The sequence below is a fragment of the Rhinolophus ferrumequinum genome, chromosome 15 (assembly GCF_004115265.2).
Source record: "Rhinolophus ferrumequinum isolate MPI-CBG mRhiFer1 chromosome 15, mRhiFer1_v1.p, whole genome shotgun sequence".
NCBI classification, from domain to species: domain Eukaryota; kingdom Metazoa; phylum Chordata; class Mammalia; order Chiroptera; family Rhinolophidae; genus Rhinolophus; species Rhinolophus ferrumequinum.
Genome location: NC_046298.1, coordinates 26,236,257 through 26,308,345, shown reverse-complemented (window position 1 = coordinate 26,308,345; position 72,089 = coordinate 26,236,257). Strand labels below are relative to the sequence as shown.

The window sequence follows — 72,089 nt, the reverse complement described above, 5'->3', positions numbered from 1 at the left end:
ATAATGATCCCCGAAGAGGGCCACATCCTAATCCTTGGAACTTACGAATACGTGACCTTAATTAGCAAGAGGGGGTTCAGGTTGCCGATGGAAGTGAGGTTGCTAACCAGCGGCCCGTAACATAGGGTGTTTATCTTGGATTATCTAGGTGGGCCCAGTGTAATCACAAGGGATCTTAAAATTGGAAGAGAGAGACAGAAAAGGGGTCAGTGTCAAAGTTATACTGTATGAAAAAGACTGACACATTGTTGCAGGCTTTAAAGATGGAAGGCAGCACAAGTCGAGAAACACAGGCAGCCTCAAGAAGCCAGGACAATCAAGAAAACAGATTCTCCCCTGGAGCCAGCAGAAGGGGGAGCAGCCCTGCCTTCACCTTGACTTTAAGACCCATGTTGGACTTCCAACCTCCACACTGTCAGAGAGTAAATTCGTGCAATTTTAAATCACTAAGTTCATGTTAATTCACTCTAGTGCGTTAGGAAACTATACTGTCTAAGGAAAAGATACTGTCTAAGCCTCGATTTCACCGTCTTTAAAATGGGGCAATAACAGCACATACCTTACAGTATTACAGCAAAGCATAAGTGAAGTAGTACATGGAAAGTTTATGGAAGAGAGCCTGGTTAGCGTAGTAGGTTATAGTGCTTATTGGATGTGCAAAAATATTCATTGAATGAATGAATGGATGAATGAACAGTGTTTGAGGCAAAAAGCAAGAAAAGGGGTCTAGAGATGTTCAATGAAGAATCAAAATATTTTCCAATTTAAGGTTGAGTGCATAAACAATTAGTTCCTTGCCATTTGCCATTCTCTTCAGTAGCTGAAAGAATATAGTAGCCAGGCCCTGCCTTGATTTCACCCCTGAATTTCCTTGTTGACCTGTGTCTGGCGTGTTTAACCATCAGTCTCTGTGCTACCATGCTGATTCTCTCCAGAAACTGATGGAGACAAACCCCTTTGAATATCTATGCCAAGAAAGAAATAAAATAATACAAAAATAAGTAAATAAATAAATAAAATAACAATAATAAGCAGTAATTAAATAATAGCACTTCAAGAGCAGTGGATGTTCATAACATTTTAGCAAAACAATGGAAAAGCTGGCCTTCATATCATTGGCCAAAAAGGCATTTGCTTTCATATCCTTCAGTTTTGCCTGTGGGAAACAATCCACCCTGAAGGAACCTTGTCTCCATCAAGATTTTTTCCCCTTTCTTTTTTTTCTTTTCTGCAGTTCCCCTGTCCCAGGCCATCAGACATCTAACCTATAACAGAACAGCCTGCTCTGTCTTCCCTCCCCAGCATTTTCTAAATATTCACATTCTTCAGATGCCAGCTCCTTCCTTATTTTCTCAATTCTGTATTTGTTTATCCTCAAAAGCTCTTTTGTAGCTGCCCACTCGGCTCTGGGAAAATGTGGAGGCCAGCCCTCTTCCGTAGGGCGGGCTAGGGTCCACCAAGAGCTCCATTTTCCATTCTCTACTTCTGGGGCACTTTCCTGACGACAGAACCAACTGGGAGGTCCCCGTGGACCAGGCAGCTGTCCCAGCCTTTCAAACTCAAAACTGTCCTCTGAGGATCTGGGTCTGGTGGGCACCGGCTCCCTGTAACCCCAGGGGGATTTGTAAACCCATGGCTCCTTGTTTTGTAAGTAAGAGCTCCCCATTTCAGTCTGAGCCCTCTCAGAAAGACCTCCGAGCCCAGAGTATTTAAAAACCAGGTATCATTTTATGGCCAGGGTGCCCTCACTGTGAACTACGCCCATGAAGGTGGCAGCCCTCATCTATAGATTACAAGATGACAAGAAAGCCAACCACCCTCCCTGCAGCCCTGCCTTGGCCAGTGCACAGTGCTGGGAAGCCCTGTGGAAGGCAAGCTGGGGGAGAGTTGGAAGGTGGCCAGCTGTGGACCCCGTGCGCCTGCTAAGACCAGCTCCAGAAGAGGGTGAGGGGGAAATGGCATTTCTTTGGTCCATAAGATGCAGCAATTTTCCTTCTCTCCAGCATGACCTACAGCTGGACTTAAGGTCCTAGAGTTGGATTCTAGAATCATTTCTTCTTTGGGAAGGAATCAGTCATTTTCTTCCTTCACATTCTAACATTTCCCCCACGGCCTTTAGCAAAAGCTCAAACTCCTCTGCAGAGCCCCCAGAATCCCATTTCTACCTGCTTCTCTGCTCCACCCACCTCCTTACACACGATTGCCTTTCAGTTATCCCAAGATCTTAGCAATCCCTCTAAGCTCTTCACGCCTTCCAGACTTCAGTGCCTTTGTTAAAATCGTTTTCTCTGCCCTCAAGACTATTTTCCCTTCCCCACCTGGGTAATTCTTAATCACCCTTCAAACCTCAACAGAGCTGTCACTTCTTCAGGTCCATTAGAGGTCTATCCTTACTGATTGCTAGGTAGGGCACAGAAGGTCCTGGCAGTTGCATATGTTAACTGTCCCCAGCATTTTACATATGCTAACGCATTTACTCTTCACCACCACCCCATGAAGTAAGTAATATACCCATAGTACAGATTGGGAAACTGAGTCCAAAGACATTAGGTAACTTGCCCAAAGCTGCAAAACTGGCAAGAAGCAGAGCCGGGATTTGACCCTTAGCAGTCCAATCTGGTGTTCAGACTGTGGGCTGTCCTTGGCGCCCGAATGGGATTCCATTCCCATCCCGATTCTCACCAACTATGTGACCTTGGACAGGTTACCTAACCTTCTCTGAACCTCAGTTGCCTCATCTGAAAAATGGGGTTACAAAGAGAACCTACATTCAGAGGTCAGAGTGGTCCTGACAGCTAAAAATATAATGTGTCCCAAACACCAACGTGGAGGAAGCGCTCAGTTAAAACCTGGCATTGTAGTGGCATTCTTGCGACTAATAATTGTGTGCCTGCCCTTACAGCCCGAATGTCACTAACCATGGCCTGAGTCCCCACATCAGGCAGGAACCATGTTGTTTTAGCCTCTCAGGCCTAATACAGAGCTCACCAAATAGTAGGAATTTAGTAACTGAGGAATAAATGACTGCATCTAGTCTGCCATACTTAGCACATCAGGCACTTCTTGAGTATTCGATTAATATATTATTATTGTTGTTGTTATTATTATTATTATTATTATTATTATTATTATTTACTTGGCTAGTTTAACATAGGTACATCTCCAACAGGGGAAGTTACGCTTTTGCCGTATTTAACGGATAGTCACAGTCTCCTCATTGATTCAGAAGAAATACTGCAAAGTCTTCGGCCATAGCAATCAAAGAGTAATAGCAGGACTCTTAATTGTATCATGCAATTACTGAGATTCCATTTTTCATTCTTCAAAACAGCAGTGGGGATGGGGGAAAAGTCAGATGGGGGAAAAGCCAAAACAGTCCAATGATTTACCCTGCGATTGGAATCACTAACCACAGGGCGAGGGTCACCATTAGGGCAAGTTACATATCAATTTGGGGTCATTAGTCTCTGCCCTTCCTAGTTCTGGGAGAGCAAACTGGCCCTGGGCCAGCCCATGTGAGGGAGAAGCTGGCAACATGGACTCTAACCGTGAAAAACAAGACGCGAGGAGGTTTTATGCTCCGAGAGCTTAAAGGTCAAACGGCGCTGTGGTTACAATGTCCGGACGCCTTCCAGATATGCTGTCTGCAGGGATGAGCGAAGTCCAGCTCGCGGGAAGGAACCGGGAGGCCGTGTGCTGCAGTAACCGCAGGCACCTCGGGTGCTCGTCCTGGGTTTCCAGGAGGGCTCTGGAAAAGGGCAAAGCACCACGTGGAACTAAGGAGGAAATTGTCATCCCCCTTACAAATTATAATGGTTACTCTTCCTGGAACACTTACCAGGCACCAGAGACTGTGCTGGGTGAGTTCATATGTGACATCATTTAACCCTCACAAACGCTTCGGGGGTGGATGTGGGGGTGGTTATTGCCACAATTATACAAATAATGAAGCTGGAAAGTTGGAGGTTGCACAGCTGAGCATCTAGTCAGTGGCAGGGAAGGGATTTCCAACCTGATGTGGCAGGCCTCCAAACTCAGCCAGCCATAGATGTGGGCAGTTGCTTGCACCAGACCCATCCTCGCCGTTTCTTTGCTCAGGAGACTGTTTTCATCCAGATCAGCAAGGTGCCCACCACCTTAGAAATGCTTGCTCTCCCAGAAATACTTGCGGGTGGGTGACTAGGGGACACAACTGTCAGTGAGGTGTAAGGGCAAGCCGACTGGGAGAGGAGGTACCCTTTTAGGCACACATTCCCCTACCTGGTCAAAGGAGGGGACAGACTCGTCTATTCCTTCTCCTCCTGCCTCAAGTGGGTTCTTAAGATGGGAAGGGCAGAGGCTTTACTAACATTTTCTTTTCTTCCCAGTTTTACTGAGGTACAATTGACAGATAAAAATTGTATATGTTTAAGGTGTACAAGGCGGGCATTTCATGCACATATACATTGTGAAATGATTGCCACAGCCAAGCTAATTACCACATCCATCACCTCACACCGTTACCTGTGTGTGTGTGTGTGTGTGTGTGTGTTAAGAACACTAAAGATCTACTCTTAGCAATTTCAAGTATACAATACAGTATTATTAATTATAGTCACCCTTCTGTGTATTAGATTCTCAGAACTTATTTATCTTATAACTGAAAATTTGTATGATGGATGAATGGGAAAATTACACACACACACACACACACACACACACACACGCAGGAATATTATACAGCCAGAAAAAGAAGGAAATCCTGCCATTTGTGACAACATGGATGAACCTGGAGGACATTATGCTAAGTGAAGTAAGCCAGACACAGAAAAACAAATACTGTATGATCTCCCTTGTATGTGGAATCTGAAATAAAAAACAAAGGCAGAAGCTTTCTTATGCTCATGAGGGAAAGACAGCATCGCGGAGCTGCAGAACCCGGCTCATTGAGGAGACAACGCCTGCAGCCAGCCTCCCTAGGACTTCTCATTAGTAACAACAAAACCAGCAGAAGCAGAACAAACAGCCATTCGCTTCAGTAGTCAGGGCTCCCACATCTTACAGCTGGTGCACGATGTGCCTGAGAAGTGCCCCTGTTGCCTTCGGGGAAGAGATAAGATATAAGATAAATGTAAAAGGGAAGAAGGTATAAAATCCAAACAACAACTAGACCTTGGCCTTGGTAACAAACAAACTCTTCAAGACTTGTGCCTCCCAATTATTCTCCCTTGAGCTGGGGAACTGGTTCTGCTCGGAGTGGCCGCCTTAGCTGCTAGGAGGGTTTTAGCAGTCTGCTCGGCCCCTCTAATTGCACTTGTCATGTACTGATTGGCATTGAATAAGCAGTAACCGGGCACGCATACCTGAAACAATAAATCGACCTCATCCCCACTTCAAAGATGAAGAAACTCAGATCAAGATGTTAACAGCAGCCATAATTAAGGGCCACACACGCCTACTCGGAGTGAATGCCACAATTAGAACCCAGAGCTGCCCAAGCTAGAATCTGGTTACGGGCCAGAAGGCTTGTAATTAGCCAACCCCATTCCTCTGAGTCCCTCACTGGTTTGAATAACTAACACAGGTGCATCTGTTTCAACAGGAGCCAAGTCTTGTGTATCTAGATATACCTTGCAAGGCCCCAGCAAGCTTTTCTGCCAGGTGTGAGTTCTTGAGGTTGGCAAACTCTGCAAAGTGTGTGTGTGTGTGTGGGGGGGGGGGGGGGGGGTTGGCCTTGCCATCAAATGCCTGACTTTGGCAGGCGAGAGTTAGATTCAGGAGTGGTTTGGCTTTCAGAGTGTTCCCAAGGCCTGTGCCAAGGGTTTGGGGACCAGTGGGCCACATTTAGAACCCCGGCATTCTCCGCTGGGACTTGATGTCTCTCTGGGGAACAGCCAGGTCGGTGGTTGTGAAACCGTGGGCCTCAGAACAGCAGCAGCAGCATCACAGAACGTGCTAGAACATGAAATTGTCGATCCTCACCCCAGATCCATCGAATCAGGAGCTTTCTGGGTGGGGCCCAGAAATCTGCATTTTCATAAGCCCCCCCCCCCAGGGGATTCTGATAGACATTAAAGTTGGGGAAGCACTGCCCTAGGCCTAAGATTGGCGCCCTCTTCATAGCACAAAGCAGGAGAGTGGTGAGGGGGCCTCGCGGACCTGCCATTCTGGAACAAAGGCTTCCTTCTGTGGTCCCCATTCCATCTCTCACCGTCTCACAGAACTGCTCAAGCTTGGGGACCTTCCTGTACAGAACAGCTTTCTCATCTGCCTGTTCCAAATCTTCCCATCTTTGTCTCACTGCGAACTCTGCAGAGCGTGTCCTTCCTCTTCCAGGGAGTCCTCCCAGACTGCTTTCTCTGTACCACCCGCTCAAAAGATGCTGTGAGCTCTTATTGAAATCTCTTGTTATATGTCCATGTTTTTCTACACTATGCTATCCTTAAGGGCAGGCCCCAGATGTTAGCACATAATGGCTGGCACACAGTATATCTCCCACGATATTCCCCTAACAAGAATTTAGTAAAAATTTTTTTGCATTAATTTGAAGAACTTTTCCAAAGTCACATTTTATTTTTACCCTTTATTTTTACCCCTCCTTATAGTTATATATAAAGGGGGGATTTGCATTTTTCTTTTTTTTCTCCTAATTTAAAAAGCCCATTTAATATAAGCGTCTCTTTCCTTAAAAATTGGTCCCCTTTGCCATGTGAGAAGGTCAATGATTAATAACTGGCTTTGCTGGACTTTTAGACAATGGTGTTGTCTCATCATTATTTTCCCCCAGATCAGCATCTATTTACCGGGAGGATAGTCTGTACTAAGAGAGATATGCTGGAGAAAATATAAAAAATAAATTTCAAAAGTTGGTTCAGCTCTTCTGATGTTCATAATTTGAGCTGGGACACAGCCTACAAATAACTGAAAACAGTAGTGGCAGGTGGAGGTGGTTTGTCAGTTTGCTCCAGAGGCGGCTTCCCTGGGTCAGATCCCAAGTCCTAGAGGAGCCAGGGAAGGGCAGGGATGTTTGCAGTGAGATGTCTGGGAGGCTGGATGGAGAGAGGTGGTCTTGAGGGCAGGAAAAAGAATGGCCCCGTGGGGTGGGCTCTTAGAAACTATCGTTTCCTTTATTGACTATCATCTCTGGGACAACGTCAACATGAGCCCTTACAGCTTGGTTAGGGAAACAAGTAATTTAAACCCACAAGCCTTATATAGTGATACAATTTACTATATGACAAAGACAAATACGAAGGGCTTGGTGACACTGAATCCAGCCAGGGCAGTCCGGGCAATGCTTCCTGGAGGAAGTGCCTTCTAAGGAAAGACCTAAAAGCTGAGTAAGAGTTCTTCAGGGAAAGAAGGGAATATAAAGGGACATGGAATAAAGTCCCATGAGAAGAGCAGATGCAAGACTCTGAGACAACGAAAGAAGTTTCTTACATCTAGGACTTAGTTTGTGAGCTGCAAAGCGGCAAGAGTCTGAAGAAGTGATTCTTAAATTTCAACATGTATCAGTATCCTCTGGAGGGTGAGTTAAAACTCAGACTACTGGGCCCAACCCCAGGGTTTTTGATTCAGTGGATCTGGGGTGGGACCTGAGAAGCTGCATTTCTAACAAGTTCCCAGGTGCTGCTAAAACTGCTGGTCTGAGAAGCATACTTTGAGAACTACTCTTCTGAGGCAAGGGCGAGTTTGCTAACTCATACGGGGCTCACGTAATATTTAACACAAACCTGAGCACTGTGAAGTGCGTCTACTATCATTTCAATTTTACAGAGAAGAAAGAGAGAATCCATGAGGCTGAACCATTTACCCCAGATCCCAAAGGCAGCAGATGTCGAAGCTGGTTATTACCTATGTTCTTGGAACTGGGCCATGTCACTTTCCCACCACCTCTGTTTCACAGGCCAGCCACAAGCGAGGGAAGGGTGGAGCAGCCATATAGGAAGACAGGAGGCTGTCTGGCTGCTATTTACTAAGTGACATTTGGGAGGGACTTGAGGGGGCGATGCAGAGAGGGCAAGGCAGTGAGCTGTAGCTCCCCATCCCTTCCCCAAGCCCTTTCCCCAGAACAGGGCTGAAGTGTGGGTAGAATTTTCTCATCACCAGACAAATAAATGGATCCTACAGTCTGTGCACACCATTTCAGATGCAGAAGACTTCTAAGACGAAATGACGAAAGGGCCAATAACGGCGTAAAATCTGATCATTAGCTACTTAATCTCTAGTATCGCTTTCGCGCGCGCACACACACACAACTTGGAGTTTCTCGAAGGAAAAAGAAAGTCGCCACTTTGTTATATGCACTTACTCATTGTGCATTTACACACCCACCGAGTGCAAGGTTCAATGTGTATACCCGATGACCATTCATTTCTAGATGCCACATGAAAATAAGATTCAACAGGTATGAGTTTGTGTGTCTAGAAAGTGCTGTGGTCTTCGCTGATTTTATAGTAAGAGCTACACACATGTAGAAATATATCTGAGGGTTAATAGGAAGTACTTAGATAAGTTATTTAATACTCACCAGCATCCCACAAGGGAGGTGCTACATTATCTCCTATGTGTTGTGAGGGTTAGACCAGATCACATATGAGAAGCAGGGTACCCGACACATAATATACCTTCAATAAATAATAGTGACAATTTGATTACTTGTAGGCATTCTAACTCCCATTTAGCTCCCTACCGCCTAGTGGCTACATCGATTTGAGCAGTCTGCTTTGTTTCTCTAAGCGCCAGGCTCCTCATCTGTAAAACTAGAAGGATGGAAGGATAGATAGACTAGTTCAGAGGTTTCAAAACATTTCTGATCTTGGCTGAGGAGTCTTGAATTCAAACAAGATTCCATGTGGGAATGGATGAAAGTGGAGATTTTTGGGCTGTTGTTGCATGAACTCTCAGACTTTCTGTAAAGTCTCCTACGGTTTTTTATGTAAAGTCTCTGTTTCTGTCTGTCTCAGAACTTGAGCTTCCTCTCCTGAAAAATGGGACTATTCATAGAACTGAGCTCCTGGGGTTGTGGCAGTGAAGAAATGAAGCAGTGTATGTAAAATGTTTAGTTCATACCAAGTACACATGTCTGCCTTGATTTTATCCTGCCTCCCATCCAGTCACTCCTGTTTGGGGATACCTAACTCTCACCCACTGCTGGGGCCTCAGCCTCTCCTCCTAGGGAACGAGTCCTTGGAGCGGACTCAGAACCACTGGGGAGATGCTCTCTAATTCCCCCACCTGCCTGGATTGGTGCAAGGGTCAGGATTGATTACTGGGCCCCTAGCAGACAGACGAAGAGCACGTGCTCAGCAGCACTTGGACCTCTTGTCAGCATGTTAGGCTCAGCGAAGGCTATAGATCAATGGGCTTTTCAGTATGCCCAGTACCTTCCCACCGAGATCGCTTCCACTTTTGTGAGTCTTAGTCATAGCGAGATGGGGGCGCTTCAGGGGAGTGGGCCGGGGCGGAGGAGGCAGAAGCTCTTAGGGTTCTGGTACAAGCATTTTTAGAACCTGGGGTCTTTTCCCTGCCCCAGGAGCTCAATTTATTGAGCTGAGTCAAATTACTGTACATCCTAAGAGAGGCCTTGTTGCCATTGATCAGCCCTGCAACTCTCCTCCGCATTGCGTCATCACGTCAAGAAAGAGCGTGTTCTCAGATACACGTGTGATCTGGGGATGACCCCTGGGCTACATCCTACCCACTTGGAGAGCGAGGCATCCTGGGAGATTGGCAATCGATGGGCAGGAGACACACCTGAGCACCAAGGGTGGTTCCTACCCGGGCCGCTCTCAGTGCACGCCTGGCTAAGTGAGCCAGACTCTAGCGTCTGTCGGCCAGAGGAAGATTCTCAGTATTGGGCGCAAGAAAGGAGGACAAAGCAGAGCTTGGGCATGCTGTTTTAATTTTTAAAATGAGAATATGAACTTCTCGGCACCAGTTTGGATTTTGTCGTCATTGTGTAGGCTTTGGCCATTGTGTGATGTATGTGGAACACTGCTACTTAATGGCGTTTAATGGTGGGTGTGTGGTGGTGGTGGTGGTGGTGGTGGTGGTGGTGGTGTGTGTGTGTATGTATATGTCCAAGTTAGCTGAGGATTTCTTTGAAAAAAAGACTACGTCTTATCACTTTTAAAATCACGAATCCCAAGAATGGGGCCTTGTTTATGTTAAAAGTTCAGCAAATGTTTCCTAAAATTGGGCTGGCCCTTTAAATTATTTTTTATTATTAGAAAAAAAATGCAAACTAATTGCAAATGTTTTAGCATCCAGAGAAATATAAAATAAAAAGTTACCTGTTACCGCTTTCTCAATGCCCAAATCTTCCTTAGAGAAAATCTCTGTTGGAAATCCCTTTAGTGTATATCTATCCGTATATGTTCCGTATATAAACAGACTTACAGAAGCTTATTCAATGGCTCATTATGCATTTTTTAAAATAGAGGGAATCGTATTACATATAAAATTTCTCAATTTGTTTTATTCACTTAACAATACTTGAGCTGAAGCTGGATGGAATTCCTGTCAGAGTACAAATAGAGAAAAAGTCATTATGAGCTTTCAGTGAAATTGAAAACTGGGGGGGGGGGGATGGTCAGTGTTGGTGCTGTGACGAGAAAGCAGGAAATCAAAATCCAAACGGCAAAGCAAAACAGAGAGAAGACCGGCCAAAGAAGAGGCAATACCAGGTCTGAGTAGGGTGAGCACAAGATGAAGAATCTGTGGTCAACTATGAGACCAGTAGGTGGAGGTTGACAGAAAAAAAAAAAAAGCAATACTAGTGTGGCAGCTATTCTCCGAAGGTGCCCCCAGTGAACCGCACCTCCCGTCTCTCACACGCCTGTGTGGTACCTTCCACACTGAATCTGGGCTCACCCACACTCATGCAGTGGAAGTACTGCAGCGTTGATTCCAGGCTCAGCCTTTAAGGAGTCAGGCAGCTTCTGCTTCTTCCTTCTTGAAATGTTCGCTCTTGGGAGCCCTGAGCCACCATGTAAGAAGTCCAGCAACTCAGCTGGAGAGGCCACTTGGAGAGACTGCATGGGAAGGAATAGCCCCAAGACAGCACGGAAAAGGAGACAGCCATCTCAGGTCCCCGCCTTCAGATGAGTCCAGCCCCATCTACCATTTAACTGCTTCAGAGACCCTCAGGGAGACCAGCCTAAGGACCACCCAACGGAACCCACCAGTCAACCCCCAAAATGACAAATCATAAAGTGCTCTTCATTGAAGGCACTGCATTTTAGGGTAGTTTGTTACACAGCAATAGAGAATTAAGCACACAGGTAATGGCTTGTGTTTGTGTTCATTCCAAATCTGGACACATTCTTGGAAGAAAGACACTTGAGAGGGAAGGCCACTCTATTCCAAGGCTCCTGCTCATTTCATCTCCTGGTTCTTGAAACCCCTCACCTCCATGATTAACATCTTATGATTTTAACTTAATTTGGTTTTGGAATTCCTTTGAGAGAGCAGGAATATCCTGGCCAGCATCCATTCTCACGAGGACCAGGTCTTCTTAAATGGAGGTGTATTCTATGAAGAGGCAAGTGAGCAGACCTCAATCCAAGGAAGTTCATATATCAAAAAGTGAAAAAGAAACAAGAAGAGAAGTATACAGACAATCTAGAATGTCTCTGTATATTCTGAAGAATAAAATAACTTGCGAGCAGATTGTTTGTTTAGCTCCCTAGGACATTGGTTGACATAAGTCGTTAATTTATGGGATGGGTTATATGTGTATTCTTTATTAATTGACAATTTCTTTTACGAAGAAACGTAAGGACCAGGAAAAATTGTCATTATCAGAGAGTCATGGGTTTTCTTTTGAGAAGCCCATGTGTTTAACGAGGATGGCGTTTTGCATCCTGCCGCATTCCAGAGGTATTTAGAAACTTTATGGGGCTTGAAATGGAGCCACCTCTGGCATGAAACCTGGGAACACCTCTCACCATTTGAGGACAGGATGTACAGAATGCCAACCGAAACTACCCAGAGCACGTAATTACCAGTTGAAATTATCAATTACCAACTGGAATAGGTCCAGGCCCCAGGCTCAACTCTTGTGACAAACATCAAGGACTATTTAAAGACCACACATGGTTTGACATCTTTGCTTCGGCCTCTTCACCATCTGGAACCCCAGAGCAGAGAGTATATTAAATAGATTGAATAGTCTTCCCCAATGGCTGATGTCAAGTTCTTACCCATAAAAGAGAAGCCTGAGAATCAGGCTCATGAACCGCATTTGATCCCGCGGACCACCTGGTCTTGGGTTCAAGCAATGAGCTTTGAAGAGCAGAGTCTCTCAAGCCCTAATGCAGTCTCTTATATCCACTCTGGTCTGGGAACCCATCATATCAAGCCAGCCTGGTGCCTGGGATTATCTAAAAATTGTCTACGTGGACAGAGATGTAGGGATGCAAAAGGATGCATGGAACAACTCGAGAGATGTAAAGTGTAAACATGAACTCTGCGTGAGTATAACTCACACGTGTGGCTGTTGTGTGACTGTGCATTGTTATCTGATCAGGAACACCCATGAGTTGGGGGTTGATTTGTGAGTTCATGTATTGGCTATACACATGTGGTTTTGAATTGTTTGTTTTTTTGAGTTTCATTTATTTATTTAACAAATAGCTATTGCCAGACAGACATACAACACAGAGCAAAAATAAACAAGACTCAGTCCTCTTGAAGCTTATGGTCAAGTGATACCATGTTTCCCCGAAAATAAGACCTAGCTGGACCATCAGCTCTAATGCATCTTTTCGAACAAACATTAGTATAAGACATATTATATTACATAAGACTGGGTCTATTATATTATACCTGGTCTAATATAATATAATATAATATAAGCCGGACTTGGTCTTATATTATATTATATTATATTATATTATATTATATAAGACTGGGTCTTATATTAATTTTTGCTCCAAAAGACGCATTAGAGCTGATGGTCCGGCTAGGTCTTATTTTCGGGGAAACACAGGAGGTGAGAGAAGGAATCAGGCAATTCTGATTCAGTATGATGAAAGCATAAGGAAATTAGTTGCCAGAGAGTTTACTAGTGTGAGTGTCTCTGTCCGAGAGCGCGTAAGAATGTATAACGATGCATGATGGTGCGTTTTGAAAAACTAACAGAAGTTTGCCAAGTGGCTGAGGAACATTCTGGCCGTTGGAACCCTTGATGGAGTTAAGGCCATCAGTGGACCCTCAGAGATGTGCACGGGTGGTGGGAGGTGGAGGCTCGCGCAAAACCCTGAAGCACAGAATTTCTGGCCATGGTAACTCCACCCCCACCAGTCTCCACAACTAAATCAGCATGGACTGTGGATTTCGCGTCTGGAACAGAGAAAATGGCATGTTTGCTACTGGGGGTAGAATTGTGCTTTGTAAAGACATCGAGGGTTGTGTGTGAGCGAGTTTCCATGTCTAGTTCTCAAATGAATTTTTGGGTCTCCAGGTAGTTCTAAATCCTCTGAAAAACTTGACGATCCTGAGGTTTTCCACGGGCCTTCCTTGGCAGGTCAATGTGCGTCATTCTTGTTTGAGTTAAATAGATCACGTGTGAAAAGAAGAAAAGAGAAAACAAGGGAAGAGAAACTCACACTTACTTCGTGTCACCCCCTCTCAGGCACTAAACTCAGCAACTTCACACGTGTGTCTCTTTCCAACCTCCTGGAAACCTTCCTGGGGAGCTGTCAGGTTGCCTACATAGAGTGGGAGAAACTAAGGCTGAGACGAATACCTCATGCTTGGTGCGTTTCTATTTCAGCTTCCTTTTTCTCCTCATCGTAGTCTTAGGTCCTCATCCCCTGGATTTCTGGTCAGAATCTCTAAAGTTCAGAGCGTTTCTCCACTGGAGCTCCTCAGCTGAACCACAGAACACAGAAAATGGTTTGAGTGACTAGTGTTCCAACTCTTCCGAAGGTGGTGCATGACCAGAACCGTTCTAGATGCAAGAACTCCATTCAATAGCTAGAGCTGTTCTAGGTGCAGACAAGATAAGTCCATTCATCATATGCAATGGATGGATGGCTTAAAGCATATTCTCCTGCAGGACCCCAACTCTTCCAGAAGCTTCTAGAGTGAAGTTCCTGAAGCACTGCTTGATACAAGGCCTTCTCCTTCTGAAAAGTTTTCTGTGGCTAACCACTGACTAACCATGGCTATTTTCTTGTCATTCTTTGGGTCTCCTCTTAATGCCGTCTTTCCAGAGATCCCTTCCTAAAGTAGATGTCCCTGTTTTCATCAGTCTCCTAGTTATTGCAGCCTAGTTATTTCCTTCCCAGTGATTATTACAAACTTCATTTAAAGTGTTTAATTGTTCACTTGTTTGTTATCTGTCTCCTCTCATTGGTGGGTGAACTCTATGAGGGCCAGGGTTAACCTTTCGTGTTCAGTCCTTGATCACCAGCATTTAAATCATGGTGCATTCTCAGCAAACATTGGTGGGATTAATAGTCAATGAATACTAGGCTCTATCATGTCCTTGTAAGAATCTTCAATATACAAAGTTAATTTATAAAACACAGACACACACACACACACATATACAGACACACGCACACTCACACTCCCAGAAACATCTATTTCTTGATTTTCCCCTCTTTTGGATCAACATCATGAACTTAGCACACCCAGAAACTGCTCTCCCCAAAAAACAAGATCATAAATATTCAACCCAATTTATCTCTGCCTGGTAGAATCATGTTAGCCTAAAGGCCGGCCCCCACACTGTCTTGCGGGAAGAGCAACTATCTCCCGGATGAATGGCAGGAAGCCCATGGCTGGGGGGCGGAAAGGGATGGAGAAGGAGGGGGCGGAAAAGGAAGCGGTTCCCAGTTCATGGCACTGAAAGAATGAGGGGTGCATCTCCCAGATATCGATAACATCTGCTGGGCTAATAAAATTGACAGAGTTTGTCACAGTCAATCTGTGGCTCCAGCAGGAGGAGCGAATCAGAGCATTTGGGTACAGCATGCACAAGCAGTTTTGGAGGGAACGGGCTGCTGGGACAGAGTGGCTTTCCAAGGCAGCCCAGCCTGCCCAGACACGCCTCCCCACACCACGTTCAGGCTCGCACGTGGAGCAGCCCACTTGTGATGAAATTGGGCCTGGCAGCGCCCTGAGGAATGAGAGAGCTGCTCCATGGGTCTATTGTCCTGTGGTGATTTAATCTCGTTTTTATTTGTCAGATTGTGGTAGTGTTCTGATTTCATTCCATACTAAAATGAATATTACTGCATCCACTTGTGGGCACGTAAAATTTTAGGATGCCTGTGGGATGTATATGTTTATTCACACTTATATCTGCATATTGCTTCTCCTAATAGATCCATCGTAACATCGTCACAATAGCTCAAGTTTTTAAAAGCCGTGGCTGACTCTGTCTGGGACTCAGTTTCTCGTTTGTTAAAGAGGGTTCTTTATGTACAAAGTGGTCATGGGTAGGGTTGCCAGATTTAGCAAAACTGCAGGACACCAACTAAATAGACGTATATCTCAAATCCTGCTTGGGACATACTGATGCTAAACAATTGTTCATGTTGTATCTGATGTTAGAATTTAACGGGGGCATGCTGTAGTTTATCTAGCAAAACTATTTAAGGGTATATTAATTTCTTAAGTCTGCCGTAACAAATTACCACAAACTGGGTGGCTTCAAACGGTAGAAATTTCTTCTCTTACAGTTCCGGAGGCTAGAATCTGAAACCAAGGTGTGGGCAGGTCCCTGCGCCCGCTGAGTCTCTAAGTAGCATCCTTCCTGTCTCTCCCTAAATTCCGGTGGTGGCCAGCAGTCCGTGGCGTATAGATGCCTCACTTCGATCTCTGCCTCTCCTCTGTGGTCACAGGGCTTTCTCCCTGTGTGTCTCTCTCTTCCATCTTCTTATAAAGACACCAGTCCTATTGGATGAAGGGCACACCCCTACTCCAGTACGACTTCACCTTAAATGATCACATCTGCAATTATCCTGTTACATTTTTTTTGTTGTGGTGGTAAAATATACATAATATAAAATTTACCATTTCAACCATTTTGAAATGTACAGTTCAGTCGCGGTAAGCATGTTCACATTGTGCCACCCTCATTACCACCCATCTCTAAAACATTGTCATCACGCCAAATGAAAACTCTGTGTCCATTAAAAAATACATCGCCCTGCCTCCCACCCCCCAGGCCCTGGTGACCTCTATTCTACATTCTGTCTCCATGAATTTGCCTATTCTAGGTACCTCACATAAGTGAGATCGTACAGTATTTGTCCTGTTGTGTCTGGCTTATTTCACTTAGTATAATGTTTTTGAGATTCATCCATGTTGTATTTAGCATGTACTGGAATTGCATTCCTTTTTATGGCTGGTCAGTGTTCTGTTACATGTACATACCACATTTGAGTTACCTGCTCGGCTGCCAATGGACATTTGGGTTGGAGGAGGCTTTTAAAGATGCCAGGCACTTGGATATGTTCATAAACTGAGGGCAGGAGGCCACAGACAGGGTGGTAGTGGAGCAAATGCATGAATGAAGCCAGGCCTTGAGGAGGGTAGGGGAAGGATGGCATCAACTGCTTTGCTTTAAAATAGTCTTTTTTTCATTTTTCAGTGACAGTTGACATACAATATCATATTAGTTTCAGGTGTACAACAGAGTGGTTAGACATTTATATGACTTATGAAGAGATGACCCTGGTAAGTCTAGTACCCACCTGACACCATACTCGTACAGTTATTACAATATTATTGACTGTATTCCTTGTGCTACACCCTACATCCCCATGACTACTTTGTAACTACCAATTTGTACTTCTTAGTCCCTTCCCCTTTCACACCCATCCCCTAACTCCCCTCCCACGTGGCAAACATCAAAATGTTCTCTGTATCTATGAGTCTGTTTCTGTTCTATTTGTTCATTTATCTTTTCTTTAGATTCCACATATAAGTGAAATCATATGACATTTGTCTTTCTCTGACTTACTACCCTCAGCACAATACCCTCTAGGTCCCTCTAAGTTGTTGCAGATGGCAAGGTTTCATTCTTTTTCATGGCTGAGTAATATTCCATCGTATATACGTACCACCTCCTTTTTATCCATTCATCCATTGATGGATACCTAAGTTGCCTCCATAGCTTGGCTATTGTAAATAATACTTCAATGAATATATGGATGCACGTGTCCCTTAGAAGTAGTGTTTTGGGTTTCTTTGGATAAATACCCAAAAGTGGGATTACTGGGTCCTTCTTTGTCTCTATAAAGCCTTTGTTTTAAAGTCTATTTTTTTCTGGTATAAGTATTGCTACCCCAGGTTTTGTTTTTTGTTTGTTTGTTTGTTTCCATTTTCATGAAATATCTGTTTCCATCCCTTTACTTTCAGCCTGTGTGTGTCTTTCCATCTGAAGTGAGTCTCTTCTAGGCAGCATATGTAAGGGTTTTGTTTTCTTATCCATTGAGACTTCTTGTATCTTTTAATTGGAGCATTTAATCTATTTATATTAAGAGTAATTATTGATAGATATGTAGTTATTGTCATTTTATTATTCATATTTTTGGACTCCTTCTCCTTCTTCCCCTTTCTCCTTGCTCTTCCCCTTCTCCTTCTTCTTCTAGAAGTCCCTTTAACATTTCTTTTAATACTGATTTTGTGGTGATGAACTCCTTTAGTTTTTTCTTATCTGGGAAGCTCTTTATCTCTCCTTCTATTTTCAATGGTAGCTTTGCTGGGTAGAGTAATTTTCATCGTAGATCTTTGTTTTTCATCATTTTGAATATTTTGTGCCAATCACTTCTGGCCTACAAAGTTTCTGTTGAGAAATCAGCTGACGGTCTTATGGAAGCTCCCTTGTAGGTAACTAACTGCTTTTCTCTTGCTTTTAAGAGTCCCTCTTTATCTCTAACCTTTGCCATTTTAATTATGATGTGTCTTGGTGTGGGCCTGTTTGGGTTTATCTTGTTTGAGACTCCCTGTGCTTGCTGGGTTTATATGTCTATTTCCTTCACCAGGTTAGGGAAGCTGACCACCATTATTTCTTCAACTAAGTTTTCAATTCCTTGCTCTCTCTCTTCTCCTTCTAAGAACCCTGTAATGTGAATATTGATACACTTCATGTTGTCCCAGAAGTGCCTTAAGCTATCCTCATTCCTTTGGTATTTATTTTTTTTTCTTTTTGCTGTTCTGCTTGGGTGTTTTCTACTAACTTATCTTCCAAATCGCTGATTTGATGATCCTCTGCTTCATCTAATCTGCTGTTGATTCCCTCTAATGTATTCTTTATTTTAGTTATTGTATTCTTCATTTCTGACTGGTTCTTTTATGTTTTCTATCTCACTTTTGTTTCCTATCTATTTCTTGAAGTCCTCTCTGAGATCACTGAGCATCCTTATAACCAGTGTCTTGAACTCTGCATCGGGTAGATTGCTTGTCTCCATTTTGTTTAGTTATTTTTCTAGAGCTTTGTTCTCTTCTTTCATTTGGGACATGTTTCTTTGTTTCCCCATCTTGGTTGCCTCCCTGTGTTTGTTTCTATGTATTGGGTAGAGCTGCTACATCTCCCAATCTTAGTAAAGTGACCTCAGATAGTAGGTGTCCTGTGGTACCCAGTGGAGCAATCTCCCTGGTCACCAGAGCTGGTGCTCCAGGTGTGTCTCTTATGTGGGTTGTATTTGCGATCCTATTGTAGTTGAGCCTTAGTTGCTGTTTGCATGTCAGTGGGAGGAACTGACCTTCAGGCTGATTGGTCATGATGACTGGCCATGACTACAGTGGGGGGGCTGTTGTCCAGGGGCTGAGCTTATGAAGCAGTTACGGAGCAGGATCCACTTTAGCAGGACTCTGGTGCCTGCCCAGTCTGTCCTTTGGGTGTGTTGTCTGTGGAGGTGGCCTGATGGTGTTCCAGTGGCACTCTCTGATGCAGGTCAATGGATGTACCAGCCCCGGGGCCTCCTGGGAGGGACTCTGCTACATGCCAAGTTCAGCCTCTACCTATGCCCTTCACAAGGCCACCAGGCATGAGCCAAAAAGTGATCCTCAGATTTCTTCCACATTTGTTGGGCTTGGAGGTACCTGGGGGAGGCTAAGCTGTGAACTCAGGCTAAGTGCAACTAGTGCCAGGCTTAGGGCTGCTCAGCAAGAGGTACAGGGCAGGCTGAGGCCAGATGCTACTTGTGTGGGGTTTGTGAATCTTTGAGAGATCTTAGGAAATTCTGCAGCACGAGCCAAGATAAACTGTATGGAAAAAGCCACTGGAAGCTGCTTGGGTGGGTCTGCAAGTTGGGTGGGGCAGGGTTTCAGGGCATCCCAGGGCGGGGTTAACAGTGTTAGCTAGGTTGATGGAGAGTCAGATATAGTGCCTGCCTAAGTCTGCACACTGGGAAGGGGAAGGGCTCAATAAAAGAATAATGGCTTCTGCCACCACTTCTGTCTGAGATAAAGCTGCCCTTCCAGCCCTTGCCCTGCAGCCAGACAATTCAGTTCCTCTTTGTATGTCCCTGGTGTCTTTCAAGCTGCTGCCCCAGCACTGGAGTTCAGAGCAAGTGAGTCCATCAGCAAGTAAACTTGTGCATACAATAATCCTATTTTCAAATAAGGCCACACTGAGATACTGTGTCTTTTGGGGGTATATAATATATCCCATGACATAGGTTTATCTTATTTAACTATAATTTTTGAATATTATAAAATATTCACGATGAAGAACCCTCTTTAATATATGAGAAACTGAGTCCTCGACAGAGTAAATAACCTGCCCACGGTTGCACAGCCACAAGAGAGGTCTTTCTGAGACCTGAACCCAGGCAGCCCAGTCAAAGAGCCTGTGCTGGTAAACCCTACTCAGTGGAGCCCCTAGACATGTGAAAAGTATCCAACTTGAGGAATGAGACCTCAGAAACTCAGGGCTGTGGTCTCTTCTTAGAACACACTCCTTATGACATCAGTCTCTAACCCTCTTTGGCTCAGGGTCCTGATGGCTAAAATGAAAAGATTTGCCTAGAGATGTGGTAGCCAGCACGGGAGTCACAGCCATGTGTGACAATTGAGCACTTGAAATGTGGCTAATTGGAATGGAGATTCCTTAAGTTAAAACACACACTGGATTGTAAATACTAAGCGCAAAAGAAAGAAGGTAAAATAATAATTCTTTAATATTGATTAAATGTTGAAATGATAATAATTTAGATATATTGTGTTAAATAAACTATATTGTTAAAATTAATTACACGGATTTCTTTTTACATTTTTTTCTTTCATACTATTTAAAATTTTTTAATTAGTTTCAAGTGTACTAAACAATGCAATAGTTAGACATTTACAACCCTCACAAAGTGGTCACCTCCTCCCCCAATCTACTACCCTTGTGACATCGTATATAACTTTTACGATGTCATTGACTCTATTCCCTATGCTGTACTCCATATCCTATGACTATAAATACACACACACACACACACACACACACACACATCCATCCATATATAATTATAGTTGACAGACAATATTATTCAGCTTCAGCTTCAGGTGTACAGTGTAGTGGTCAGGCATCTACACCATCCATGAAGTTGTCTCCCTAAGAAGACAAGTGCCCGTCTGATACCCTACAAAATCTTTACAACATTATTGATTATATTCCCTAAACTGTCTTTTGTCTATTTAATTTTTTTATGTCATTATTTTTATTAATGTTTTTCCTTCACATCTTTTAAATATTTCAAACACGGCTTACACCAGCTTAGATCATTCAGTAATAGGCTTTTGTTTATTTCTTTTTAAATTGTTTGTCTTTTAGCTATGGAACCCTTCATTCAAGCACAACATTGGATATATTCAAAAATTAGTTTTATTTATTTAATCATTCGTCTATTCAACAAATGTTCACTGAGCACATTCTGGGCAGCACACACTGCTCTGGAAACTGAGGATTAAATAGTCTGGTTAAAGACACGTTATTTTATATATATTGTTGACTCATTAGCATTGAACTAGTGGTCAACAGCCCTAGAACTTATGCCTGAACAAAGCTTATCTAACATACCCATTTTCTCTAAAAGGCTCATCATAGTCTTCTTGCGCTTAGGAACATAAAACAGACTCCAGCCTCTGTCTGGGGGCCAATTTAAACAACAAAATTGCCAACAAAAAGGACAAAAAATGTAAAAAAACACTACATAGACTGTGCAAAGGACATTGTTTACAGTATGAGAACTGAAATAAGAAGACAGAGTGTTGGTCAACTTCAGCTGGGACCGTGTCTCTGAGACAACTCAATTTTTCTGCTCTGTGCTTATCCACGAATGACCACGAAAGGAGAGCAAATATTGATTTTGGAGTTACAAATAAATTTTAGCAAATAGGCAAATTTACACATACGGAACCTGTGAATAATGAGGGCCAACTGTATGTCTTTGGGGAAATCACTACATATATCCTTGGGATAAACAGGAAATGAAGTCTAAGATTTGCATTCTTTGAGAAGGCTGGACAGGAAGCTACTTGATAGCCATTCGACCAGAAAAAAGTAAAGAAGGTCTGGTCTGGTCTAGTCTGGTCTGGTCTGGCCTAAGGCATTTTATCTAGAAAAGTAGATGTTAGAGGGAAGATTCCGCCATGACTAACTTCAAAAGCTTTATTATCAGCTCCTTTTAGCACAATCTGATCTGGATGTCAATCCTAGGAGTGCCACTTATTTGAGCAGCCCTGAGTCAATTCCTCACTACTCTGAGCCTTGTGGTTTTCATCTGTAAATGGGTTCATCTTAGAACTTACCTCCAAGGGTCGTTGTGAGATATTATTGAGTAAATGTAGATAAAGCATGTGTCAGGGACCCTGGCTGGGGCCCTTGTCCGATTCAATAATCCATGTCAAGGGAAGGGAAACCCTTCAAGGACTTCCTTGAGAGTGGTTAGGAGTGCAGTTCTCCTGAAGGCTGGATGTATGCCAATTACGAAAGTGCCCACATTTTACCATTCAAAATAGCCAAGGGGATCTATAATTATAATTTTTCTTTAAAAATTCATGGGGCTTTGACAACCTGAGAAAGGACAAGAATACACAGTTATCGTATACGGATCAAAAGGTACCAAAAGGTCTCCATTCTGAATCAGTCAATCTCATTATCTGTTGGCTTCAGCATAAACTTGGAAGTCTTAGGTTTTATCTCAGATCACCAGATGCTCTTTGTCCTTTGCAATGCGTTATCTAAAAATCAACTGAAAACCAGTAGTATTGTGCTTCAGTGGAAAGATCATTGGGTTTTGAGTTGTACTGACCTAAATTTAATTTCCTAGTTCTTGGTCTTACTCTGTGTGGCTTTTAGGCCAATTACATGATTCCTCTGAAACTCAGTTTTCCCATCTGGAAAATGGGCATGATAGTGCATAACTTGTATTTTTACTGTAGATGTGTATCAAGTTGTTTTTAAAGGGCTCAGTCTGGTGACTACCAGGTACTAAGTATCCATAGGTACTATATAGCCATAGCTATTGTTAGAGTGTCTGTGTGCATGGTTTGTGCATTATTAAAAGTCACTCTTCCTTTGATTCTTATAAATACCCCTGTAGCTTAACTGTGTATCGTTTCACATTTCCATTTTGCTTCCTCTTTTTCGATCTTTCCCTCCTCACAGAAAATGGGACTAATTGTATCACAGGACAGAATCTTTACTTGGAATCTGATCCGGCAGCAAGAAGCAAAATATATTGGTGTGTAAGAAAAGGCATTGCATTGACTTCCACTTCCTTGAAATCTATTTCAAAAATCCTGAGGGAAGGGAGACTCTAATAGAATGACGGTGGAGGGATGACATGGAACTGTTATAAAATGATGACTATTCCAGGGCCAAACTGCAATTTAATAAAAAGGAAAATATATTCCTACCCACTTTCCTTTCAAAACCAGGGAAGCTTTTCATTATAATTATTACAAGATCTGCATCCCAAATACTTATAACTTAATGTTGTATTTCAAACATTTTATTGAAAGATAGTTTTTTTCTTAAAGAGAGAGGGATCATCTTTTGTTAGTTCATAATTTAACAGTTCCAAATTTGAGTTAGATCATTTAGTATGTTTTTAAAATAATATATTTATATTTGTGTATATCTACATATGTGTATATGAACATATATGTATTTGTGCACGTATACACTTCTGCCCAGACAGGGAAGTAAACAAATTACCCTTGATGCCGGGGCTACTTGATAGTAAAGTGGTTGTTTTATTATTTATGTGTGTAGTTTTCTTTTTCTTAAATAAAGTGGGAGAATTGTATCAATGTCCATTTCCTGGTTGTGACATTATACTAGATATTATACTAGATATTATACTAGATATTATGATATTATACTAGAGCTATGCAAATTGTTATGATGGGAAGTGGGTGAAACATACATGGGATAGATGGTTTGATGGGTGAAGACCCCAGTCTTTCCACTCCTCACCAAGTACCGGAGGGAATCCTGTCTGGCTGCCCAGCTTCTCCTTCCTTCTGACTGCTAAGGCAAGTTCTCTCTCTGCCTGCTGGGCTCTGGCCAGTGGTGAGGCTCTGGGGGGAAGGGGCCTGGAGAGGTCCCCAGAGGGAGAAAAGAGGGGGCTGTTTTGCTGCCAGTTACAGCAGCCTCGGTGCAGGGCTTATTCTAGGGGGGCTGTATGAAGGGGGAAAATTGGGGATTTTTCAAAAGCAGAAGTGAGTAAAAGAAAGGAAGAAGAGAAAGAGAAGGGAAAAAGAGTTTTGCAAGTTTAGAAAGCAAAGGGTCCAGAATGGTAGTGGATCGAGGGGTACAAGGAATGAAGAGAAAGGCCATTGTAAGAGGGGTTGCTTATGAGTTGGGCTCTTCTTGGTCTTCGGAAGACAAAAGAAAAGATCCCAATTTCTTTCATTTTAGTTATTTTTGACTCCTGGCCTGGGCTCCTATGAAATGAGATTTCCTGCAACACTGCCACGTGGTGTGTGTGTGTGTGTGTGTGTGTGTGTGTGTGTGTGTGTGTGAATCCAGGTAGTAAATTCCGGCTGGGTTCAGCCTGGACCCCAGACTGCTGCGATTTTCATGCTGATCCTGGAACTCCCCACCCCCGTGATGTCACAGAGTTACTCACCCCTTCTGACTCAGTTTACTCAATGGGAAAATGGGGATCATCATATTTCCTGCCTGGTGGGGTTGCTGTGAGGATTAACTATAAGAATAGGCAGTAGTGCCAGGTGCACAGGAAGCACTCAACCATATAAATATCAGGCATCAGCACTTCCTCAGCAGTCAGCAACTCGAGGGGCCGACACTTCTCTTCCTCAGCACCCTGGCCCTGTACGGACCAATTCCCCTATTTGCCAAGAACTGAGGGGCTTCCTGAGACTCAGGAGTCACGAGTTTAAAGCTGGGACAGTCCTGGGCACACAGAAGCATGTTGGCCACCCTCTCTGTCATCCTCCCTCGTCTCAGCCCCATTCAAGGTCTGTATACAGCAAACACGTATGGATTATTGGTTGCCTGAGCCAAGAAATTGCCTGTCTGCTGAGCCAATTAGTTAACACTTTCTGGGCTGTGGCTATATCAGTGGGTCCAGGCAATCTATTGCCTAATGTCTTCCCAGAAATGGGCACAGTTAGATCCGGTGGGGAGTCTGGGAAGGGAAGGGTGGAGAGGGAGGCTGGGGACACACAGAGGGTGACTCAGCCCTGAGTCTGGGGGTTCTGTCACGACAGGCTCACCTTCCCCTGGAATGCCCTAGTACCAGGGATGTGGCCCGCCCAGTGCTGTGAGTCAGGTAGGATGACTTGCTCAGGGCATCTTCTAGGGCCAGGCCCAGCCCCTCCTGACACCTTTCTGGCAGGAGCGGGGTACCTCCTGAGGGCTGAGGGGCAGCAGCCAGGACAGCCAGCCCAGGTCCTGGAGAGAGGCTGCACACTGTACCTGCTTCCCGCTAATCACGGTGGCAATGCCATGAGCTGAGTCACCAGAGTGATGAGCCATTACCATTTCAAATGAGTCCCGAGCAAAGTGAGCTGCACTCTGCACAGAACTTTTGGGGTCGGGAGGAACCTCCCAGTTTCAGTTATTTCCAGGCCAAAATTCTTTCAAGTGAAAATGTGATTGGGAAGCTTCTAGGCTCAGCAACCAAGGGAATAAAGAAATTATATTTTTATAATGATTTTTATGACTGCTACCATTTCCCATTATTTACCTATCCTTCACTAAGCACCCACTGTATGCCAAGCTCTTTATATCAGCCAACCGTTGAAATAGCTCTGGGTGATGTTTATTATTACCCAAATCTAATATTTATGTTATTAATGTACATGAAAAATTGAAGACTTGGGTGGTTCTAGAACAGGGGCAAAGTCACAGGGCTATGCCTGGCAAATTCTGGACACTTAGTCCCTTGCACGCCTTCCTCTTTCAGGCCCACCTCACCCTAAACATACACTTGACATAGCTTGTGTCCTGGTATTTGTCCAGAAAAAAATATGGAGAGCTGGATAAGCGATTGGATTCGGAGACAGTATGACAAGAAAAAAAAAATCTGAAAGTGCACGTATTACTTTAAAAAAATTGTTTCTGGACTCGTGGTCCTTCCCCTCTCTTTCTGTCTCAGTTTCCTTCTCATGTTGATTTAGAGATCATCTTCAATTTAAATATCCATTTATTTCTCAGTAACACTTAGGCCCGCAGGTTCTGGTAAGGGATCTTTACGTGCCCTTTGGATGCATTTGCCAAATCACACTCAATCCTACATCCATTTGCAATTCTGTCAATTCAGTGTTTTAAGTATATGTGAATTAATCCACATAATTGCTCTTTATTAAAAGCAAATCTGAATTACACTGTTATTACTCATTTGACAGTTGTTAAGAGAGTAGATCTTAAAAGTTCTCGTCACAAGAAAAATATTTTTTTTGTAACTAAGTGATGATCATTTTGAAATGTGTACAAATATTAAATCATTATGTTGTACACCTGAAACTAATATAGTGTTAAAGGTCAGTTATACCTCAATTTTATAAAATCTGCTTGCATCATCTGCTTACAAAGTATGCTTTAGGAAGTCTGAATTCCTTATACTGACTATTTGTCTCTCCTCGTTCAGATCTCCTCTGTTCACCGGAACTGTCCGAAACTGTCGGTCTGGTGTCTGTGACTTTCCTTAGGCCTTTTTTCACCTACAACTCTTCCTCACCCCTTAAACCTTAGTTTTAATATCACCTCCGAAAGGAGACTTCCCTGAGTCCCCTTGGCGCTGACTGTAGCTGTCACAGCTCTCTACAATAACTCAAATGTGGCTCTCGGGTTTCCAAACAGGAAGGCAAATTAGAGTTATCTGGGATTGTGGTAAAAAATGAGATTCCCCAGGGCCCCTCTCCCAGACATTTTGATTCCATCAATCCGGGCTGGGGCCAAGGGAATCTGTATTTTTATAATCCATTCTCCTGGAGATTCTGATTCAGGTGCTTCTCGGGCCCTACTTTTAAGAAACTGCTCATTATTGTAATTCTTTATTTATATCTCTGTTCCCTGCTGAACTCCACTGACCCACTGCTCAAAGGTCAAGAGCTCTCAGAAATAAGAACAACATATTTTCATTCCTAAGGTCCTGGTGTTTGACTGAAGTACGGGGACAAAGATGTAATGACTGAATCCATTTAATCTTTTTTGTCTGTAGCTGTTTAGTAAGTGCCTACTATGGGCACACCATTGTGCTAGGCACTGGGAAAAGCAACAGAAAGCAAAAGAGATAAATATCCCTGCCCTGATTGACAAAGCAATGGATGAGTGAGTTATGATGACAGTTTCTGAGTTTTTACAATTGTGTATCAGAAGGCTTCTGTTTGCTGGGGATAAGGGATCTTCAGGGACACTAAATTATTAGGCATCACAATAAATAAGAGATAAATTACACAAGAGAATGATCGCTCTTGTTTCTTTCTTTTTTAACAATGAGGGAACTGAAAATCAGAAAAGTTGGGACTGGCTGCCTATTCCACGGCTATTTGGTGCAGAGTCTGTATGCAAAGGCTGGCCTGCTTCATTTCTAGCACTGAGTTCTGGGTTGTCTCCTTGGGTTCATCATGGCCTTGGCATTGCTACAAAGATCATTTACCTGGTACAGGTGATCTTACTCAGCAAAGCCAGCAGACATGAGCCTGGGCAGTGCAGGAGCTGAGCGAATGGGTTACCTGGGACTGCCTTCTCTCCAGCAAACTCACCTGTGGAAGTACCTGAGCACAGGGGTTCCACTGAGCTAGCAAGTTGTGAGTATATTGGCACAAGTGTGCTTCATGAAAGGAAGCATGTCGTCATTCCTCATGCTTTCATTAAGAGGATTTAGAGCACAGGAGCCTGAAATGGCTTTGTGTTGGCACAAAAAATCAGAGATTAATAGGAAACCTTGAAAATAGTAAAGCATCTGATTTGGGCTTTTCCATCAACAAGCCCAATAACCCAGAGGAAACTATTAACATACAAATAGACAGGCTTCCCATTAAAACAGCAGCAGACGGTTCTGGAAAAGACCTCTTCACGCAGAAAGCAATTATGACGGGAAATCGAGTCCGATTCAGGCCCATTTGCAGCAAGCTTGGAAAATCAAAATGGAACCACTCATAATCGTGCAGACAACCCTGCTGTGGGGGAGGGGGAGCTAGTTCTTTATTATTATTGCTTTTATTATTTTACTTTTAAAGAATTCAACTTTATAAGCTCCAAATCTTACTGACTTGCAGCCTCTGCTCAGACATAGCACAGTGCAGGGCCGACACATATATTCACATACCAAAGAAAGGAAGAAAGAAAAAAGAAAGTAAGAAAGAAAGAAAAGGAATCAGCCTATGTATAAATAAATAGGTTTTTTGGTCAGATTTCCAGAGGTTAATAGGGTTTCCAGCTGAGATGCCACTCAAACCAAGAACTTCTAAATAAATAGGCATCTGCTTCGAGTGTCTGCACCTTCTGAAGGTCAGATGCTTCCGCCCTGGGCCTTTCATTATTTTAACAGAGCTGGAATGTGCATGGCCAGACCTTGAGAGGCTTAGTTGAGTCTAGAGACGAGAGGTGAGACCTAACAAAGTTGGAAGTCCCAGCTAAGGACAAAATCATCCTGGAAAACATGAATGTTTACTTCCAAATGGTTGTGGAAACGGTAGTAGGCCGAGATGCTAAATTGAGATAATAGACATTTCTAGACCTTTGTGCAAGTACAAGAGTTTGGTGACATGATGACATCCTAGGGACTCACTAGCGAAGACCCCTGCCTGCAATACCTTCTTCTCCTAGCACTGGGCAATTCTTCCATAACCACACACTTTACTCTCATTAAAGTTTAAAGTTTCTGTCTTCTGTGCAACCCTGTGAATCCAGCACTCTGAGAGGTTGGGACTGGCTGCATATTCCAAGGCTATTCAGGGCAGAGTCTGAATGCAAAGGCTGGCCTGTTTCATTTCTGGCACTGAGTTCTGGGTTGTCTCCTTGGGTTCATCATGGCCTTGGCATTGCTACAAAGATCATTTACCTGGTACAGGTGATCTTACTCAGCAAAGCTAGCAGACATGAGCCTGGGCAGTGCAGGAGCTGAGCGAATGGGTTACCCGGGACTGCCTTCTCTCCAGCAAACTCCCTGTGAAAGTGTCTGGGCACAGGGGCTCCACTGAGCTAGCAAGTTGTGAGTATATTGGCACAACTGTGCTTCATGAAAGGAAGCTATGTTCTCTACATACCTGTTAGAGGAAGACAATTTCACGAATTTGACCTAAGACATCCTACAGTTGTCAGCCCTGCCTGTGTCGCTAGCAGAGATTGGGTGCTCTTCCGCATTTCTCTGTGCCCCAGCTAAGTGGGCTGTCTTCAGGTCCACAGACTTGCCATACTTCTCGTGATCCGAGCCTTTGCACATGCATTCCTCTCTGCATGAAGGCCGTGCCTTCCGCATAAACCTAGTTAACCTCCTGGTTATATAGGAGACATGCCATCTGGTCCCTTTCCTTCAGTGCCATTGTCTATAATTATAAACTTACATGTGCCATTGTCTATAATTATAAACTTACATGGGTAATTGTTTGATACATTCCAGTGACCCCTAGACGCTAAGATTCATTTAATCCTGGAGCTCACATTGCCAGAACATAACCTACATCAGGCCTAAAGATAAATGATTCCCCAGCACCTAGTCAGGCCCTCATCTTGTCGGTTATATTAGGTTTGTCCCCATTTCTAGAGCAGAGATTCTAAAACCTTTTGAATTTCCTAAGCAGTGAGAGAGAGAAAGATGTCTTTTGTTATGGTAATAAGGTGACTTTTGGAATGCCCCTAGGTCACCTAATGATGGGGCTAGTTGCCAGGGGCAACAACCCTGTGATTGGTTCACTAATCCTTTGATACTCTTCCTTTTAAGCAGTAGGACCTAGTTCTTCACCCTTGCATGGGGACTGGAATTAGTGATATTCTGTTAATAGAACCAAGCAGAAGTGATGGGAGGCGTCTTCCTAGATCACGGTCATGAAAGTCACTGTGGTTTCTGTCTTGATCCTTCTCTTAGATAACATCTCTCGACAAAGCCAGCTGCCATGCTGTGAGGACACTCAAGAGCCCTGTGAAGAGGCCGTCCTGGGGAGGCACTGCCAACTGCCAGGTGAGTGAGTTGTCTCAGACGTACCTTCTCCAGCCTTTGTCCAGCCTGGAGATGACTTCAGCCCCAACCCACAGCTTGAATGCACCCTCATAAGAGATTCTGAGTTAGAACCACTCAGGTAAGCTACTCTCAAGTTCCTTACTCTAAGAAACTGGTTGAGATAATACGTGTGTTGTTTTAAACTGCTGTGTTTGGGGTAAGTTACATAGCAATAGATCACTAACACACCACCCCACTCCTGGGATCTGGTACCAGAGAGCTAGGGCCCTAACAATAAATGGTTCGTTGTTAGAATAAACCAGATTACAGAATGTACCTAAAATCAGCCATAGCCCTCTTCAAATTTGTTCACCCACGGTGTGACTTTGTTAGAAGTAGAGACTCCGTTTGTACAGAATTCTTTCCCCTTCTCGTGTATTTTTCCCCTGTAGAACAGAATGGCTAATTGCATGGGTTTGACATTACACAAATCTGGGTTCTGGTTGTGTCTCTGCTATTATGTAGGCAAGTGTTGGAAATTTATTTAATCTCTCTGAGATCAGATGTTTCACCATAAAACTGAGGGTAATAGGCCTTACGTCACAGAGTTGCACCAGGGTTTTATAGGGATCCGTTTAGATAACGTACATAAAATATTTAGCACAGTGGTTGGTGCCTATTAAGGACTCAATTAATAGTAACCATTATTATTATCTTTAATAATAATTACCCAAATTACCTTACACCAGCAAATAGGGACTTTCTTGAATTCCAAAGGACTGTGCTATTGAACTTAATTCTGGTAAACAATGTGTGGTAACAGCTGAGTGTTCTGAAAACGTGGTCCATTATTCCCGCAGCAGGATGGTCTAAAGGGAAATTCACAATGAAGATTCAGTCTCAGACCCATTAGGTCAGTATCTTTGGGATGGGAGCAAGGGAGAGAGGAAAGAAAGGGAAGCTGCATTTTTAACAAGCTCCCCCAGCTTGATTCCAGTGTTCAGAAAATCTCTAGTATCACTGTGGAGAGGAAAGAAATTCATCTCAGAACCGGAGGAGAAGCAGGGGTTCCAGTCCGACCTCTGACATTTACTAGCCAAAGCGAGCTAACCTTTGTAATCTCCCATTTCTCATCTGTGAAAAGAAAACACGAATCTGCCTTCTCTAGCTCATAGAGCAATTGTAAAGATCCCCTGAGATAATAAAAACATTAACTGACTATGTAGTGTGTACACAGTTTACAAAGTGATTATATACCCACTTTATCTCATTGAAACTCAGGACTGTCCTATGAAACCAGTCTTCCTCCCTGTTGATGGAGACAGGAGGTTAGGTAGCTGAGGTTACGTGGCTTGTCCAGCCAGGGACAGAGTTGGTGCACAAACTAAGCTCTAGACCACACATCCACATCTGAACTAAAATCAAGATGCTACATCAAGATGCTTCTTCTAGGAACTACTTGAGCTAAGGTTATGCTGCCGAGACTAGAGAGAGAGAGCAAGGCAGAAACTGTTTATGTTCTAATTGCTCAGATTACAATTATGCATGCAAAGAGCAATAATGGTTTTAAAACAAAAACTGTGAGGTCATTGAAATACATTTCCTTAGCAATGGCATTAGAGGAAGTATCAGTCTTGGTGTGGCAGATATTTCTAACTCACGCACCATTAAATTCACTCATCTTGAATTATAAACCTGATTAACTTCATTCATTTGCTTTTTCTGGATCATTATTTTGTTTTTTTCTGCCTAGATTTATCCAAGACAAAAATATCTGGGAAATCATTTGTATTCCCCACATGCTCTATGAGTAAAGGAAAATCAATTTTCAATTGGATAGCTTATATTTCTATTAATAAAATTAAGTGTCTGCTATTATACTATGTGAAATGGTTGGATGGTTTTTCACTGAGTCTGGAGGGTTTGTCTGGGATGGTCTGACTTAAAGTATAGGATATGTCGTGTGTATTAAATAGATCTCTGGGTGTCAGAGGTGGGTGCTCCTCCTAAAGATAGTCACATATCCTTTAGAGTAGGTGGCTAAGAAGGACCCTCTCCCCTGGAAAGACAAGCCATATGTATTAGATTCCGTGAGCAGGGGAAAGAAAGCGCTTTCAAATATGAGGCCCAAACCTCAAGTCACCAAGTCGGACTCTGAACTGTCCATGCTGATTTGGGATCTGGTTGAGTTCTCATATGGCACCTCCAGGCCGAGAGCTTGAGAATGCACTCGGTACTTAATGAAAGTGTTTGAAGTTGGGTTCCCCCAGGAGTAGACCTGGATGCAAGAATTTGAGTGCAAGCAGCTTCTTTGGTTAGTGGCCTCAGATGCTCTGGTAGGTAAATGGGCAAGTTTGACAGAGGAGGCCAGAGTCCAAAGTAAGGTTCGTGAGTGTGTAGGTTACTGCTGCGCAATTGGGGCTCAGTCTAACTGTGGACCTTCATGAGGCTGTGCAAAAAACACTTCAGTTATCCCACCCAGGGGCAAGGAAGCTGGAGGGCATTTATCCTCCAACTCCCATCTGTTCCCAGGGAGTTAAGACCCTGGTACTTCTGACCTGCCCTAGAGTGTCCCGAGAAAGCCCTCAGGTAGGGGCTCGGGGATACTTATAGCTAAAAGCCATCAGCTTGACTGACCACCTGTGGAGTTTTCTACAACCCATAAGGCTATGTCGTGGGTCTGTTTGTATGTGGTAATAATGATAATGCTACACTGGTAATGCTGCAATAGCCATCCACTGAGCGCCCATCCCGTGGCCGTTACCGTAGCAGGTCCGTGATGTATCTCATTTAACGCACACAGCAACCCCAGGGTAAGGCGTCATGATCCGTATTTCACACATGAGGAGGGGGAGAGTCAGAGAGCTTCAGCTGGCAAAGGAAAGCCAAAATCGGAGCCCAGGTCTTTGACCGTAGAACATACCCGCTCCACAGAGCAGGGAGCAAATGTACATTTGTTTAATGGATGAACTGAATATATACAAAGAGCTCTTTTTAACTTTTGGCATTTGAAGGTGGTGTTTTTGTTAACTTGTATCTGTCTTGAATACTTTCTGAAGCCCACCCCTCACCTGTCCCTCTCGCCTCCCTGCAAGGCCAAAGTATGTTCTGTAATAAGATGTGGATACTGTTTAGTCCTAGATGAACATGTGTGTACCTCCTGTATATCTATAAAATCACAGAAAATCTACCCAGGAAATCCAGGATGGGTCAGAGGAGCTCAGACCCTCTCTTACTGACTCATGCCAGGAACAGACGGTATCCCTCACTCTCTACCACACCTTCCTGCCTTCAAGCTCAGAGAATGTGCTCAGTGTAGCTTCAAGCAATATCTAGTTATTTTCTAGGCCAGTTCACAACAAATATTACCAAAGTTTAAGAAAATGTGTTGGGCTTTCAATAAGGTTTGAACTACTACACAGATGTTAGTAAGATACAAAGTATCAGATAATCTATTTCCTACCACAGGAAGCTTCTGCTGCTCACATTGGGGTTTATAGTTGACAGAAAGAAGAGTAAAATACATAAATAAATAAAAAGGATTTCATACGCTATGAAAGTGTGTTTTCCTAATGCAATTAAACTGAATCTCTCAGGTAACCTGGTCATAGGAAGGATTCTCCAGAGGTAGAAAGCGCTGTTTTTAATCTCTAAGAGCGTCAGCCACCATCACACAGGATTCGTCTACTTTGCACCAAAAAAATAAAAAAATACAATTTGGAATATTTATGATTTGCCATGTATAACTGCATATAGCTCCCACTGCTGCCCAAGCTGCAAGAGAGAAACTGAGGCCATTTTTTCCAAATGGATCAATGTCTGAAATATTGGCTTCTATTTCTGAAGAAGGCACTTTTGAGCCTGTTTGTCCAACTCTGTAGTTCAAATTAATTTCACCCTTCAGGGATTTGTAGGCATGTTGACAGATTCAATGACAAAAGTGGAGTTTTATTGGAAATGGTGTTAGTCAGGGAAGCAAAGGGCTCAGAGAAGAATTTGTTAATGGGCTATAGAGACTTTCTTCCTAGGTCACTGGTTCAAATTTAGAACCTGCTTGGCAGTGATTGAAAATCATTGCCACTTGACAGGAGTCTGACAGGTGGCCAGTAATGTGTTGGTACCCTATTCCTGCAACTCCTTCTGGGAGAAACAACCACATGACGGGAGGGCCACCATGGATAAATGAAAACATAGGAGCTAAATCCCCAGATTTCTTTCTCAGCAGCTTGTTACTTAACGGGTTAAACACTTTTATCAGTTTAATAGATAATGGCCCGCCAAAAGATTTCAATGCCTCTCTCTCTCTCTCTCTCCCTCTCTCTCGTTGTCTTGGTATGCACACATCAATTATGTTATTTATTTGTACCTGAATTATGATTTTTTGAGGTATAATTGACATATAACATTATATTAGTTTCAGGTGTACCATATAATGACTTGCTATCTGTACATATTGCAAAATGATCACCACAGTAAGTCTGGTTAACATCTGTCACCACACATAGTTACAAAATTTTTTTTCCTGTGATGAGAACTTTTAAGATCTACTCTCTTAGCGACTTTCACATATACAATACGGTCTTACTAACTATAGTCACCACGCTGTACAGCACATCCCATGGCTTACTTATTTTATAACTGGAAGTCGGTACAATTGGCCCCCTTCACCTAGTCCCTCTCCACCCACACCCTCCTCTGGCCACCACCAATCTGTTCTCTGCATCTATCGGCTTCTTTGTTGGTTTGCGTTTTTAGGATTCCACATATAAGTGAGATCCTACACTTTCTGTCTTTCTCTGTCTGACTTATTTCACTTAGCATAATGCCCTCGAGGTCCATCCATGATTTTGCACATGGCAAGATTTCATTCATTTTCATGGCTGAATAATACTCCACTGTATGTATATACCACATTTTCTTTATGCATTCTTCCATCCATGGGCACTTAGACTGTTTACATACCAACACTTACCTCTTGACAGTGGCAAAATCTAACTAAAACCAAGGGCAAAAAATGAGACACACTGAGAAATGAGGGATTAAAAAGTAACTACAAAACCTCACATCCATCCGCTGCTTACAGCTGAGCTAGATGAGCCACGTGTTTCTATGAAAAAAGACCAAACAATCTTAAAAGGCCAGACCTGGCATCAGAAAAACACACAGGGACAACCCCTAAATAGAATGGCTGCAGGAAGAAATTTGGCAGATTTCCATCTGAAGGGCTCTTAAGAGACACGCAAGGCAAGGAGCCGCCATGTAGGACACGTTATGGGAAGGTTGGCGCCATATTAATTTCAGCGTGGCTGTTCCCAGCTGGAATCCAGTCACCCGATCACATCTCTGCAGGAGTCCATCCTTAATGCAGGCTGGGCCAAGATAACGAGAACTTGATTCTAAGAGGGGGAATTTCCTTAGTTCAATGGGCTTAAGCCAAAACCTTTAAAATTATTTTAATGTCATTTTTCTTTTTAATGGGACATGTAAGTACTAGGAAAATTATAGGCATTAAAAGGGTTTCCTTGGACTTTTTTTTCTTTCTTTTGTAATTGCCCTTTAGAAGGTAGAACTTGTAACTCATTCTGAATGTTTCCTCTGATGTGAGAAAGCCTCACATCCTAAGGTGAGTGCCTCATATTTTCTCCTAAAAATAAAAACCAAAATAAAAAATTCAAGATACTCACTAGTTTAGCTCAACAACTGCTCTTCCCCCTTCGATGATAAACCACTGGATTTCCAGAGGGGTGACAAGAGTTATCCACAGCTGTGGGCCAAAGGAAAAAGTGTGTTACAAACACATAAGAGACAATACATGAAGCCACATTATTGATGAATTTGCAAGTAACACTGCATCCTGCCCACCTGAGGGAACATTGCACTCTTCAAAGTACACCTGTACAAGACTGATGATTTTAAGTGTGGGTCACTTCCTTAAGTTTTGCTGCAACCGTATCACAGACAACCCCCCAGATCTGCGTGGCTTACAACCACAAGCATTGTGTTTCTTGCTGCCGGGTTGGCTTATTGGCTGGGCCTTAGCCAGAGGCTCCACCTGCCTCTCATTTTAGGACTCGGGCTGCAGAGGCAATCCCTGAGGAATGTTCTTCCTACTACCACAGAGGGCAGGAGCTCAAGGGAGGTGAGCAGAAATATGCAGAGCTTCTTAACAGTGTCAGCTTGATTGGCACACACTCGTGTCTCATCATGTCCCATTGACCAAACATGACCAAGTGGGATAATGGGTCAGGGGGAGAAGGAATATGTGTTGCTCGTGAATATAATCTACTGCTGTCACATAACTTGAAACCCTCTACTGTACAGATGATATTTTTATGGACTTAGCACGTGTTTACGGAGTACCTACTCGTTACAGGAACTCATTACTGTACTGAGCTGAGCACAATACATTCATTATATCACATCATCCTCACCACAAACCTCCGAGGGAGCTACTTATTCCCATTGTACAGATGAGCAGATGGTAGACAGCTGCCACCAAGTTCTGTGCCTTGGCCCTAGCTGTGGAAAGCGGTAGAGCCAGCATTGGAGCCCGTGTGACCTAGTCGCTCTGAGCCTGTGATCTAAGGCAGTAACTGGCTGAGGACTGACGCCTGGGGCCCGGAGAAGAAGGCAACAGTCCCCCCATGCAGATCAGACAGTCTGCTGGGCTCCTCAGACCAATACACACGTCACTGTCGCCTGGAGAGAGAGGACTCCATTCTGGAAATGATTCAAGGACCTTTGGCAACTTCTGGAAACCAAAGTGGTTGATTGAGTTTGGTAATCCCAGTTGAGGTCTGAAGTGAGATGTGACTATAAATTACTGAAGCTGACTTTCTGTGCCTTACAACCTGAGGAAATTGTAACGAGGAAATTATAACGAGGAAATTTTGAGGAATTTCTGAAGGGAATTGTAAAGAGGAAATTCGTCATCATCCTCTGCCTGTAATCAATCAAGCCTGGGAAGCCTTTTACTATTGTGGCCCAGGCCAAACGTTGGTCTGTCTCTAGACTCGCTCGGCCATCTCTTTGGTCTACTGGTCCACCAAATACAGTAGTCTCTACAACTTGATCACAATGTTTTGGTGCTCGAAATCTGTGCTGTCCAATAGGATAGTCCCTATCACATGTGGCTATTTAAATTTTAATTCAATTAACGTAAAAGTTCAGCTCCTTGGTCGCACTAGCCACGTTTCCGTGGCTAGTAGCCATAGGTCGCTAGTGGCTGCCATATTGAATAGCACACGTATGGACTAGGTCCGCAATTATAGAGAGTTCTATGGGACAGCACTGCAAAAACTTATAAATAAGTCTCAGTATCATTATAATAGGGCAAGTAAGTCTCTTTTCACTCTTTGTGAAAAGAGTTGCTTTGGCTCTTTACATTTCCAAATAAATTTTAGGATAAGAAATCAGGGAAATGTACATTGAAACAACAATGATATACCACTCTATAGCAACTAAAATGGATGTGTTATATGTATCAAAATGGGGAAGTCTGAACATAATGAGAGTGCGTGAAAAAAATAAGTTGCAAAAAGACTGTGTGTGTGTGTGTGTGTGTGTGTGTGTGTGAGAGAGAGAGAGAGAGTGTGTGTGTGTGTGTGTGTGTGTGTGTGTGTGTGTGATGCTATGATAGAATTTAGGCAAATTTTAAAAACACACAAAAAAACTATTCTATATTGTTTATGGATTACAATAATAGCTAATACTATTAGACATTTATTTATTCCAGGCTCTGTTCCATGGACTTCAAATGTACTAACATTTGACGACTGTACCCAGGATTGATTTACTATCTTCTTTATTTGACTGAGACATAGAAAAGTGAAGCAACTTGCCCCAGGTTACCCAGCTACTTGGTGCAGAGTTGGAGCTCATAGCCAGGCTGTCTGGCTTCCAAGTCTGCATTCATAACCACAGTGCTATCCTGGATTCAGACCAAATGACACTCACCAGACATGCATGGGAATGTTTCCAGAGAGAGAGAAATTAGAAATGGGCTGTAGGTCTTTACCTTCTGCATAATGTGTGTGTGTGTGTGTGTGTGTGTGTGTGTGTGTGTGAGAGAGAGAGAGAGAGAGAGAGAGAGAGAGAGAGAGAGAGAGAATAGAGAGAGAGAATAGAGAGTGAGAGAATAGAGAAGAGATATTGAGAAAGGGAGATCCAAAGGAAAAAAAAAAGGAAAATACTAACATCGGTCAGATTAGGTGGGTACATGGGTGTCTTGTCATTTTCTGTTTGATTGAAATACAAAATCAGTTTTTAATTAATAAAGTAAAAAATAATGGGTATATTATTAGAGGAAGTAAGGCTTCCCAAACTGGTTTATGATCTGCAATTTTCTAACTAGGCTTCTGTGTTGCTAAAAGCAAGATATTTTGCAGAATAAGATGTGAGAACTGGTTTTTGAAGGGCAGCTGTGAGGGGCACAAAGCCAGGTGACAGGAGAGACTGCTACGGGAGAGTCTTGGGACAGACCAAAGGGAGGGGCAGCTCCTACTGAAAGGGTGGGACAGTGATGCTATAAGAAAATCCTCTAGTGCTTGATGTAATCCCTTCTTCCATTTCCCTTGGAAAGCTTCGTTAAAATCTGCATCATCCATGTTTCTAGTGGCCAGGTTACTTTTTTCTTTTGGCATGTGGAGAAGGGGTGAGACTGGCCTCAGAGGGACTGTGTTGTGTGTGATGTACTGTCCCAGCAGGTGAAGTTACGCTCCGGCTCCATATACAAAGCACCGCTTCTTGGCACCCGCAGGCCTTTACCACGGCAGGTAGAGCTCGTAGCCAGTATCGCTTCCCGTGGAATCCTCTTCTCGAATCTGATGCTTTCTGTGATCTGATCAGTCCAGCATTCAAGCTTCACACCCATGTCACCCTGCTCCTGTGGCAGAGCTGCCTGCTAGCCTCCCAGGCAGGGAGCCTCTTTGGCTGTCTCCCTGGTGGCAGCTCGCATGTGGGGTGTCTTGCACAATTTCTGTTCTGGAAGCAGACAGGTGGGAGTGGCAAGGTGGGGCCTCCACGGGCAGGTCTGGGGCAGCTTAACCGTGTGAACGGCAGACACCTGCCAAGCCACCAAGACAAGGGGAGCTGGGTTCATCCAGGTGAAGGTGGGGAAGAGGGGAGAGGAAGGGGGCAGCTGCGGGAAGTCTTCCCTCCATCCTCTCCCTGCAGCTGCTCTGTACAAATGACCACTGCCCCTGCCCACTGAGCCCCCTCCATGGCCAACTTATGGCTTCTTTTCTATGAGCTCATCAGTAATTATGGACCAGCAGGTTGTTAAGAAGCCAACACCCTGCAAGGCACAGTCTAGTTCTGGCTCTGCTGTGGCCCCTCCTGGGGCATGAAAGGAGGTTTCCAGATTCTGGGATTGTGGCCGACCTGTACCTGCCTCAAGCCAACAGTAGGCCTCACGCTCCTTTGCACAATGCAAACATGGACCTACCGCGCTCGGCTTCCACACATGCCAACATACTTATTTCCAAGGCGAAACACTCCAGAGCAGAATGATAAAATCCTGTTTCTTTAGGATAATTTGCCATTGAATTTTACCCTGTGAGCCTCACTGAGGAATGCACCACTGTGAAAGCCTGGACGCTCTGAGACACTACATGGGGCAGGGCTCTGTGGCCGGCGGAGAGGGGAGGGCACTCTCACGGATGACTCCTGCTGCTTGGGCCACCTGCTCCCACGTCCTGTGCACCCACAGCCAAGGCCTGCCTCAGAGTTTGGATCTGTGGAGGATGTAGGGTAGGGAACTGGTAAGGAGCAGTCTGTGGGGTGAGACAGGCCTGGGTTACGGCCCTTCTTAGCTTGGTGGCTAAGCTTTGTGAGCTTCACTCCATTTATCAGAGTGGAAACCTGACCTGCTTTGAAAAGTTTCTAAGATTAGAACTAAAAGTATGTTCATGTGGCTGGTTTGTCTCATCAAGCCTGTGGGGACAATGACTGAAGTAATTTTCCAGTTCTCCTTAGATTCTGCGCATGAGAAAGTCAGTTGCAGATTATTAACACTGGTGTGTTTTAAATAGATTTACTACTAATGAAATTGTCGTTGATATGTACACATGTGGGTTTCTAAATCCCTACCATGTCAAAAATAAGTGCATAAACAAATAAAACACACACAGAGTTTTATTTGTGTTTTTTTCCCACTTATTTGTTTACTAGTGCTACATAGTGTGTATATATATATATATATATATATATATATATATATATATATATAAACATAGCACGAAGGCATGATGAATGGGGCCAGACCTGGGTCCCACGATTTCCTCTAACACGTCTTGGTTTCATGGCCCCCAGCAAGTTGATCAACTTCTCTGAACGTGATTTTGCTCATTTTGAGACACAGTATGCAAAGTGGTTAAGGGCTTTAACTCTGAAACCATATCTGGGGCTGATTCCCAGGTCCGCTACTTACTCATCTCTTTGTGCCTCAGTGTTTTCAGCTGTAAAATGGGCCTAAGACTAGTACCTACCTCATCGTGGTGGTGTGAGGAGTCCATGAGCTAATAGAAAGTCATGTAATATAAAGAGCTTACGTGACTGCCCAAGGGACAGTTATTAAAATGACTATGAAGTGGGAATAATAGGAGAATCTACCTTAGAGGGTTGTGGTAAAGAGGAGACGAGACCATGCATGCGAGTCCCACGACTCGGAAAGGACACCCAAGTGCTGCATAAAATGGTCACCGCTATTTCTGATGTTTTATTTCAGGCCAGGAGGCAGGGAAGCGGGGCTGCATGCAGGCCAGGCTGTGTATCCATGGTGTCCCAGGACCCACTGAGGGTCTACAGCCCCAGGATCTGAGGATATGAGTGAGAGAGACAGGCGGGCAGGAAAGAGAGAGCTAATGTCCCCGGAGAAGGGACGGCGAAGGCCGGGCTCTGGCTCAGACGAAGGTGCAGGGGCTGCACTCACCACACACTAGGAGGCCGAGGTGCTGCATGCCCATTTTGCTGATCCACCTCCTGCTGCCAACTGTTGTTCCAACTAGAGCTCTTTGATCCAATGCCAGTCCTTGGGCAATAGAGGCAAAATGTGCCGGGATTCATGCAAGGGCCTCAGGTGAGGGCCTGCCGAGCCTGACAGCCGTGCTGGCCCAGGGCCAGGGGGAAGGTCCCAGATGGGTGGGGATGGGCCTGGGCTGCCTCAGCCCTCACAGCCAGGAAAGCGAAAAAGACATAATCACAGGGACCAAGGGGCTCTCTGTGTAGGTGCTCTTGCCTTCCATGGAGGCCACAGGACCTGGCACCAGAAGTAGAAGGAACAGCTGCTCAGATATAGGGAATGGTGCAATTGCACGGGTCCTCAGGACCACCTTGTTCAGACTGCACCTCGCAAAGGTGAGACAGCTGAGGCCAAGAGAGCCTGGGGGGGTTTTCTGCGGTCACAGAAAGTCCACGTCAGGAGGAAATAGATCTTTCCATCAACTCGCCACAGGGTTTCTTAGCTTTGTCTGTTGCTATTTGGAGCTGGATCACTCTTTGTGGTGGGGGCCGTCCTGTGCATTGTAGGACATTGAGCCACACCCCTGGCCTCCATCCACTAGATGCCAAAACACTTCCTCCCCTACCTGGGACAACCAAAATTGTCTCCAGACGTTGCCCACTGTCTCCTGGAGACCAACTCGGTGCAATTGAGAACCTCTCCCTGCCTTGTATTACAAAGCAGAAAGGAGCAGAGAGAAGAAGAAAGACATTGAGGAGAAAAAAGAAAGAAGCCAACAGAAGAAGTAGGGAAGAGAAGAGGGGAGAAGAGAGAGAGAAAAGAAGTTGCCTACAGTGCAAACATTGCCTCGGGAGCCAGTGTCCAAGCTTTGTCAAGCTGGCGACGTCGCTGTGATTGGGCCCCAGAGGGCAGCTGTGGAAAAGGCATACTTAGGAGCAGCTTCGTCCAGAAGGGCCCAATATGGCGGCACTCTCCAACACATTAAGCCTTTCCCCAGGAAATACCTGTTGGTCCTGATCCGTGCCAACATTTGCAGTTTCCAATTCCCCCATATGTCCCTACTAAGGGGAGGCGACCAATGCTGTGCCCCCCTGGGGCTGTTTGTGTTTCTTGGCCAGGTCCAAGTACCCACAATGGATGATGCCAGATATGTCCAGCGCTGGAGCCTTTTGCAGGGCTTCCCCTCTGCCGAGAACAGCTAACCACGGGGATGCACATCCAGAACCCAGAGAAGACAGGCATTTTCTAGTTAAGACACATTTACACCAGAAAAGTATGCATTGCTTACCTGAAAGTCGAATGGAACTGGGATTTCTGTATTTTTATTGGCGAAATCTGGCCACCCTAGACAAGCCACTGAGACCTGACTTCAGTGGCAGAAATGGGAAGGGAACTGATATTTCAAACTCATTCTCTGATCACACCCATCCCAGGAAAGCCGCCAGCTTGGGAGGGCTGAAGCCTGACCCTCCTGCCAAGTGGCAGGATGATTTTGTCCTTGGCAAGAAGGGAACAAACAGAAAATCAGTCTCTGGTTAACTTGACGCCAGGGCAGGCACTGACTAAGGTCCGAGTACATCCCAGGGTCTATGCTAACCGTTCACACGCATTATTTCACTGAATGTCGGTCACCATTGAAGGAGTGGGATTTCTTTTTCTATCTGTGCAGAGATGGAGAAGCTGACAGTGCCAGGGATCCAGCCAAGCCCCCGCCCCGACCCCCCACCCCGGCCACAAGTGGCAGAGCTGGACTCAGAAATGGCCGACAGACCTCACCCTTCCCTTGGGATTTCAGTTCTGCTGCTCTTCTTTCTCTCAATTCCTTTACAATGTCCCTGTTTCAAAACGAAGCACCCACCTGTGCCTGTCACTCCAGGTGAATCAAAATCCGAAGACAAATATGGTAGGTGATACTGGAGAAAGGCCTTGGTCCTAGAGGCACAGGCAGGAAGAGTTTGTGTGGCACCACCCAGCACTGAGTCAGAACCCCAGCTCTGTCATTGCCGGTGCGACTTTGGCCAAGTGACATGCGATTGTTTGAGCCCCAGTTTCATTTTCTAAATAATTGGGATAATGATATACACTGAATAAGAGAGTCAGGATTTAATGAGAGAATGCATGAGAAGTAAGTGCTCATCAATTGAGCTATTATCTACCTCAAAGGATTGTTGGAGAAGTATAAAAAAGATCAAAGCAAAGAAATGTAGTAGATGCTTCATAAAAAGTAATTATGATTACTGTTACCAGAACCTTTTGGAATTGGTGATTTGTTTACGAAAGCCACTAAAAACTTATGTTCCCATTGCAGAAGCACTGGATAAATGACTCCTTGGATAAACTAGCTTTTCACCTAGTTTGCTGAAGCTACCCAGGTCCAAATGACTGAAAATCAATTTGATTTGACAGCTGTGGAAAAAACGAAATTCACGTGCAAGTACAAACTGTCGAGCATCAGATCCCCTCCGCTCTGACACAAAGTGAGACTGAAAGAGCCTGCTATCTTTTTTGATCTTGTTGCCTGGCCCCTGTTTGAGGCTGCCCCACGCATCTGGCCACCCATCACAGCTGATAAGATCGGAGGTCTCCCTACCTTGCTGATCCCCTGGTCTCTGGGGGTGCGGCAAGGTGCACACAGGAGCCCAGGCACCTGGGCTTGGCCTTGGAAACACACCCCAAACCCACTTCAAGCTCAAGAGCAGAGCATTCTCAGCTGCCCTGTAGCACAGTTAGTAACCACGGAAAAGGCAGAACGACTGGGGTCTGGGTGCTGTGGCTGCTTCTAAGATCAAGGAAGGCCAAAGGGAATTTCACCCACATGTCTCTCCTGCCAAAAGAACAGGTGACTTCAGTCCCTGCTCACTCCCTGCCTCACTCATCCCCACCAAACCCCTATTTCCAGGCCCTGATACTGTTCCAGGGTCAAGTGTTCCCATCAGGTCCATCTGCCGAACTCTTGAAATGACACATCCTCTGAGGCCACTAGGCACAGGTCAGGATACTTATAATACCTCAGGAAAGGCTCTCAGCCACCCCGAGCCTCAGTTTTCATGTCTGTCAAGTAGGGAGAAAAAATCATCATAAGCACTGCCTGCCTCGTGTTGCTGCTGTAAGAATCAAGTCACATATTAAGGCCAAAGGGGCACTCGGTGTGCCTTCACTTGGGGGTTGTGGTGCATCCACCCCATTCTACACCACAGTGGATGTTCTCTGGGTAAGAGCAGGGACATCATCACTCAGCCACCTCATTCTCCTTGATGTTTGTCCTTCTGTCCTGACTTTCTTTCACTTGCCACAGGGAGGGGTGGGGTCGTCAGAGGGTCATTTCCACAGGAGTCTGTGCTCCCTGAGTTTTTAGCATAAGTAACCCAGTACCCAAACTGAGGAATCTGGCTACTCAGAGATCCTCCCTATGGGCTTATTTTAAACTAGCTGCTAAGAATCATCATTATAGTTGTCACCCCAATAAACTTTAATTAAAAAAAAGAATAATCAATAACTATTATGAAATAAGTCCTGTGGCTGCTTCTGCTGCTGTATTGAGTTGCCCCAGTAAGAAACAGCATCTTCTCACATCATATCCTGAAGATATCTCTCTTTTGTTTTATTTTCTCTCTCTCTCTCTCTCTCTCTCTCTCTCATCTTCACATGGCATGAACTATTTTTCTAATCAATAAGTCACATGGACCACACACTATAATTTCAGTTTGAGCTACTCTGGATGATGCTTGCCTATTCTTTTAAGTACAGCTCCCACTTAGACTTTATTTTAAGCCAGATCTAAAAGTTTGGTGAGCATCCATCCACTCAGTTTTATTTGCACAAAAAGTGGTTCATTTTATGTATAGGGATATATAAAATATATCCCTATACATATAAAAATGCATATATATATATATATATATATATATATATATATATATATATATATATATCGTAACTATCTGTCACCAGCCTAGAGAAAGGGCAACACTAGACAACCCTGGGCAAGTAGCTTAACTATTTTCTGAGAAAGTGCCAGTAATTGCAATAGATTGGTAATAGCTTTCATGTCATGGACACTGATCGTGTGCCAGGCATTGTGCTAATATCTTATTTAATCAACAAGGCCTAGTACTATTCTTAACGTCCTAGTACTATTCTTAACCTAGTACTAAACCTCCAAGGCTTAGTACTATTCTTACTCTATTTTATAGATGAGGAAAATGAGACTGGGAGAGGTGAAACAATTTGCTTAGAACTAAGAGCTAATAAGTAAGAGCTGAGATTCAAAGGAAGGCCTTTAAAACACTTTTCCCTGGGCCTGCTAATGAACTCACAATGTTTTTGTGTGGACAGAAGCTCTATAAGCTGGGTGCTTGGGTTGTCCTCATTTCAAAGGGAAGGGGTGAACTCAGGGAGCCTTAGGTCTGAGGAGTTGAATGAAGAGAGATGAAAGACGCCCCTGGACCTCAGCATTTGGGAGGGGCCTGGGCACTGCCATGACCCAGCCTCGTGGCATCTGAAGAATGCTCTATGTGTGTGATTATACATAAGATTGTTTAACTAATCACATTGCTCACCTGTCCCAATATCTGCCTTTATGAACTGTCTTTCATCTTGGATCTCCAGAGCAGGTGTAAACACTGTAATTAGTTGTAATGATTGTTATGTTTTTTAATAGTTACCTGCTATAATGTCCCTTTGACAGGCAAAGGTGCTAAGGCTTTGGGTCAGAGAGAGAGATCCTAAATATGGAGACTCAAGACATAAACTAGCCAAGCCCCGCCCCCAACCCCTGACGGTGAGGAGCAGGATCCATCTCAAATGCCCTGGAGCCTCACAGGAAAGCTTAGCATTTCATAGAGCAAAGAACCACCTTGGAATATCCAACTCTATCTCCCCTTGCCTTTAGGAAGGGCTCCTGTTTCTTTCTAGATGGAGGACAGTGGTCACTTTCCATGGCATTTAAAAAGTTAGGTGTGAACAGTCCATTCCATTATAAAGGCAAAGGGGGTTCAAGATTCAAGGTGCTACGGCATCACACACCAACGACAATTTGCGCGTTGGTAACACAAGGGCAGAGGTCATGAGGAATCCTGAATCACAATAGCTTTGTATCCTTTTATGTGATAGGCAGTCAGGTGCAGCTACAAGATGATGCAGGCTCAGGAAAATAAAGTTCATTATACTCACAGATCCTAGAGACAGGAAGCACATCACACAGGCCCACATGGGAAAGACACCGGGATAGTCAGGAGGCAGAAGACAGAAGCAGGGGAAACGCTTAGGCTTTCCCATTATTAGTAAATGGAAGAACCAGGATTCAAGCTGAGGGCCTTTGTCTTCTAAAACTATCCCCCTGTGTAAGAGTGAGAGAAAGGAACCTTGGCTGAGCAGCCATTTTTCAGGAAGTCATGAAGTGGAAATTAACTTTTGGAAAATAAATTCTGCAGAAAGAAACCAGGTGGCTTCTTTGGAGCAGACAAACAAGAATCCTTGACTAATCAGAAAATTCACTGTGGGAGTAAATCTACAGACCCCTAATCCCTCTTCAATCCAATTAGGTGTGTACTCTGGAAAAACTCGTATTCACATTCGTCAAACAACTATGTACAAGAATGTCACATAGTCCATATAGTCATATTTCTAAAAGCAAAACAGCTACACACAAAAAACAGATAACTGAAAATGACTCCATTATCCATCAACAGATGAATAAATAAACGGAATAGAACACTAGTTTGTAGGGAAAATAAATGAACTACTTATAGGTACAGACGCCAACATGGAGGAATCTTAGGAACATAATGAGGAGAAGAATAAACACGTAAAGTAGGATAATATAGACTATGGTGACATTTTCACAAAGCTGAGAAACAAACTGCACACACACCATTTAGAGCTGAGGCATACGTACATAAAGAGAAGAGTTTTAAAGAGAAATATCATAAATGTTTTTAATGATAATCATAAAATTCAGGATAGCAGCTACTTGATAAGGGAAAAAGAAGGGCCTTGGGAAAGAAAATTCACCAATATTGGTTTATGGTTCTTAAGGCATTGTTATACAGGCATTTTATATTCAGTTTCATGACTTACATATAGATTGCATATATAATTCTGTATGACTCAAAAATGCATATTTCAAAAGAGAAGCTTCCTAGCACAAATGGCCCAAAGGCAAACTGTTTCATTCAGTGAAAGTAGATAAACTTGAACCTCAAGAAAAATACAGGAATGTGGTGTTTGTGGGGAGGGTGGGGGGATCCAGTGGGAACTTGGGAAGAAGAGGAAAGTGGAGGAAAAGACTGGAAGCAGAAAGCTGTGAGAATAAATGTCTGTGATTGTTGATTTTTCTCTCCTTTCTCCACGAGACACTCTCAGTTGCTGGCTATCTCCTCTTCTTACACCTTCTAAGATATTTTTTAAGGACCCGGGAACAAGGGAGAAAACAGGAACCCACTCTCCCCAGAATGGAAGGCTGAATCATTTCCATGCTGGTGAATACAAAGGCTGGACAGGGCACCAAACCCCAAGTCAAAACCCCAGGGTCCTTTTTCTACTCTAAAAGTGTGACATGGTAGAGGTCTTCATGCTCCCCAATAATGGGGGCCATGTGAATGCCATATATATGAGATCGCATCATGAGCAGCAAATGTTGTGCCTATACACAGGTCTTGGAGACTCAGGATCTTAGCTTGCTTGCTCTGCCTGTAAAGACCTTGCCTCAACTTGCTCACTCTCCTTTCTGCTTCATCCGGTTGCACTTCACCGTATTTAAGAATACCTTCTCAGTTTGGGAAGTTAGAGTTTGAGAAAGGTAGAAGTAATTCTTCCCCACCCCAAACATTATGACTGAACCTATAACACAAATATCCTAATAAAAAGTGAAAAGAAAATTATCTGGGTATCACAAGGATATGTGTTTGAATACCTTAAAACACTTATGTTTGGATTATGGGTTTAATGTTATTTTGAATTTGGATATGAATTAGACACTCAATAGAGGACCCTTTAATGATGATGATGATGATGATGATCATGATGGCAGCTCTTGTTTGCTAACGTCAAGAATGTGTCATACACACTGATGGACTTATGTGCGGCCCCTTATTTATTTTCAGAGCAATATTTTGAGGTCAGTACCCTTATCCACTTACCAATAGGGGTTGGGGTAGCATTGCAAGGTAAAGCAACTTGCCCAAGAACACTCAATAATTAGAAAGTACTTCTGCTGGGATTTGAATCTCGATTGGGCTGGCAATGAAGACACGCATATTATATCCAGGTCCTGATATATTATTTTTCAAAGATTTAACAGCCAGGAGAATGTAATATCCAAGCTGAGAATAACCCTATTTTACAAAGGGCTTCGATTTATTTTAATACATTCCCCTACTCAGAGCAATTAATTACTAAGCATTTGTGAGCCACCTGCCTTCAGCCCCAGCTCTGCAAATGTTTTTATTTCCACAAAGCCCGAGATGGAAGAAAAAAGCAAATCCATTCTGATTCTGCTTGCCAAGCCACAGAGCTCCCTCCAAAAATCAAGAGTTGTTACTATTGGCAAAGAGCGTTAAAAACCCGACCGTGGTGCTTGCGGTGCTCGACTGGAGTAGGTCTCACATCAGCTGCCTTCACTCCCAAGTTCTCTGAGCTGCCCTGGGGTGACAGTGTGTGACGAGCCTGCATCAAATACCCCTCACCAGGCCCAGGGTGAGGTGCTGACTGCACCATGTTACCCTGGGTCCACAGCGCAGCTCTGAACAGTAGGACCTTTCATGGGCACCTCACTAACGAGAAAACTGGGACTAGCAAGGGAAAGAGAAGGTCAAGCAGCTCTAGGAGGCCAGAGGAGTTAAGAGCTCCTGCCTGCTTTCGAACTCCCGCCGTTGACAAGCTAGCACGCCATTTCTCCAAGGCAGGGTTTCTCAACCAGGGGAGATGCCCCACCCCCGGGACATTATGTCTCCATGCCTGGAGACATTTTTGACTGTCACACCTGAGGGTGGAGGCTGCTGTTGGCATTTGGCTGGTAGAGGCTATGGTGTTGCTAAACATCCCGCAATGCGTAGGACAGACCCCTCCCACAAGGAACAATTTTTCAGCCGCCGATGTCAACGGTGCCCAGGTGGAGAAAACTGGAGCTAAATCTGGTGTTAGGGAAACAGAAACGGGAGAGAGTTAAGTCCACCGTGGGAAAGGGGACCCTGTTACCAGCAGCAACCTGCCTGCTTTCTATGGGCCCAGGCTCCAGTCAGGCTGACTTTTAGTACACTCTGTTCCATCCTTCAAACAAGATAGTCCAAAACACCCAGAGACAGCAACGAAAACCATTCTCCTTCCCAAATCTCTCTCATGGGACATAGAGCTTTGAGGAGCTGTCAAGGGTGGGGACTGCAAAGCTAGGGAGTGAAGATGGGAGCAGAGGGGGGAGGGGCTCTTGTTTTCTAGGTGCATGGTGAATTACACACAGGTGACACCGAGTGCCCAGGTCGCCAACTCAAGGGAAACCTCCTGCCTCCTGAGAATCACTTCTCAGTGTCAAAAGGGAGGAGGAAAGTTGTCTGGGAAGGGTTAAGTGCGGATCTTCTCTTGCTGGCCTGTCTCCCAGGCTAAGTGAAGGCTGCTTCATCTCATATGGGTATGAAAGACAAACTGTGCAGATTGAAAACAGCTGTCCGCCAAGGGAACGGGCCACATGTCCGCAGTGCCATGCCGAGGTTTAGCTAGATCGCTGCCCTTTTGTTTGACTTTGGGGGAGCAGCACAAATAAATACAGTAGGTTCTGTTTAAACAAAGGACTCTGATCAATAGAGGTTTGTATAGCTTACGACCTTCAACCATAAACAGAAATTTGAGGTAAAAATCCACAAATCCCAGATCAATTACCAGATTATTTACCCTTTTGCACTGCTAATGTTCCAATCTGCCTTGCATATTAAATAGCCAGGGAAGAAAAGGATTTTTGTTGCAGGGAAGAGGGAGGGCTCTGTGGATTTATTACAATCAAAGCCTGTGCCATACGTTTTCTATATAAACCTGGCTGCGGTGATTGTGCAAATCGGCTAAGACAAATTTGAAATTCCAGGACTTTTCAGCTGATGTTACCAGTAGCTTTAGTAATCTCTCTTTCTTTTCTCTTTTTTTTTTCTTTTGCTTTTTCCGTTTCTTTTCTTTGTCTTTCTTTCTTTCTTTCTTTCTTTCTTTCTTTTTTTTTTTTTTTGCAGGGATTTTCACCATTTGTGTTTGCCACAAAATTGTTATTGCATTGTGGTTTGCCATAAACGAAAGTACATATATTAGGGCTTCAGTCCCCATTAGGGTTGTGGGGACAGAGTCCCAGAGAGCAGTTTCCAGGCTCTCGACCTCATGTGGAAAGATGCTGGCTCGGGTAGTAGATGGCCATCAGCTGTGACTGGTTGGCCATCAGCTGTAACCGGTTAGCCATTGGCCACTGATATAACTGCCGTGGCTGAGCTAGCAAGGGCAGATTGCAGGGGGTTGGTTGGCAGAGAAGTAGATGGTAGATTGCAGCTAGCCAGGGGTGTTAGCAAGTGTGGATGGAGGATTGCGGATCATGTGGATCCTACTTCCTGTGACTTGCCCGCTGCCAGTGAGACTGGGGTGCAGGAAGATCCCTTGTTGGGGTACTGGCAGATATTTGCTTTTGTGTCTCCAACCTAGCCACCAGCAAAAATATAGTGGTATGAACCCGCCATCCATGGCTCCGTTGGTGTTCCTTTTTGGCCTCACCATTTCCTGGGTTCTGGTGCGGAGAGTGGGACTAGAGACCCTGCATCACACATAGCACAGCGAGCAAGGTACGGTGCCGGCCAGAACTCTCCAAAGGATGGTGGAGTAGTTTGTGCGTATGAACACTACGTCTCAGGAAGCTCGTGAGTAGCCGCGCCGGAAACAGGAGGCGCAATCTGCCTGGGAGAAACATGACCCCTTGGTGAATCGGTGGTCCTCTCAAGCCTCTGTATGGCATGCCGCCCTATTGGCTATAGCAGGCGTTGCCTGCCGTTTGGTGGTCTGCTGCTGCCGTGGACTCCTAGAGTTGTGGACATCTTACACCGAGGCCTCTACCCAGTCGGACACCTGGCGTGGCGAGCAGGATTCCAGCAAGGTAGGAATGGTGTCTGACTCTGGGCAAGAGGACAGGTGGCCCCCACACTGTGTGTGGTGCCTGGTAGCCACTGTTCTCGGGAGCTGGAGCCCCATTTAGGAGTGGGAGGATGTGGATGGTTCTCCAACCAGGATAAGCTGGAGAAAGCGAAGGTTGTTGCGGCCGTGTGGGCTGGGAAGTGCTTGCCGGGGCGGCCCAAATGCCGGACTTGTGGACCCAGGGGGAGACGCTTGCTGAGTCCTCAGTGGAGGATATAGGTGAGGTCAAGGTCGTCCCTCACCCTCAGGTTGGGGAGGACTTGGAGCCCTCGCCCTGCAGAGAGGGCACACATTGTGAAGGCAATGCACAGTCCTGGTGAATGACTGTGGACTATGGGGAAGTGCCTTTCATCCCTGATTTGATGGACCGGCTTGACTGTTTGCTTGGAAACGTACCACCATGTAGTGGAACTGGAGGGTGTTTACTTCCTGTGTCTTGACCGGCTGCCATTGAGAATATGTGAGAACCCTGGCTGTGCCCAGAAAGACTGGTGGTACCCTCAGAACCCTGGCTGTGCCCAGGAAGTTTGGCTGTGCCCAGAAAGACTGGTGGTACCCTTAGAAACCCTGGCTGTGCCCAGAAAGTAGGTGGACATTGAGGGACACCCCCTGGGACATTACTTGAACTGGACTGAAATTTTCTCATGAGTGAGTTCCTGACACAGGATCCCTTGTGGAATCGTTTGTCGCGTAGATTGTGAGGCAAGACCCTGTAGGGGGGGAGTGTGGGGACGGAGTCCCAGAGAGCAGTTTCCAGGCGCTCGACCTCATGTGGAAAGGTGCTGGCTTGGGTAGTAGATGGCCATCAGCTATGACTGGTTGGCCATCAGCTGTAACCGGTTAGCCATTGGCCCCTGATATAACTGCCATGGCTGAGCCAGCAAGCGCGGATTGCAGTTAGCAAGGAGGTTTGTTGGTTGGCAGAGAAGCAGATGGTGGATTGCAGCTAGAAAGTGGGGTTAGCAAGTGTGGACGATGGATTGTGGATCGTGTGGATCCTACTTCCTGTGTCTCGCCCGGCTGCCAGTGAGACTGGGGTGCAGGAAGACCCCTTATTGGGGTAAAGGCGGATGTTTGCGTTTGTGTCTCCAACCCAGCTGCCAGCAAATATATAGTGGTATGAACCCCCAATTTATGGCTCTGTTGGTGTTCCTTTTTGGCCTCACCATATCCTGCATTCTGGTGTGGGGAGCGGGACTAGAGACCCTGCATGACAAGGGTCCTTGGAAGCTGTGAATCCTTGAGAAAAGCTCCTTGCCCTGGATTTCCTGGGCTCTAGTTTTTCCCAGGTGTAAGCTTGGGCTTGCATGGAGGGTTCCTCACCAGCTCTGTACCTTGGGCAAGTTGCTTAATCTCTTGAAGCCTCTGTTTTCTGGTGTGTAAAATGGAAAACAATACTGTTTACCTCCGGGAATTGTGATGAGGATGAAATAATATGCAACATCTGAAAGCACAACCCACCTCTCGCGTACAGGAAGTAGCATTCATTAGCATCACCGTGATGGCCAGTGTTCCTTCTCCTCTGGTGTCCTGAGTTTCAACATGTCTGTCGTATTTTGGAATGAACTCTCTGAGTCAAGGGCTTGTGGGGAGAGGTTGGCATGAAGAACTGGGGACTGAGGGACAGGAGCACATTGTGCCACTAGGAAGAGAGGAGCAGCATTTACCTAACAAGTCAGCCTGAAGACCCCACCGAGCAAAGGTGATGGGTGCCTTCAGATCACACCCCACCTCACCTCCCGCCACTCACAGAAGCCTTTTGGCTTGGATGTCTGTTCATCAGAACCTATAGATCTGCTCCCTGTAAAGAAATGGGTTGACCTTCCCCCCGCCCCCACAACCCTCTATGGGATGCTGGCTTCAGCAAACACAATTCCTACCCCATCTGCTAAACTAGAATTCCCTCCGAGGGCTGGGGCCCTCTGCCCATCTTGTCCACCTCTGATCTCCAGCCCCTAATCCTGTGAAGAGCCCCGAATAAGCCTCATACACACTTGTTGTTGAATGAGTGGGTCCTCAGGCTGCCCCGGATCTCACCCTTCTTCTCTCCTGGCTTGTAGACTCGACATTTCCCTATTATTCCAAGGCCTCCTGTTTACTCCCCACTCTGGCTTCCCAGCCACTCGCAGAGAAAATGTGAGGACTTACCCTGTTCTCCATGTTTCTCTTCCTTCCACAGATAATATAGGATTACAGAGAAAGCAATCTGTGCTCAGCACCGTGTTGAGAGCTTGACGTCTATATAGACTCATTAACTCGCACAGCTACACCATTTTATCCACATTTTACAAACAGGGGGAGTGGGTGTTAGGTTCTTCATAGGCTGAAAGTGGCAGATGAGAATCCAAACAAGGTCTTCCCAACTCTTCATTATCAGGCCAGTGGTTCTCAAACTTCAGTAGCATCAGAATGACCTGAAAGGCTTATTAAAACATGTTACCGATCCCACTCCAGGATTCCTGATTCAGGTCTGTGGTGGCGCCTGTGAATGTGCATTTCCAATAAGTTGGCAGGTGCCGCTGATGCTGCTGTCCAGGGACTGCCTTCAGAAACTGCCCTAAGTATACTCCTCTTTGGCCAAGGCCCCAGCACCCTTCCCACAAGAGGGCAGGGGCGAAAATCCTCGGCACTGCACCATCTATCCCTTTCCGAAATTCTGAATATCAAATGGAAGACATTTGCATCATCAAATGGACTACAAGTCAAATCAATGGCTAAGTTTTATCATTATTTTTCTCTCGTATTTTGCTGAGAGAACCAACTTACTTTAGAATCATCTGTGTCCTATAATTCATCCTCAAGTATTACGCAGAAGTTGAACTAAAATGAAGTTCTCATTAACCAACTCTTGTAAATTTTTTCTTTCGTTTTTTTGTTTTGTTTTGTTTTGTTTTTGTTTTTTTGATGAAGGAGTAGGAGATGGGAGGGAGGCCCAAGAGTGAAGAACATTCTTCTAAATTAACCAAGAGGTCTAATTATAGCAGAGGCTGGCTGTTTTCTTTAAAAGAAAAGCAGTTTCTTGAGTTGTAATTATTCTACATATTATAACACGTGGAAAGTAATGGGATGGGGGTGGGGGGGAGGACTAGAAACTTGCATTCCTTAGTAATGAACTACATAAGCAGTAAAAGCCCAAGTTAGAGTATTTTTTTCCAAACTTTTACTCAATAAATATCCTGTCTCTAACGTATCACAAATTCCAAATTAGCAGAGTGTGGATTCATGAAATCCATTCATTTCTCCATTCATGCATCCCACAAACATTTATTGAAGCCTCTACTCTTTGCCAGGCATCTGCTGGGTGCTGGGCCAGGGGAGGGACAGGGATGTTGATGTTAAGAGAAATAGGACACAGGCCATGTCCTTGAGGGACGGTGGGAGACAAAGGGTCATGGAGGAGATGTATGTGCTTTGGCACGTGGGTGGAGAAGTTGGGGAAGGGGTTTCCAGACAAAGGGAATAGTACATAATGATAGAAGCTGTAATAGATTTTGTTGGTGCTCCATCCAGATCCCTCTTACCAGGCCACTGCATCTGTCCCCCAGCTGCTGCGTTGATTGCTAAGGGCACAAAACTGTCTCCTTCTCAGCCAAGTGGAGCCACCTTGCCAAGGGGTTATGCCATACCCCCTGCCCCCCAGCCACCCAGGGAGCAACCTGTTGACTGACTAACACAGGGGTATCTTGCCACACCCTTGCTTACCTGTTTCCCCTGCCCTGTCTTATTCCCTCCTCCCTTCAACAAATCATGCATCCACCCTGTCTCAGGTTCTGCTTCTGGGGAACTTGATCTAAGAAGGAAGTGTAATGCTCATTTTTGGTCTCTGAAGCCACATACCTGCATTTGTTACACTGGCTAGGGCATTTACTAGTTGTAGGATTCTAGATAAGTTACTCAGCCTTGACCAGAACTATTAATAGAAGCCCAATGGATCCAAGAGGTGGGCTCCCCAACCCCCACTTTTTCTTTGCCCCATCTCTTAATTAAGGAGCAGCACCATGTGCGTGCATGTGTACATATCTAAAGACACACACATGCACGCACACATGCACACACACACACATGCTCACGAGGTAATAATAAGAAGCAAAAGGTGCAACCAGGGGCTCGGGGACCTGCCACATAGATAACTTTTCCCTAAAGACTTGAGAGTTGATCTCTAAAGCCACCTTCAACCTGATCTGGTATTCTGTACCTCCCCAAAGTGCTTGCCTTGGGCTTCAGTCAAGGCCACTCTGACAGACCCACGCATGTCAGGTGGAATGCTTTTAGAAACATGTAGTGCATATCAACTAGCTTCAGCAATAGGGAAATGTATTATTTTGTATAACACATATTATCCACATAACAGAGGCAGGGCAGATTTCTGGACTGGTTGATTCAGCAGTCAATGATATCAGTAAGGATTTGGACTTTTCCCCCATTTTCCTGCTCTGCTATCACCAACGTGGGCATGGGTTACCTATAGGATGGAACAATAGGCAGCACACATACCAGCTGCAGGCTGCAGTCCTTACTTCCATCTGATTGGTCCATCTCAGGTCGTGTATCTGGCTGGGACCAACAGCACTTAACAAGAAAATGCCATGTTCTGATTGGCTTAAACTAATCAAGACCTATCCCTAGAGCTGGGAATGGGATGAAGGCAGTATAGCACGCCAATTAACAGCTTGGACTCAGAGCCAGGACGCTGGCATTTAAGACATGCCTGTCCTGCTAGTAGCTGTATGAATTCAGGCACGTTATTGATTTCTTTCAGCCTCAGTTTCCTGATCTGTCTGATAGAGATATTAGGCGCGCTTCATAGGGTTGTTATGAGGCTTGAATGAGTTGATAATAAATGCCAGGAGCTTTGACAGTACCAGCTCATGGCCAGCAAAAGTGTTAGCTATTACCATATTGTGTTTATCTGAACAAAATTGAGGTACAGTTAGGAAAGACAAGCGTGGCAGCCGATATTAAGTAGACAGCTACGTAGCATTGTTCATGATACTGTCTCCACAGCCCAAGTTGGTTTTCTGACTCCTTGACTGTGTTCAGCTCAGCATCCTAAGTTGAAACATCCTGGCCGGATGCATAAGGTTTAAAAACCACTGTGTTTCTGAAATCATTCTTGGCTTTCAAAGTAGTTCCCCAAGCATTTTGAAATTGTAGCTCTGAGCCCTTCTCTTACTAACCGTCTCTCACCTAAAGCCCATCATTAAACTTCTTCTGTGTTTGAGTAGAGTTGTCAGCTCCAGGAGATGCTATGTCATAATGGGAGAGCTACGACCCACCTGTCTGCCCATCTCTCAGGGGCTACACCACCATGGAGCAGTTGTTCTGGGCAGGCTTAGTCGACTTCCAGAATCAATGACAAAGCAGATGCAGCTAATCACATCATGCCCCATTCCAAGCCTCAAAGACTGAAGCCCTTGCCCTCTTGAACTGCAAGGACAGGAATGAGTCAGGCTGGCAAGAGGGCACGAGCAGTAACAAAGAGTTGCAGTGAATATAGAGAAAGAAGTATCAAGAGGAGGTGGAAATACCTCCTGGCAGGGCTGTTTATAAGTGTCCACTTTAATTAATAATTTACACTAATCCTAAAGTTCAGGTTTGTACACTGGGACATCTGGATGGGTTTCAGATGATCACTGAGCCCCTTAATTTATATACGTGGACTTTTCTAGTGGGGAAGGCTTCAGCTTGCAATGGATTCTCAGAAAGGTCGAGAACCACTGTACTGGAATGAAATCTCTACTTCACGAAATCAATCCCTTCACTTCCTTCCTCATTTTCTGACGGCTTCTCACCTCCAACAGGGTTCTCTTAGGAAGTTGTATCTCTCAGCTACAACCATTTGTGAAACTGAGGCCAGGACCTTGGGCATGCTAAGGACCCCAGTGCAACCTGCTGAGGGAGTGGTCCAGGCCCCACCCTGACTGAACCCCAGCAGGGAGTCAAAGAAGCTCATTGCTGGACTTGACATTTTGCACAAGGATGAAATGAATTAGTGAGAGGCCTGAACTCTGAGGGCCAGGCAGGGCCCCATTTCTCACTCAGCGTGGCTCCGAATTCCACCCTTGAGTTGCATGGGGTAGCTAACAAGTGTGGCCGGGGCATCAAACAGTTCCTTACTAGTCCACAACCAGATAAGTAGAGCAATGGAGGGCCCTTATTTGGGAAATTTTATAGCAATTTGACTCAGTAATTTTGTCTGCCTCACCTAATAGTTTAAAAGATGGGGCTTGCATTTTGTATGTCCTGTTCCTTTATTTCTTTTTTCTAAGAATTCATTTTGGTTGTGTTTTATGAAACTAGTCACCTGAAATAAATATATATATAAAATACTGCTCTTCACACAGAGAAGCACTAAACCTAGGGGATCTGTCAGGTCACTGTCCTGGCACCTGTGCCACTAACATGTAGGACATTGTTGGGCCGAGGGTGGTGGGATGGAGGATGGATGAGCTTGAGGCAGAAACCCCAAAGTGAAATTTCTTTAAGGGCTCCTGTAACCTGAAAAGTCATGGAATTTGCACTTCCTTCCACAATATATCCACCTTTGTTTTAAAATAAAGTAGGTTCACTGGTTTTCATTTGTTTAGTTTCCTTCAAGTTGTCAAGTAAAATTTTAGCTCCAAGAAGATGCACGGTGACTTTTTAGTTTGTTTGTTTGTGCCTGTGAAAAACACACATGTCATGTGTGTGCCCTGTGTGCCCTTTTAAACACCATAGTATGCCTTCGGAAATAGTAGCATTTGTCATTTCAGGAAGCACTTTGCACCAGATATTCAACAGCAGTTTCGATGTAAAAAGCAATTGAGTGGAAGGAGTATTTTGTTTTGGTTTCTGTTTTCTCCAAAAGAAAATGTAAGTTTGATTGTTTTAAACAAATGTGACTTCAGTGTAGTCTTTTTAGTTGATGTATCTAGTGTCTACAAGCAAACTCTTACATAGTGTTTACTATGTGCTTGGGAAAGTTCTAGGGGCTTCTTCTACGTTAACCCGTGTAATCCTTATAGCCATCCTTTGAGATAGATGCTGTTCATAGCATCTCCATTTTATAGATGCAATACTGATGCACAGGGATGCTAAACTAAGCCACTTGCCTCATGTCACATAACCAGTATGAGGCACAGCTCCTGCCAGGTCGACATCTTGGGGCCAGGGGTCTGCTCTGAACTTATCCGCCCAAAGCTGTCCAGATGGGACAATCTTAGGGACTGTGTCAGCTAAATAACTACTATTATGTGAAGAACACTACCACTGCATCCAACTCAGGACCAAAGACTTACAGGGCAGCCAAAGTTATACACAGGTTTACATTAGACTGTGCTCAGTTGAAATCCATTGGGTTCTGAAACTGACACATAGACTAACTTTTAATGTACATTCTGCTGTGCATTCTGCCACCTAAATGATAGGCTCAAGTTGGGTCCGCGTGGAGAAGAATTGTGTTTGGGGCTGTCAAGTTCAAGACACCCTGGCTGGAGCAATTTGCTGGAAAATTTGGGGCAATTTTATAGCCACAAGGACAACCCCATCAATTCCACTAACTCTTTGGACATGCTTGATTTTGTCATGGCTGTGAAGATTCAGCTTTGTGAATTATCCAACACGCCAACCCGCATCAGCATTCCGATTTGGTGTTTCAAGCAGCCCATTTGGTTTTGAAAATTAGTTGAAGACGATGCTATTTAGGGCCATGTGAAAAAAATATCTAATCTGTCTTGTGCTTATGAAAAAAAAATTGCTGTGTTCTGATTAACTGCAACGTGACGCTGAGATATATCCCTGTGAAAATGACCTCCATTTGCAGTCTGATTTTGATTTGCAGGCTGTGGAATTAGATTCCACCTCATTGGTTTTATGTTTCTCCCATCGTTTGTCCATTCATTCACCAAACATTTATTGAGCACCAACTATAGCCAGACCCAGTGCTAGGTGCTTGGAGGGAGGAAAAGAAGGAGACCATCCAAGGATAAATAAGCCCTGCTCTCTGTCCTTGAGTTTTCAGTTTTGTCAAGGAGACAGATATATAAACATACAATGATCATGCAGGGTATGTGCGAAACCCAAGCCAACACCTATTATAGATCCCAAATTAATTCATTTTCTAATAGCTCAGTTACTTTGGTTGTTACAAATACCAGGTTGTATAGCCTGAGAGTCGGGAACTGAGCTGTTATTTACTATTATCTACAACTAAGGTTGAAACAACCAACTGGGTGCCTGTAAGGCTAAACTCAGGGTGATGAATAGAAGTGGTAGCATCTGTCTACTAGACACTCTCATGTCAAACAAAGCCCACAAAGGACAGAAAGCATTTCCCTAATGCACCTGCATTTATCCCAATAACGACAACCCTTCCATCTGCCCCAGGCTTCACAAAGCACTCCCACATCCATAATTGAATCTCCTTCTGACAACAAAATCTCTAGATAGGCATTATCATCTAGTGAGAATTTAGGTGCCTTGCCCAAGGCCACGCAGCTAGTTAGTGATAGAACAGGTGTCTCTAACTCAGGTCTTCTCATTCCAAAAGCTGTCCTGCCTGGTGCATCATGCTACCCTAATTATTTATTGAACACCTTTTGTACATTCAGCTTTGGATTTCACTGTACAATTGGGTAGTCTAATTCCAATATCTAGGTGCTGGGTCATCTGGGTCACCCGGCCAGGCATTTTATGACTGTAGGTGAGTGGCCATTTTATACCCAAGAAAGGAATGCCCTGCCACAGTAACCTCCATAATGAACCTAGGTAGGACAAGTAGAATCTTCCAGAGCCAGCTCTCTCTGGTCCACTCCTAATTCACCTTCCTGCTCTCACAACCTTGATGTTTTCCTTTATTCTTTGAAGGAAATAACTTTCTGGAATAATCGTCAGGATGGTCATAAAAAAGAGACTTTTTTTTTTTTTTTTTTTTTTGGTTTTGACTCAGTGGGAAACTCAACTCAGCTTTTTGAAAGTCAGAGTGGCCTTTGTGTTTGGAAATTAACTTTTTACAGTACCCGGGGGGTAGTTATTAGTCACTGGGTACTTTTAGGAATTTAAATGTGATCGATTAATTGATGGTAAAAATTATATTATGTGAATGCAAATTCCGAATTGAGTTTGGTGTTCACAGTGGCCTGAAAACATTTTAAAAGGCCAGGTTAGGCCTGAGGAAATTGGAAGTTTTAGTCATTGCTATTAAAAAAGAAAAAAAAAAAAGAATGAAAGAAAGAAAAAGTGAGTTTGCAACAAACTCAATAATGAAGACTAGAATTTTTTTCTTTTGACAATGTTATCACAATTTATTATCACAATCTAACTCTACCATAGCAACTCTAGTGTAAGGAATCAGGCAGCTTTTGTTCGACCTTTTTTTTTTTTTTTTTTTTTTTTTTTTTAGAAACTCTGCCCTACAAGTCTTATCAAGCTTATAAAGCTCATAAACACTGGAACCCCAAACAACTTAGGGAGATAGAAAGACAAAAACTGAAAGAGAGGAAGGAAAAAAATGGTGATAAAATGAAATTGAAGAGGATAACACAATAGAATCTGGAGCCATTAATTTTTATAGCTGATGCAGCTACTAATATTTTATGAGGTTTGGAAATATGAGTATACAAAAGCACCCTCATATCTGCCCTTGTTCTCTTTCGGTTGTTGTTTTCATACAAAGATAAGCCCATCATATCTGTGCCTTGAATACGGTCTTAATACAGTTAAACACCCTATAGTAACAAACATTCTGTTCAATGGAATTTTTTCAAATCAGTCTCCTTTTGTTTTTAGTTTGGTTTTCTACCTTTTCCAACAGAAATTCATGGACCACTTCACATATCATTTCTTGCCCTTGTTCCTTTTTTTTTTTCTCTTTCAACTTATCAGAGCTTATTTCCAGTTAAATCGCAGCAGGGTTTTGTGTGTACTAGCTTTCCTGGACTGTACAGCCTGCAATGTCTCCATTTAAATGTAGATTTCAACTTGACTCTGGGGAGGGAGGTAAGAAGCTTTCTGCTGCAGCATTAACATCAAGGTGAAAATATGAGCTGAGATGGATGCCATGTTTCCTTAAGTAGGGCTGTGTGAGTCCAGTTTGAATATTCCCAGCCATTTCTTTCCAAGGCGCCTTGTACCCTACAGAAAAAAAAACACTGCCTCAGTTAGCCCTGTACACGGAAGTAAAGCCAAAGGAAAGCAGAGCGGAGAGATTAGGAGAGATGGAGACTGGACACAGCGGTTGAGCCCATGGACCTAATTGTCCTCATGTAGTCCCCAGAACCGAACTTCAGGCCAAGGAAATGGAATGTGAAAGGGTAGCATAGACACTAACACAGATACTGAGCCGGTGCAGTGGGAGTTCTGCCCATGGCCCTCTGGAATTAATGATGAATGTGATTAAAAGGGCATATTTAAGAACTGTTCACATCTCTTTTCATTGCCAGGAGCCCATGTCTACTATAAAGACATGGGATAAAAATGTATATACTGTAAATAAAGCTTAACCATGTGTAGCTCATGACACACTTGGAATCGTATCCCCCACCCTACATACGCTTTTTAAAAATTGTTTGCTGAACTGTGGTGCATATCTATGAAGTTCATTTTAAAGGAAGTTAATGAAGTGCACGATTTGCCTTCTCTCTCTTCTGCTCCCTTTGATGGATAGGCCATTAGAGAGGTGGCAAAATTAGGTAGCCAAACTCAAATCTAGGAAAATTATACAGTTGTTGTTGTTGTTGTTTTCTCAGCTGTTCATGAGACAATCCTACTACCAACTGACATTGACCTGGAGCCTTTTGTGCTATCCAAATGATTCGATGGAGGAAGCACATAACTTTGTCAAGTGCTCTTCAAATATCCTGTTCCACTGAGTCCATAAGAATACTTGTACTTGCAAAATTATGTATCTTGATTTGGTTTACCAAACACTTGGTACTCTACTTCTCCTAGAGTCCCACCCTGATCATACCATGGAAAAATGGTTCCTAGCTATAATCATCCTCATATATGATACTTAACCCACCACCATTACAAGCTGTGATTTTGTTCATTACTTAAGCTTTCTGTGCCCCAATTTGTCCATCTGTAAGCTGTTAATAATACTAGCACTTGCACCATGAGTTACTTGGAAGAATAATTCACTGAATGCATGGAAAGAACTTAGGATAGTGCCTCTCTCTCTCTCTCTCTCTCTCTCTCTCTCTCTCTCTCTCTCTCTCTCACACACACACACACACACACACACACACACACACACACACACACACAGATATAGAATTCTCTCCTGGAGACTTAAGGAACCAGAGGGAAGAAAGAGAAAGGAGTAGCTGTAGAATAAAGTCAAGTACATTTAGTTTTCTAGAGATCCTGATATAGAATAAAAATAGAGGAATAAAAGTATTTCAGTGAACTACGGGCCAGTAATAAGAAAATGATAAGAGAATAAAGTCAAAACCAGCAAACCCTGGCAGAAATAGAGGAAGAAGATAAACGCAGGTATTTTCATGAAAATCCCCAGATACCCAAATTAGCTTAAAAGCCCAGGATTTCTGGAGAAATTTAGGGCTAAAAAATTTAAGCTTCCCTTCTCACACTGACAGTCAGACCAAGAAAGCCATCGTTTGCACCTCATCTGGTCTAAATATTAAGTTTACAAATGGATGTTGCTCGGCATTGTGTGCTATAGATGCTTTATGTTTATTTAAGAACTCAGTTTCAAGGAATGTTCTCCAGACATGTGGTTCACCGCAATAGACAGCTGTTGATATTCTGATCCCATGAGCATTCTAATATGTTTAAAAATTGCGACACTTTTAAAAGCAGATGTTCTACATAAACTGCACACAGAGGGGAAAAAAGAGAAAAAGAAAGAAAGAGGGAAGGAAAGAGGATGGCCGGATCTGTCACTTGGCATAACACTGGAGCTCCGTATGCTCATAGAAAATTCACAACAAGTTGAAGTGAACCCCATAAAGCTGGTTCCGAGTTTTCTTCTGCGAGGAAAGATTAAAGGAAAATTATTTTAACAGAAAGGAAAGTTCCGCCTCCAGTGAAGACAAGCAAGAGAGCTGCAGCTAAAGCCTGAAGGTCAGCCACTGACATGGCTGTGGTTCCAGGTTCTTTGCCACGGCTGTTTTCTGGGCTACACTGAGCATGCGTGTGCCACTGGTCCCAGCTCTTCTGAGGTTCTATGTGTGTTGATTGATTTTACAAGCAACCTCCACTTTCCTCCTAAGAGTTCCTTTGGGTGGAAGTGGGCCTCGTCTCATGCGCTGACATAGGTTTGTGCATGTGTGGTGCCATCACCTGGTTCAAAGTAGAGCTGCTGGGGGTCAGACGACCTGGGTCCAAATCCCACCTCCACCACGTGCAGAGCACATATGGGCAAGATTCTTTTCCTGAGGCTCCATTTCCCCCTGCATAAAATGGAGACCATAATGGTACCCATGTAACAAGAAAACTAAAGCATTTAGCACACTGCTTGGTACACAATACACACGTAAGACCTTTTAGATACTTTACATGTAAGATTTTTTTTTTTTCCAATTCAGGCTATTTAAGACTAACTTGCTTTGAGAGAAAGTTTGGCAACTGTACATCCTCCCCTGGGATAACTGGATAATTGAGGGTGTCCTCAAGTCCGTCTTGGAAATCACTAGTCCACACAATTGGAAATGATCAGCTTGGGAAGAAATGGAGAGGTAGCATGGTGTAATGGACGTGCGGCGTAATCAGACAGCCCTGGGGCCACACCCGGGCTCTGCACCTCACGAGCTGTGTGGTCTCGCCGACAGCTTCTTCCCCTGACCCCAGGTTTCCAGTTTCATGGCTATGCATTGACCTTTGTTTAAAGTCTATGACCTGACCTCTTCGGTCCTATCTCTCACCATTTCACCCCATGCCATGCTCTCATCCAGCTACCATGAAATGAGTCACTTCTTATCGAACATTTCTATTTCCGTCACCTTTTGGCCTTTGCACTTCCTGTCACATAGTTGTCCTATACCCTCTTCCGTCTTCACGTCTCAGCGTAGGCCACTTCTTCTAGAGCAGCTTCTCCAAGTTGGCCAGCCTCCTTTGTGCTCTCTTAATACTGACTGCTTACTCCCATTCCAGCGCAGCTTTCCCTCTATTATCTTTTCCTGTTGAATTATCTCTCTATTTGATTGGAAGCTTTTTCAAGGCAGGGGTGGTGTCCTATTCACCCTGGTACCTCAGCACCCAGCGCAATGCTATTCCTGGAGAATTGATAATACTTGGTGAACTAAGGAATATACGGATGGTTGAGGTGAATGTGATGGATGTTTGCGTCATCTGGGACTGGAAAGGTAGGTCTCTGACCTCAGCTACATAGAACGTTTTGGTGGGTGGTTGTGAGATCCAGCCTCTGAAAGTGGCAATTGACAATGAACTGATAAGAGTCCAGACCTTTTTTAGTTGTTTTATCTTTGGTAAGTTCTCTGACTCCTCAAGGGGACCTTCTCGGCTATGTCAGATCTGCGCTGCCTACTCTTCCAGCCTCGTTTCTTACCACTGGCTGTCTTTTTCTCTGTGGTCCAGATGCATCTGTATTATCTTTGTTCCTCTACATCTTTAAGGTCTCCTTCCCTACAGTCTCTTAGGCCTATTCTTCTCTCATGTTCACCTGCCTGGCTCCTACTCATCCTTTTGGGATGAGGTTCAGTGTGTTATAGCTCCTCTAAGTGGGTTTTTCATCATGTGCTCCGCCTTCACCCCTACTCTCCCAGCTGAGTAGGGAGGCCTCTCTGTTATTTGTGCTTACAGCCCCTTCTCCTGCCCAACATAGCACTTACTACAATTCTAATTATGTAGGAATTGACATGATTATTGGTTTAACATCTGTCTGCTCACCTACGATGTAAGTTTGAGGGACCATGTGAGCAGTATTCACTGCCGTAACCCCAGGGCATTGCTGGGGCCTGACAGAGAGTATGTGCTTAGAAAGATTGCTTGCCATGGAAATCAAAATGTGCGGAGTAGAGGTCCATGAATTCTATAAAATTGTTTGTGGAGTGCAGGATTGGTATTCAACTGGCATGAACTGGTGTCATTGCATCAGTTGTTTACCGCACGTGTTCATTCTGATTAGTCAGATCTGATTGTTAGTTATGGAGATGATCAATATCTCAGATTTCATATCATATTTCGAAAGGGGTTCATAATAGATTCCATTCCCCCAACTGAAGTTAAGATCTACTTTTCTGAAGTCTGAAAAGAGCCCATATCATGGAAAGTTCTGGCACATCATCAAGGTCTCTACCCACAATCCTGGGCAATGCGTCTGTCTGTGTTTTCCATCTGTGCCTGCCTTGCACGCTTTCCCCAACACAAGATCCTTCACAGCTGTATGTTACACATGAAGGATATTCTGGGGTGCTTGAAGTCATTGGTGATTCATCTCTGTGGAATGAGTGGCTTACCAAGAAAGACATACAGGGCGCAGAACAACATACATAGTTTCTCTCCTTTGAGAAAGAAAAATGTCTGGGGAGGAATGGACCTCAGTGGCCTACATGGCAGATGTGAGTGTGTCCCTCAGTCATCACTGGCATCAGGAGAAGGAGGAGGAGAGGGATAGCCAAGCGGCTATCTCTTCCTAAAGTGAGAGGATGCAACCCCAGGCCTGCCCAGATATGACGAAGAAAAGGGCTGATAATAAGAAGACGGCATGTATTGTCTACTGTGAGCCAGGCATTGAGCTAAGTGCTTGCTAGGCCTTCTTTATTGATAAGTTATTTAAATCCTCACAGCCACCCCAAGAGCTTGGTACCATTGTTATCCCCATCTGTGCGTGATCAAACAGAACCTAGCGGAGGTTAAGTAACTTTCCAAAGGTCATTCATCTCACAAGTGGTGAAAGTGGGATTCATCCTGGGGTCTCAGTCTACTGTACACTGTGTCAAGGGATTAAGGGCTCTCCTTTTGGACAAAGGGGACAGCGATGCTGCTAGAGTTATGGCATCGTTGAACAAGTATTTATTGTGTACCTATCATATGTCTGTTCAAGGTGTCGGGTATAGAGTGGTGGGTACGTCACACTAGTACCCTGACCTCTGGAATGTGGCCTGGGGGAAATACACTTTAAGTAATTAATTACATTGGAAGAGTGCTAAGAAAGGAAAGCAGACGTGCTGGGAACCCAAAGGCCAGCCTAGGATATTGGACATTCAGTCACTAAGAAGACATACCCGGGATGGTGCTATTGATCTTTTCAACAGAAAAAAAAAAGCCCATGAAATCATGATCAGTGAAGGTCATGGAATGGTCCTCCCTGACACCGCAAGCTCTCTAAGCTCCAGGAGAGCAAGAATGGTATGGAATTCATTATTTTCTGCATCTCTGGTGCATAAGACAGGACCTGGCAGATAAAAGAAACTCATTCAGTATTTGTGGGTGAATGAATGGAAGTATGAATGGGAATCATAGATGCTCACTAGAAGTATAGCATGAGGCTAAAAAGGTCTTATCACAATGAACGATGACTACATTGGGAAAAGAAAGGGGGAACCAAAAGAGTAGCCCTGGCCCTAAAGTGATGTGACACTAAATGGAAGGTCACCTAAAACGCTGGTAACAACAGTCATACACTTAAGAACCCACGTGAGTGGGACGGGATGAATGAGAGGACATTAGTTACTACACAGATAGGAGATGAAGGTATGGAAACTCATCGTGGCTTAGCAAATTCCTCAAAGTCAAGACCCACACAGGAAATTAAATGAGAAGACCTGGTTTGAAATTCTTGTCTTACTAATAATTAAGTAAAAAGCTTCCAGAGACTGATGAGGGGATGAACCTACCTGCCCTCTGGTGTTGAACATCAGCTTGTAGATTACAATGTTGTTATCACATTCACAACGCTCTGCGAAAAACAAAGAGTTGCTTACATTCTTATATAGTTTATGGAACTAAGAGTATAAATGATTATATGTAACTGATGTTAAGTGAGTAGCTTACACTCCTTTAGATGGAGCAAATTTCTTGTGAAATTTAATTTAACAGAGACAATTCAGGACTTGAAAAATTCCAGTAGTCGCAGTCGTAGTAGTAATAGAAGTAGTAGTAGTAACAGCTGCAACACCACCAGCGGTAATAGTAAAGCAAGTAGCTACTATTATTTAAACCTCCTGTAAGTCACAGGCCTGCGATATATGATGTGTGTGTGTGTGTGTGTGTTATTGTGTGTGTGTGTGTGTGTGTCTAGTGAGAGAGAAAGAGAGATCTTATTAAACTCTTATAAAATCTATAATATATAGTTACAACAGTTATCATCCCCCTGGTAATGGGAGATGGAAGACTATAGGGGTCTTGCCAAAGGTTACACAGCTAGTAAGTAACAAGACAGGATTTGAATCAATTTCTGCACAATACCAAAGCCCACAATCTTTCTACGGATGCTACTGCCTTGACACACGTTGGAGTTTTTGAAAATTAGAAAAAAGGAAAAGCTTTCTGGCCACTCAGCAAAGGCAATTATAAACAAACCAAGACCATGCTTAGTGAATGCATACGTCAGGCGGGAGTGGATTGTGAATATTGGGGCGAAAGTACAGCGGGGTAGGAAAGGTTGACTGGGTCGTGGAGTATCCGAGTCACCAGAGGATGGGTCTAGGCTCTATCCTCTTGGCAACATGGAGCCCCTGACCCATTCTTAGCAGCAGCATAATTTATTCAGGATTCTTTATTGGACTGGAATGTTGGGAGAGAGGCCGGAGGCAGAGAGACCAGACAGAAAGCTGTTGCAGTAACTTCCCTGAGGAGTCCCAGACTTGTCTTGCTGTCCTATCATGAAGAAATGCCTATGTTTGCCCAAACCATTGGTGTCAACTCCTCCTTGAGACACTAAAGGCCTTGCACCATCTGACACCACTTCTTAGCCTCTTCTTACGCCTACCCTGCCCCCTCACTAATGACAGTTCAGGCCACTGATCTTTCAGGCATTCAAGGTGGCTACACTCCTGCCCAACTCAAGAGCATCACACATGCTACCTTTGTTCCTGAAAAATATTCTCTGTGTTCTTCAGAGGACCAACGCCTCCCCATCTTACACAACCTTTCAGCCTCAGCATCAGCTCCACTTCTCCTCGAAAACCCTCCTGACCCTCGGGATGCCTGGATGACACCCTTCCTTGGAGTCCCATGACACCCTGACGTTTGCTTTCACCTCGCTGTCATTGCTCTGTTAGTTAACTGAAGTATGCAGTTACTTGACTGACATTCCCTCTCTCAACTGAATCTTTATCATGTCAGGGCTCGCGTCTCCCTTTTTTATCGTCGTGTTCTGTTTCCTACTAAGCACAATACCTGGTCCCGAATCAGCACGAATAAATACTCGCTGAATGAATGTGAAGAGGATTCAGGATGCGCAGATTGAAAGTGTGGGGTGGGATAAAGTGGGTTTTGATGAGGATGAGTAAAAATAAGAAGGATGTTGAGGGTGGGCTTGTAACAGCCTTTTTTTTTTTTTTTGCACAGGCAGCTATGGCCAGCTGCCAATCTCAGCAGCAGGAAGTAGAGACTCAGTGATTAGCAATTCATCAACCCACGAAACTCAACCAACTCCAAGAAAAGGAAGCAGCAACACCCATGCCATGCAGCTTGCGTCGGATGCCTCTGACCACAATTGCAGCCGTAGCTCTATGCTTCTGTCCCTTGTCCATCTCAACCGAGATAGCCATTCCTGTCAGCAGTTCTATCTCTGTGTGGTAGAAACAGTCATATGTAGATTAAAAACTATATGAAATAGCCCAAGTATCCCTATGCCAGTGTCCAAACGAGGGAACCCTTTCAAATCCAATGGAGAAGAACTACATTGTTTGAGTTCTTGCATGATAGGAAATATATGTCCATTGCCTTTATATTTGAATGACAGTTTGACTGGCTATAAATTTTAGGTGTCACATTTTTCTTACCCTGAGGGTGTTTTATACACTTCCCCACTGTCTTCTAGTATTGAATTATCACTGACATGAGGTCTGGAATCAGTCTTATTTTTTTTTCTCCTTATATATAATAACTGGAATGCCATGAGATTCCCGCTTTTTCTTTAAACTTCAGGACTATTGCAAGGATATGACTCAGTATAGATTAATTTCTATCATTTTTTCCTGGGGTACATTATGGTCTGTCAAATTATATCTTCAAAATGTTTTTCTCTATTTTGTTTATGTGTTGGGTCCTTATTTTAGTCATACCATTGTGTTATGTTTTTTTTTTTTTTTAACAGGGGATAATAGAATTTTTTTTTTTAATTTATTGGGGTGACAATTGTTAGTGAAATGACATAGATTTCTGGGTGGTGAATACACAATGGGATTTATAGATGATGTAATACAGAATTGTGTTATGTTTAATCCCTTTATTCCCCAGAGCTACGAGTATTGTTTTTATCTCTAATCCCTTTTAACTCTTTAAAACTGTACATTCACATATTATTTTATTTCAGGAAGACATTCTTGAATTATATCATGATGTCTTTTCTTTCTCTTTTAAGTGTTTTTGTCATTGGCTAGTTTTAGTTTAGTACATCAGTTGTTTATATGCCTCACATACATCAGTAATGTCAAATCTCCATTTTTTTTTTACTGTATTTCATTGCTGTCGTTTGTTATCTGAATCCATTTTAAACTCTTGCCCTCTTTAAACTTTAATTTTAATCACTTCTTTCAAGACTGCCTTCATGTCCCTAATTATTTGTCAGCAATTTTCCCTTGTGACTTTTGAAGTGTCTTCCAAAGGTCCTGATTTCTGTGATGGTTTTGTAATTTATTTTTGCAGCTCTCCTGAATTGGCCATATTATTTCTCATCTCCTTTCACTGTTTTATCCTTTATTCCTTGAGCCCTTGGAGGTCTGCTTTGAGGTGTCACTTCATAGAAGTCATGCTTTCGCTAATTCCTTGGAACAGTTGGCCAAGTGTATGCAGTTGCCACTGCCAGGTTCTCCTGAGATAACCTTCTCACTGGATCACACTGCTTAAGAACATTCTAGCAGAATGCAGTTGTCCCAATTTACCACTCGGGAATGGAGAGTTGTAGGACTTAGAGGGAGGTAATGTGCTGAATGGCAGAGTCAGGTGTATAGTTGGTCTCTTTACAACATCATATGTGCTAGAACCTTACCTAAAGGGCCCACTATGGGCCAGCAGCATCAATACTACCTGGAAGTTGCTAGAAATGCTGAATCTCAGGCCCCAGCCTAGACCTACTGAATCCAAATCTGCATTTTTATAAAATCCCCAGGTGATTTATGTGTCCATTAAATTTGTGAAGCCCTGTCCTAGAAGACCATCATAGCAAGGCCTATTGCCTTAGAAATCACCCTCCCCAGTGCTGGTATCTTAAAAATACTGGTTTTACCTATACTCTGTGAAGAATGTCTTAGGAAGACAGCTCACAGTTTGAGAGAGAAAGTCCATGACGGTATTTGAAGCTCCGGAGTTTGTTAATCGTTTTCAAAATGTGAGTCCTTGTCAGCTGAGATTTACTGTCTATTTGAAGGGGAGAATCGCTGCCTGAGAGAACATACTGATCAATAATTCAAATTAAGAAATCCCATTTTTAACGCTCACACCATACCAAAATGACGGCAGGGCCCAAGTTGTAATTATTACAAACTTCAGCCATTAGAGATTTCACTCTGATTCCTGTACCTAGGAAAGAGAAAGATGAGAAAAACCACTCTGCTTCTTTTAAGAGATTGTGCTTCTTCGAGACATGACCAATGGTTTGTGTTTTCCTGAAGGAATCTTTCACGGTGGGCTGTATCGTGTCTTGAAAGAGTACATACTGGTTCTCCGTTAATGAAAATGGAGACATGGGGTTAAGAGTAGAAGCTGAAACTCACCAACACAACAAATTGTTTTTGGAAGATCCAAATACATCTAACGTCCTAAATGTGATTTTGAGGTGCTCAACTCTCTTGGGCTGTGATTTGTTTTCTGAGAGAACAGTTCAAGAGAACGTGTTCATCCAGAGCACCACGAGAAACAGGAGTTACATAGAAGGAAGAGCTTCCTCAGCACAAGGCAGAAATCAAAGTGTGGGTAGCCCACGCGTGTCTCAGCTTCGGGAACGCCTCTATGCACGTAGTAGGTGGCCATGCCCTGCAAAAGGACATTCTCTCTGGAGACTGAAGGATGCAACTTATGACCTTCAGAGGCATTTACCAATTTTTCTGGGTTGTAGCTATGTGACAAAGCCAAACTATTTTGGAAATAAAATAAAAAGTATAAACCCGTGGTTTGACATTAGTGGCAAGAGTACCGATTCCACTAACTTCAATATCCTTTGCATTGGAAATGGAGATATCGTCCATGAAAGGAGAGAGCCCAGAGATAACTTCTTCAAGTTCACTATTTCCAAATCTCCAATCCAGTTTGTCTTTTCTTGACTTATACTGTACTGTTTCCCCGTCTTTGTAGCATCTCACTTTTAAAATATGTATGCACGACTTGGCTCAACATACTTCATCCTTTTAATGGACGTGGAGGCAGATACCATAATTACCCCAATTTTACAGCTGAGAGAAATGGGACTCCGAGAAGCCAGGATACTTTTCTTAGCTTCTAAGAGTCAAGATTTGAACCCAAGCCGTGTAGCCCAGATTCAGTACTCTTAGCCACTAACCACTTTAAACCTCTCAGCTAACAGTATTGAGAACCAGGCACTGTCCTAAGGTTTTACACAGATAAGAATAGAATACACAAGTGCTAAAGGGATACAGAGTGGAGCTGGGGAATGTTGGAGGCAGTCTTTGAAGAGAGGTCAGAGACTGGATGGGCAGTGGATGGAGCACCCCACTACTTAATACCCTGTTGTGGTAATAGTGGAATAGTATACACATACCAGCCTTGTACATACATCCTGAGAAATACTTTTGTCTGCAAGTAACAGAATGCCTGACTCCAGAGGCTTAAACAGATAAGAATTTAGTTTTTCTCCTGTTGCATGAAATCCAGTAGCAGGAAGTTCCTGGCATTCGTCTAACACAGTGGTTCTCAGCCAGGAATGAATTTGCCCCCGAGGGGGCATTTAGCAATGTCTGGATGTATTTGGGGTTGTGACAATTGGGAGACACATTTTTGATTGGCACTACATCTTATTGGCATCTACTTGGTGCTAATCATTCCGTGGTGGACAGGACAGCCCCCACCGCAGAGAATTATCTGGCCCCAAATGTCCATAGTGCTGAGGCTGAAAAATCTGAATCTGACAGTGAATGATCACAAGGCCCATCTCTCAGCATTTCTCTTGGCCTTACCTCATAGCTTCAAAGGGGCTGCTGAATCACATCCTCGTTTGAGACAGGAAGATGGGGAAGTGGGGAAAAATAGGTGGCTGCCAGAGCTGTGTCTTTTCAGTTTATCCAGAAAAGAAACGCCTTTCCAGAACTCTGAGAAGACTGCCACTT

General features: G+C 44.0%; 1 long non-coding RNA gene across 1 annotated transcript; it reads right to left on the bottom strand.

Moving 5' to 3' along the window:
* Positions 1-13,751: 13,751 nt before the first annotated feature.
* Positions 13,752-41,896, bottom strand: LOC117035056 (uncharacterized). The gene is made up of 3 exons (XR_004425172.1): positions 41,822-41,896; positions 35,258-35,337; positions 13,752-13,860 (listed from the first exon to the last, which is right to left on the bottom strand). It is a non-coding gene; the product is annotated as an uncharacterized LOC117035056 (long non-coding RNA).
* Positions 41,897-72,089: the final 30,193 nt, after the last annotated feature.